Consider the following 71,238-nt stretch of genomic DNA (forward strand, 5'->3'; position numbering starts at 1 on the left):
ATCATGTGGCTAATGCAGTCTACAGGAAAGTGGCCTGCAGTCTGGGCAGGATTCTGCAGAAACAGGGCAAGGGCATGTGGGGAAGAAAGCATAAAATAGCTAGCATATTTGAAATGTGTGAACTATTATCAGTCCTTTGGCTTTGATGGTAGCTCATCAGGTGCCATTACTCAGTTTATGCTAGGCTTTAGTTATTTCTGCACATATAAATGTCATCTGTAATACGAGCTGGGAAGAGGGCTAAGTTGGTCAAATGCCTGCCAAACAAGCATGGGGACCTGATTTGGATCCACCAACCCCCCCCCCCCCCCGCCGCCCCCACCCCTGTCTCCTAGAGACAGTTTTTCCCTGTAGCCCTGACTGTCTTGGAACTCACTCTGTAGATCAGGCTGACCTTGAACTCACAGATCTAGCTGCCTCTGCCTCCCGAGTGCTGGGATTAAGGGTGTGTGCCACTACTGCCCAGCTGAGTTTGGATCTTCAGTGCCCACACAGAGGCCAGGTGTGATATGCAACCTTTTTTTTTTTTTCTTTTTTGATCTATTTATTATTATATGTAAGTACACTCTAGCTGTCTTTAGACACACCAGAAGAGGGCATCATCTCATTTTGGGTAGTTGTGAGCCACCATGTGGCTGCTGGGATTTGAACTCAGGACCTCTAGAAGAGCAGTCAGTGCTTTTAACTGCTGAGCCATCTCTCTATCCCATGATGTGCATCTTTTGTCCTAGCACAGGACGGGTGGATCCCTGAAGCTGGCTACGTTAGTTGGACCAGTGAAGTCCAGCTTCCATGAGGAAGGAACCTTCTCTTAAAACATGAGGTGGAGAGCTACCAAGGAAGACACCGGCTGTTGACCTCCATTTTCCACATATGTGATGCACAGCCCCCCATGTACCACATAAACAATCCTATCTTAAGAATATTGTTTGTTTGTTTTTAAGAATTATTTATTTATTTTATGTATAAGAGTACACTATAGCTGTCTTCAGACACGCCAGAAGAGGGCATCAGATTCCATTTACAGATGGTTGTGAGCTACCACGTGGTTGCTGGGAATTGAACTCAGGACCTCTGGAAGAACAGTCAGTGCTTTTAACAGCTGAGGCATCTTTCCAGCCCAAGAATATTGTTTTATGGGGGAATTTTAGAGAAGTTTTAGGAAGAGAAAGAATATGGCCAAAATACATCATATGAAACGCTCAATAAATAAAAACATTTAAAAAGTGTTTTTTTATTTTATTTAAAACATTTTTCAGCACTCCGGAGGCAGAAGCAGGCAGATTTCTGAGTTCGAGGCCAGCCTGGTCTACAAAGTGAGCTCCAGGACAGCCAGGGCTATACAGAGAAACCCTGTCTCGAAAAACAAAACAAAACAAAACAAAAAATGATAATGATATCAAAATGTTATTAGCACATACCATTAATCTCAGTGTTTGAGAGGCAGAGGCAGGAAAATCTCTGAGTTCGAGGCCAGCCTGGTCTATAAATCAAGTTCCAGGACAGCCAGGGCTACACAGAGAAACCTTATCTTGAAAAACCAAAAAAAAAAAAAAAAAAAAAAAAAAAAAAAAAAAATGTAATTACACTGTTTTCCCCTTTCCCTTTTATTTTTTAAAATTTATTTTTATAATATTTTATACATATGAATGTTTTGCTTTTGTGTGTCTGTGCACCACATGGTGCTGAGGAGGTCAAATGGGGACATTGGCTCTCTTGAAACTGGAATTGTGAGCCACCATCTAGGTGCTGGGATTCAAACGGAGGTCCTCTGCAAGAACAAATGTTCTTAACTTGGGAGCCATCTCTGCAGCTCCTCTCTTTTACTTACTTACTTTAGACTTATAAATGAGGACACTCTCCTACACTACTTATTTTAGACAGGATCTCACTATGTATTCCTGGCTGGCCTGAAGCTCACTCTGTAGACCAGGCAATTTTTTTAAAAAAGATTTATTTATTATTATACATAAGTACACTGTTGCTGATTTCAGACACACCAAAAGAGGGCGTCAGATCTCATTATGGGTGGTTGTGAACCATCATGTGATTGTTGGGATTTGAACTCAGGACCTTTGGAAGAGGAAGAGCAGTCAGTGCTCTTACCCGCTGAGCCATCTCACCAGCCCCAGGCTAGTCTTAAATTCATAGAGATATTCTCCCTGAGGGCTGGGATTAAAGGTGTATGCCACAATGCCTCTAACTCTTAAAAAAAAGGAAAAAAAAAAAAGAACAGATTTGTTTTATTCATGATTGCTTGCTTGCATACATGTACCCTCAGACCCAGAAGTGGGTGTTGGATCCCCTGGAGTCACAGATGGTTGTGAGTTGCACGTGAGTGCTAGGAACTGAGCCTGGGTCCCCTGCAATGGACGCCAGTGCTCTTAGCCACTGAGCCATCGCTCCCTGCTTCCTTAAGAATATTTTTTACCCGGGCAGTGGTGGCGCACGCCTTTAATCCCAGCACTTGGGAGGCAGAGGCAAGCGGATTTCTGAGTTTGAGGCCAGCCTGGTCACAAAGTGAGTTCCAGGACAGCCAAGGCTATAACAGAGAAACCCTGTCTCACAAACAAACAAACAAACAGAATATTTTTTAATATGCATATTCTCTTTCCTTGCCATCTATATTGAAGACACTGGGAGTAAGAGTGACAATGTGTTGTTTGTGACTTTGTCCTTGCTGTCCCTTTGAATTTCCTGTAACTTGCCCATTTAGCTTGGAGATTGACAGTTTGATTATGTATGCGCCCTTTCTACAAAATTATTTTTAAATAATTTCAGGCTTCTAGAAAATTTGCTAAGTAGGACAGAGTTCTTGCATAACCCTCCCTCAGGTTCCCTTAGTCTTAAGTTTTCTTTTTTTAAAGATGTATTTATTTTTAATTTTTAATGCATATGGGGGTTTCGCCTGTATGTATGGTAGTATACCTTTGTGTCCGGTCAGAAGAGGGCATCAGATCTCCTTGATCTGGAGTTACAGATGGTAGTGAGCCACCATGTGTGTGGCTGTTAGGCATCAAACCTATACCCCCTGGAAGAGCAGTCAGTGTGCTCTTAATTGCTGAGCCACTTCTCCACGTCTTTGGTGTTAACAGTAGCATATAACCATGGAAGCATTAATAACACTGTTCAGTTTTTCAGGGCTTCTCACTCACTCCCTATTTCTGGTGCAGAATCTAACTCAGGGATATGGCATTTAGTTGTCATACCTTTTTTTTTTTCCACCAGTCGGTGACAGTTCCCTTTCTTTCCTCTCTTTTACAACCTTGAAATGTGAGAAGACTATTGGCCATTACACCCTGGAGCATCCTTCCATAGGGTGACATGATGCTGTGTCTTGAAGAGATTGCTATGTGTTTGATGTGAGGACATTGCAAGAGTGATCTTGAACTCCTGTTTATTTGAGTGGACTCCTCACCCCTTAGGTTTCTGCGTTCTGCTGCTGCTGCTAACCTGAAATTTATTTCAGCAGACACTTTTATGTTCTTTTCTAGACTCCAAAATGAACCTGAACGACTTCATCAGCATGGACCCTGCAGTAGGATGGGGAGCTGTCTACACGCTGCCTGAGTTTGTGCATCGGTTCAGCAGCAAAACCTACCAAGCCTGACATCCGGGCTGCAGCTAGAGAAGCTCTAGGGTCTGAGTAAGCCATCCTTCCATTTAAGAGAGAGCGTGGTACAGGTGGCCTATAGGGATATTGTTCTCACTAAATGTGAGTGGAAACATTAGTGAACACAGATGAAAATGAATGACTAAGTCCCCCACCCCCTTTTTTTAGGCTGGGGATCTATCCCAGAGTTCTATCTCCAACCCTAAACAGTCAGACCCCAGCCTCAGACATAGATATGCCACATTCGGTATATGGTTGCTAAAATGTTTCCATGGCTTGCTTACTTCGGTGTGTGATGACGTAGGCCAGCAATTGCTTTTGTAAAACTAGAGGTGTGGACCTGGAGTCGGCTCCTTTTGTCTGCTTCCTCTGCTTCCTGTCTGGCTAGACTCTAAACTCCTTGAGCACAGGTTTGTGGCCTGTGGCTCTAAGACTCTGTTGCCCATTAGAGGTCCCGGTAAAATGTTTCTAGAGTCAGCACTGCTGCTTGGTAAGGGACAGTATTGTGAGCTGAATCAGCTGTAAGTATTAGTCTTTTTGGACTACGATGTTTAAAAAAGTTGCAGATATCTTGTCTGAGTGCTATTTGACCCACTTATATATGTAGTTTTAAATAAAATTGACTTAAAATTAATTTTGCTTTTGAAGAATCTGTGCCCTTTTTTTCTGGGGTGGAATCGGGCATTGTTGATGATTGAATCCATGGCCACAGTGAGTTTGTGGCAGGTACCAAACCACCGAGGTAAACTCATGTCAGTCGTGTGTGTGTGTGTGTGTGTGTGTGTGATGTCAGTCGTGTGTGTGTGTGTGTGTGTGTGTAGGACAGAGACTGACAGTAAGTATCTTTCTCAGTGACTGCTCCTTATTTTGGGGGACAGGGTATCTCACTGAACCTAGAGCTCACTGATGGTGCCACCCTGCCTGTCCAGTGAGCCCAGGAGTTCTCTTGTCTCTGTCTCCTCAGCTATCATGGCGGTGACAGGCACAGGCTGTCTTGCTTAGCTTTTTGTGGCTTGGGGGCTGAACTTAGCTCCTGATACCTATGTGGCCACCACTTTACTGATGGCCATCTTCCCTCATCCCCTTTAGATCAGTCCTGATCAGAAATACCTAAGAATGTCTCAGTTACAGATGAAAAAATCAAAACAAAACATTGCTTTATAATACATTAGCACACCTTCCTTCTAGAAGACACCTTTGAAATTTGACATTAGTCTTATTTATTTATTTATTTTTGGTTTTTTTTGAGACAGGGTTTCTCTGTGTAGCCCTGGCTGTCCTGGAACTCACTTTGTAGACCAGGCTGGCCCTGAACTCAGAAATTCACCTGCCTCTGCCTTCCAAGTGCTGGGATTAAAGGCATGTGCCACCACTGCCTAGTTAGTCATATTTATATATATTTATTTATTTATTACCTTTTTGAATCTAAGTACACTTTAGCTGTCTTCAGATGCCCCAGAAGAGGACGTTAGATCTCATTATGGATGGTTATGAGGCACCATGTGTTGCTGGGATTTGAACTTAGGACCTTCGGAAGAGCAGTCAGCCACTCTCTCCAGCCCTAATCTTATAATTTTAAGTAAAGATTTTTGCATGAAAGATACATATAGTAATGATATCTCTCATTTGTGATTCTGTTTGTTTGCTTGTTTGTTTGTTTTGAGGCAGTCTTTCTGTGGAACATAGGCTTGACCCTATATGCCCTGTGCAGTCTGGGCTGGTCTTGAACTCATGGCAGTCTTCCTACACCCAGTTTAATGAGCAATTTCTTACAGAAAGTATGCCTCACCTTTTTGCTCTTTAAGATCAGTTTTCTACTTAAACTTTCCGGGCTGGAGATCGTTCAGCAGTTAAGAGCACTGACTGCTTTTTCAGAGGTCCTAAGTTCAATTCCCAGCAACCACATGGTATCTGTAATGGGATTCGATGCCCTCTTCTGGTGTATCTGAAGACAGCTTCAGTGTTTGCATATAAAATAAATTAATAAATCTTAAAAAAAAAGAGAGACTTTCCATTTGGTAGGAGTCCTCTACCATTCGATTTATTCAGGGGTCTTATGCGGTTAGGAAATGTTACTTCCCCATTGGGTTTGTGTGTTTAGGATGATTCTGGTAGGAAGCCATTGAACATTTGTGTAAGAAATGGGAAATATCTTTCTTTGTGCGTGAAATGGATACACAGGTGTATATGTAGAGAAGTCAGCTTTTGGTGTTATTCTTCAGTAACTGTCCACTTTAATCTTTTTTTGTTTGTTTGTTTTTCCGAGACAGGGTTTCTCTGTGTAGCCCTGGCTGTCCTGGAACTCACTTTGTAGACCAGGCTGGCTTCGAACTCAGAAATCGGCCTGCCTTTACCTCCTGAGTGCTAGGATTAAACGCATGTGCCACCAGGCCTGGCTTCACTTTAATCTTTTCTGAGACAGTGTCTCACACTGGGACCTGAGATTGGCTGCCTCATTCTGGTCAGCAGGACCCAATGATCTCCTGTCCCTGCCTCCCTAGGCTGACACAGAGTGGAGCCTACTATACCTGGCTCTCAGTTTATAGTTTAGCTGGGCGGTGGTGGTGCCAGCCTTTAATCCCAGCGCTTGGGAGGCAGAAGCAGGTGGATCTCTGAGTTCAAGGACTGCCAGGGCTACACAGAGAAACTGTTTGAAAAACAACCACCACAAAAATTTACTTTAAAATTCAGAGCGATGGCTGTTATCAGTATGTCATTCTTGCAGAGGATCTGAGTTTCATTCCCAACACCCACATCAGGCAGCTCACAACTGCCTGTAACTACACGCACACATGTATATAAATCAATATTGAAAAATGTTTCTCAGGACCTGCAGAGGTAGCTCAGCAGTTAAGAGCACTAGTTGCTCTTCTAGAGGACCTGGGTTCAGTTGCCACCCACCCACATGGCAGCTCACGCCTGGCTGTAACTCCAGTCCATAATTCCAATTCCAGGGTTTTTGACACACACATGCATACAAAACACAATGAGCATAAAAATTAAAAATTAATTTTTTTCAATTCAGTTAATTTGTGTGTGTGTGAGCATGTGTGCATGTGCCTGTGTGCGTGTGTGTAGGTGCTGGGCGTTGAGCCCAGTTTCTCTGGTTTGCATGGCAAGTACTTTATTGACTGAGCCACATTCCCAACCCCAGAACAAGACAGTTTCTTTTTGTTTTTTTGATTTTTCGAGACAGGGTTTCTCTGTGTAGCCCTGGCTGTCCTGGAACTCACTCTGTAGACAGGCTGGGCTTGAACTTGGAAATCTGCCTGCCTCTGTTTCCCAAGTGCTGGCATTAAAGGCATGTGCCACCACCTCCCGGCAGACAGTTTCTTTCTTATGGATATTTGAATGACCGTGGGTGGTCATTTAAAAGATTCCTGGCCTGAGCCTGTTGGTGGTGGCGCAACCTTTAATCCCAGCATTTGGGAGGCAGAGGCAGGCGGATTTCTGAGTTGGAGGCCAGTCTGGTCTACAAAGTGAGTTCCAGGATGGCCAGGGCTACATAGAGAAACCCTGTCTTGAAAAACCCCAAAAAAAAAAAAAAAAAAAAAAAAGAAAAAGAAAAAGAAAGAGAAAGAGAGAGAGAGAAGAGAAAGAGAAAGAGAAAGAAAAAAGAAAAAAGAAAAAAGGATTCCTAGTTGACCTGAAGAAGGTAGGTAAGTTTTGACGTGCCGTCTCACGGAAATATTTTACCTGGAGCAAAAAGTATTTGTGATTCTTCTTCAAAGTTGTTAGTAGCCTCAGGACTGCCCCTGTGTATTTCTGGTGGCTTTTCTCTGAGGTTGGGTTGCTTTGTTTTTCTTTTGCTTTGAGTAAGGTCCTACTCTGGAGCTCAGGCCAGCCTGGAACTCACCACATGGCCCAGCCTGGCCTCGAATATATGGCAGTCCTCCTGTCTCAGCCTCCCAGCTGTAGGGATTACAGATGTGACCCATCCTGTGCAGCTTGGAGTTCAGATCGCCAAGTCCCCATTCCATGGGATCTCTGGTCAGTGACAGTGAAGTGCTGCTGGATTCTTGCATTGGAAAATCATATCCCGTTATTTTTGCATCCGTGTGGCTAAGCTACTTGGCAGTTAAGGGATAAAGGGCTTTTTTGGCTTGTGGTTTCAGTGTATCCTGGCAAAGAAAGAATGATGGATGAGGAGACAGTGCACCAAGGCATGGTAGGCACCAGGGCCTGGATATAACCTTCAAAGTCCTGTCCCTGGTAGCCACCTTGGCACTCCTAAAAGCTCCATGACTTCTCAGTTCAGCACGGCTGGGAAGTGAGCTTCTCCAGCCTGGGGGAGATGTCTTCCGTCCAAACAGTGACAACTCAGTTCCGTCTCTTCGGATTTATGCCATCCTTTTCCATACAGGTGCTTCAAGCCTTAACTCTGAGACTTAGGGTTCCTTTTGGTCTGGAAAGTGTGTTACAAATAACTTTTGCACGTGGCAAAGAACACAAGGAACTGATTTAATTTTGCCGTTCTTGGTGAGCATCTAGTTCCAGGCCCTGGTTGAAAATGTGGATGTCAAGTCTCTTGTCTTGTATCTATACTGAGAGTAGGTACTTCTCCCTTTCCTTTAAGCTAACCACATGGCCCAGTGTTGGAGGGTGAGCCGCCTTTTACCCTCTCAGTCCACAGAGACCGTGGCCTTGCCCAGAAGCTACAGTAGGTGCCTCTTAGAGCCTGACTTTTAATAATAACTGTTCATTATCAAGGGAGGAGTACTAGCAACACTTCCCTTAGAGTCAGTGGTCTTTCCTGAGGTTTCCATGGGGACCGGAGGTTTTGAGCAATTTCTCGGAAGAATATTGGAAGCGAATGGAAGGGCAGAATGTTAATATAGTCGTACTGTGCTGACTCACGTCTTTCCCGCTACTGTGGATGATGGACGAGTCTCTCCATTTAAGACCGGCAGGGTGCAGAGCATCATTCAGACTCTTGGGACCAGATCCTGAGATCTTGTCCCTGTACTCAGATTATGAGAAAGGAAAAAATTAAAATTTCAAGCCTATCTCTCCATCTGCTTGATATTTGCTTGACTGGAAGCCTCCCTGGGCTGTCTCACCTGATAGATTTGTTCTGAGCCTCGAATGAGACTATATAGGAGTGGAGAAGATAGAATGGTTTATATCCTGAAGGTCAACTTTGTATATTTGTATTTTTGGTGTGTGTCCTGTGTATACATTTGAGTGTGCATGCATGCATTGGGGGCTTAAACTTGATGCCAAATGTCTTCCTTGATCTCCCCCTCTTTACTTCCTGAAGCAGAATTTCTTGTTGAACTCAGTGCTTAGCAATGCTGGCTAGTCTAGCTAGCATGCCACAGGGATCCTGCCTCCTCCCTACTGCTGGTCTTACAGGTAGCTGCCATACCTGCCCAGCTTTCAGGCATGTTCTGGAATCCATATTCTTTTTTTTTTTTTAAGATTTATTTATTATTATATCTAAGTACACTATAGCTGTTTTTTAACACACCAGAAGAGGGCATGGGCATCAGATCTCATTACAGGTGGTTGTGAGCCACCATGTGGTTGCTGGGAATTGAACTCAGACCTCTGGAAGAGCAGTTGGTGCTCTTAACCGATGAGCCATCTCTCCAGCCCCCCCCTTTTAAAAATAAATGTCTTTTTTTTTAAAAGAGATTTATTTATTTTATTTATATGAGTACACTGTAGCTGTCCTCAGACACACATCAGAAGAGTGCATCAGATCCCATTACAGATGTTTGTGAGCCACCATATAGTTGCTGGGAATCGAACTGAGGACCTCTGGAAGAGCAGTCAGTGCTCTTAACTGCTGAGACATCTCTCTAGCCCCTTGAAGTGACTTTTAAAATCTAGGGACAGGCCAGGTGAGGTAGCGCACACCTTTATTTCCAGCAGCCCTGGGGAGGCAGAGGGAGTGGATCTCTGTGTGGTTTAAGACCAGTCTGATCTTCCTAGAGCATTCCAAGAGAGACAGAACCTGGGGGATGTTGTGGTAAATCTCCACCCAAACATGCCCTGGCAATGAAAACACGACTCAGTTAATATGATTACATGCTGTGCGCCTAGATTGGGCAGATCTACCGCTACACTACCATCGTCCACATCCATGAGACCCCATAGAACTTGCAGTTTCTCCAGGCCATGCGCTTCTGCTCCGCTTTTCTTCTTCCTCCTCCTCCTCCTCTGCGTCCTCTCCCTCTTCCATTTTCTCCTCCTTTTCTCTCCCCACCTTCCACTCCACCTTCACTTTATCAGCCTAATCGTCAGCTCTCCTTTATTGTACAAATTAAGGTGGGAAGCAGGTTTATAGGAAATCACTTGAGTGCTGACTCATTCCTTGTTTGAAACCCCTCACAGGAGAACTGAATTAATATCAAATATAATTAGCCCCTGGGCTATCCACAACAGAGGGAAAATTGCATTAAGATTATCAAGGGGCAAATATATTCTTAGGGGAGAAAAGATGGTTTTTATTCCTGCACTGAAATACAGCTTCAAGCTGGGTGGTGGCAGCCCACACCTTTGATCCCAACACTGAGGAGGCAGATGCAGGCTGATCTCTTTAAGTTTGAGGCCAGCCTGATTGTCTATAGAGTGAGTTCCAGGACAGCTATGGCTGTTTGAAACCCTGTCTCAGAAAACCAAAAACCAACCAAACAATTTATATGTGTGTGTGTGTGTGTGTATATATATATATATATATATATATATATATATGCATAATAAATAAAACTATATATAAAGAAAGACAGCTTCTTAGGGCTTAATGGAAAGAGTCGTAGCAAAGGGGAAACACCCTGCTTCAGGGGAGTCGCTAGACAAAGGTACAAGCCTGCAATCTCCCTGTGGCCACATTCATATGTAACCTGCTCTTTTTAACCTAATGCTTATGAGATCTGTCTAGACAGTTGAGCAAAACAGGAAATGAGTTACACTGTCATAGCTTCAGGGAATTTAACCTCATGCTTTTCCTCTTGAAGTTCAGCCTAGTTTTAAAAAAATGCATGCCTTCTCTCCAGAGAATTTGGGGACATTTCAGGAACTATAGAAATTCAGGGCTTCTCTCAGGGAACACAGATAGCTATTTCAAAAAAGGAAATGGGAACGTGATTTTATGGTGGTGCTTGGACCATAAACTGCACACAGTCGTTTGGAGGAATGCGTTTACCGGCTTCTTCTGGATTCCAAGGATGAGTTCCTAGCAGATTGACTCTGACCTCCTCAAGGAGGAGCTCTGCTGGGTGACTCACTCATTCTCTGTGCTGGAAGCAGTATGGTGTGTTATCTCATCAGAAGGCCCTTGAAGGCCAGTTTGTGACAAGGTAACTAACATCACCCCACGGAGACACTTTCTATGTGCCAAGCACTGAGCTAAACATAAGTGTTACATCATTACATCCTGTTGTTTATGTTGCTGTGATAAAACTCTCCGCCCCAAAACAACTGAGGGGAGGAGTGTTTGTGTGGCTTACACTTGCAGGTCACAGCCCATCACTGAGTAAAGTTAGGGCAGAGAGACTCAAACAGAAACCTTAGAGGAATGCTCCTTGCTTGCCCAATCGCCGCCTCATACTTAGCTAGCTTTCTTACACAGCCCAGGTCCTCCTGTCCAGGGGATAGTGCCGCTCACAGTGGGCTGTGCCTTCTACATCCATTTGCAGTCAAGACACTCCATCAGAGAGATGCCCGTAGAACAACCTGTTAAAACCATTTACTCAATTGAGACTATTTTTCAGGTGATTCCGAGCTGTGTCCAGTGACAGTTAATGTTAACTAGGATATGCATATGCATTTAACACTGGCAACACTCATAACCTGTGATTACCATGATGATACTAATTTTCTTTCCTTCCCCTTCCCCTTCCTCTTCCCCTTCCTCTTCCCCTTCCCCTTCCCTTCCCTGATTTTTAAAAATTATTTTATTTACATTCCAAGTGTTGACCCTCCTCCTAGTATCCCCCCCCCAGAGTTCTTCACCCCATCTTCCCTCCCCTTAGCCTTTGAGAGGGTGCTCTTCCACCCTCTCCCCATCCCCCACCCCACACCCATTCCACTCACTAATTTTCTAGCTGAAGAAACGGAACTTAAGGTTGAAGAGTTTGCAAGGGTTTGCATGTGCATTTAAATCCTGATTCTAAAATCTGTGTTCTTAGCTGATGTATTAATTTTCAGAAAAAAAAAATACTTGACAGCAGCAGTTTCAGAGAAGAAAATTTGAGCTCTGTTTCCTGGGTATCAGTCCACCATGGCAGAGAGGTCAAGAGTAGTTCGTGTCATGGTAGGCAGGAAGCAGAGGAAGTGGGAGGCAGGAAGAGGTCAGGGCAGGATATGTTCCCAAGAACATACTCCCAGGGACCTATTTTTTTCCAGCTAGTCCTTGCCTCTCACCTCTCATCACAACCTGATTACGCCATTTTACTATGACTCCACCAAAGGATGGATCCCTTCATCAGGTCAGTGTCCTTAAGAGCTAATAGTTTCTGGAGAGACTCCAACAGACAGATCTGAGGGTGTGCTTTATGCTTTACTAGGTGCCTCGCTATCAAGCTGATAATCAAAATTAATCGTCAAGAGATGGTATGATGCCCTAGGTAGCATTTGACATAAACCGTGGTCATCTGGGAAGAGACGACCTCAGCTGAGGAATCGCTTCCATCAGACTGCCCTGTGGGTGGGTCTGTAGGGCATTTTCTTAACAATTGATGTGGCACTGTGGGTGGTGCCACTCCTAGACAGATAGTCCCGGGTTACACAAGAAAAAGCAAGCTGAGCAAGCCGTGGGAAGCGAGTCAGTTAGCAGCATTCCCTCATGGTTACTGCTTCAGCCCCTATCTCTAGGTTCCTGCCGGAGGTCCCTCACTGTCGGGCTGTGATCTGGAAGTTATATGCTTAAATGAACCCTTTCCTCCTCAAGTTGAGTTTTGGTCACGGTGTTTATCACAGCAATGGAGAAGGAAAGAAGGACAGTATGATCTATGACTATAGAGCTGTTGTGAGAAGTGAACGGGAGCTTTGAAGTAAATTGATCGTAGTGCTTAGTCCGTAATACACATCACAATTCCAGTTAATAGTTACACATAGCAACCAAAGGATGCTGTTTTTCATCTTTGTCTTGTGAAAGAGACAGGTGCTCAGCATTCCTAAATCTCTATTGAAATGGTTTATACTCAACGTTTTGCATGCAGTATGATGGAAGTACAGTCGGGGTCACAGCTGGTTGGGAGTTCATGAACAATGGGAATCGGATCACACTAAAATAAAGTCTAACTGTTGCTTCTAATAGTCTAAGACATAACTACACAGCACATGTAACAAATGCTTTGTAAGAGTCACCCAAAGACTGTTGAGACACATTTCTTTTTCTTAAGGAACTAGCAATCAAGTAGAGAGTACATTAAAAACAAACAAACAAACACTCAGATAGTTACATAATAAGTTAAATGGCATTATAAAAGAATTAAAAGATAAAATAATAAATTTAAACCATGGTGTGTGCATCCAGATCTTACTTTGCACAATATAGTGGTGGAAGTCATCTCTGAGTAGGTGACATTTAGCAGTGAGAAAGGGCCTAGGAAGAAGGGACTCCATAAAGGCACAGAGATTAAGGGTAAGAACTTGATAAATTCAAAGACCTGAACGAGGGTGACTGTCTGGAGCATAGCAGGATGAGGGCATTCTGGGCCTTTCGCCTCATACTGGGTCCTTTGCCAGGGCGATTTGGATGTCAACTCCTCAAGAAAGGTTTGGTAGCTGAAGAGATTGGCAAGACCCATGCTTATATGGGACCTAGGGACTACTGAAGCTGGAAATGCAGGTCAGGGTACAATCTGGTCGCTAGGTCCTGGAAGGAAGCCAGCACTCTGATGGGATAGTCGGAAGAGAGATTAACAAACTGGGTAAAGGTATGGGCAGAGCTGGGAGGGGCAATGGAGGATGTAGTCGATGTAGTTGGCTAAGGTCATTAACGCTGGGGATCTACAGCAGGCAGTGTCCCAATCACCCTGGCACGTGAGCATGTATGTCACTGTAACCAGCAAGGCTGACTTTGCAGATGAGATGATGTGGGATCAGCGAAGTAAGTATGCATGGTGATAATCCGGGCGACTTCATTGGTGAGTTGCTAATCTTATAATACATAGTTTCAACTCGAGTATAGAAAAAGTTGGAAAATACATCTTGGCAAGTATTCTAGTGATAGAGCAATGGCCTAGTACTGGCAAGGCTCTGGGGGGGGGGGTTGGGGGGAAAAGGGAGAAGAAAGGGAGGAAAAACAGAACCAAGATTTTACTGATTAAAATTACTGAATATTATAAATAGGGAAACGATTCAACTAAATATAAAACTGCGAATTAGGGACAATGCTCTTTATGAGGCCACAGCCATGTTCCAGTCAGGGTAGCCTGAGTCTGATTATTTATTACGAGTGTATGTTTTGCATGGCTTCTCTACAGTGTTGGCTGCTTTTTAGAGATTGCTTCTATTTCGCAGGCAGATGGGGCTGTTGTCCACATTTTCCTATCCAGCCTACAAGACAGCAGCTATAAACCAGCATTCTTTGGGGGCTGAGATGATTATATAAAATCATGAGCAAGCACGATGTTTGCTTCGAGGACTGGAAATTCACCTTTGAAGGGTGTGGCATCCAGTTCCAAACAGCAGCCTGGATAAGCGGCAGCCGGTGATCTGAGAAGAGGAACAGATGCAAGACTGGAGACTCAGTGTGTCAGGGCAGGCCCCTTTGTACATGCTACAGACCCTAGAATCTGATGTTTGATCTAAAAATTTTAAAGTCAGAGCCAGATTACTGAGTCATGAGGTATTTTAGGACAATGTTTTATCAGTCCCTGCTTTGGGTCTTTGTATTCCCAGGAGGGCCCAGCATACTGGTCATTCATAGGCTCAGTTTAAATGAACCCCACTGCTACTGAGTGCTCTGAGAGAGCTCTACGTGTTCCCCAGGGCCTCAGCTTCCTCCTCTCAAAAAATGTGACATGAAACAGAACCCAGGGACTGGAGAGATGGCTCAGTGGTTAAGAGCACTGACTGCTCTTCCAGAGGTTCTGAGTTCAAATCCCAGCAACCACATGGTGGCTCACAACCATCTGTAATGAGATCTGACACCCTCTTCTGGTGTGTCTGAAGACAGCTACAGTGTGCTTATATATAATAAATAAGTAAATAAATAAATCTTAAAAAAACAAAACAAAACCAGAACCCAGTTAGCAGAATCTAGAAGATCAGGCATTTATCATGCCTAGGCCAGTGCCTCAGCTCCCAATACAAAATCGGCGAATAACTTGAGTATTGATGGACTTCTCAGTTTACTGTCTCAGGTGCCCACCTGCTTGCCCTCTCACCCCTCCTTCCCCTTCTCTGGTTGGTTTGTTTGTTTGTTTTTCCTCCCTGGAGATAGTCTCTCTATGCAGCTTGGCTCTCTTGGAGGTCACTATGGAGACCGATTGTCCTTGAATTCACAGAGACCCAGCTGACCTCTGCCTTCCCATTGCTGGGATTAGAGGTGCGTGTACCACGCCTGGCAAGGAGCTTTCCTCTGTTCAGTGTGACCAACAGTCCTATGAGAACTTGCTGCTTTCACCCCATGCTGTGCATGCACGAGGACCTGGGTGCAGAAAAGCTGACTCAGTAAACATGTTAAATGTCAGGGTGGCTGCACTACACCATGTATACCTGATTGCAGAAGAGTATTTTTCTTTTTAATTTTTTTCTAGTGAGCATAGGAATAGTAGGTTTCGTTATGACATTTTATATATATTAACTATTTATATGGTCTTATTTACCCTCCATTATCATTCTTTTCAATAATTAAAAAAAATTCACTTAACATCCTGGTCACAGCCCCTCTCCCTCCTCCCAGCCTCACTCTTACTAATCCCTTCCCCCAATTGCCTCTCCCCTTCTCCTCAGAGAAGTCCCCTTGTTATCCTCTGCTATCTGTCCTCATCTCTCCTTCTCTATTTATTTATTTATTTAGAAATTTTTATTTATTTATTTATTTATTTTATATATACTGTAGCAGTATTCGGACACACCAGAAGAGGCATCGGATCTCATTACAGATGGTTGTGAGCTGCCATGTGGTTGCTGGGAATTGAACTCAGGACCCCTGGAAGAGCAGTCAGTGCTCTTAACCGCTGAGTCATTTCTCCAGCTCCCTCCTTTTCTCTTTTAGTCACCCCCTTTCCTCCATAGTTCCCCATATACTTTCAACACATATGCACATGCATGCACACACACACACGCACACGCACACATGCACACATGCACACGCACGCACGTGTGCACACACACACTCACTGTTCAACCTAGCTTCTGAATAGGAGAAAAAAATGTGATATTTTATTTCTTCCCATTAGACTGTGGATTACTGTAAATATTGCTTTACATCTCCGTAGTTTTACCCTAGTATGTGGGGCTCTCAAATATGATCTGCCATCTCTTTGTTTCTTGGTTAATTTTTTGATATCAGGTCTCATATGTAGCCCAGGCTAGATTTGAAGTTGCTGTCACTTTCCTGCTTCAGCTGCCTGAGAGCTAGGATGACCGAGTTTGTTTTCTCTGAGATAGGATCTTGCCAGGTTGGCCTCAAACTTACAATTCTCCTGCCGTAGTGCTCCTCTCTGGCCTCTCCATCTCAGAGCTATGTAACATGACTTACTTACTTATTGATTGATTGATTGATTGGCTGATTGACTTGATGGACTTAGTCCCACACATTCAGCAGACACGTCATGATGAGCCAATTGGGAGCAGCTTGCTGGGAGGTCTCAGTTTGGACTACAAATGTGAAAAGATGATTTTCTTTTTAAGTATTGGCTCCCAACTAGATCATACGGCTCTTTCCAAGTCTACTTCTTTCCTCTGATGACTTTCAGGTAAAATCTACTGTTTCAGGCAACTTTTTAGCTCCTGAGACATAAATCTGGTTTCAGTTTAAAACAGATGTTTTCTGAAAAAATGGTTGATACCACTGGCTTAAACTAGCACTATGGTGAGGCGTGAGCTGGCTGTTTCTCTTTGTCTTTCTCAGGCCCATAACACTAAGCAGAGAACACCAAGTGGACCCTAGTGAATCACAACGGGTGCTTCTGTAAAGCCTATCCCAAGTTGGACAACCACAGGGATGCATCTTACCACACAGAAAGTGTCAACTCAGTCACTCTTCTCTGTGAGTGCCATCACAGACTGCGTCATCACACCCATTTTGCAGATGAGAGAACTGAGGCCTACCCCAGGTTGGCACACTGTCCACCGTAACCAGAGGGCCGGGCTGGCTGACTCTATAGTCTGTATTTTGGATGCTCTGTTGCCTCTTGGAAGGAAACAGGGGCTGTGTAGAATCATTCTGAAGTGAAGAAAAGGCTGACTTGTAAAATATAATTAAAACAACCCAAGGCAAGTTGGGGGAGTGCAGGAAGGGTGAGCCACACACACTTTCACGTGGGTGGGGAACGGCCGCTGTCACCGTCACTGGCATCTGCCAAGTCTGGTTCATCAGGATGTGGCAGCTGGCTGAGGGCCTCTGGTCGCCACTAGATTGTGCCCTCCCCCTGGCCTTTGCCTTCTGTCCCCGGTGCCTGGAGACACCTGCTTCTGACTTTCCACGCCCTCCTCTTTCTAGGAGGCTGTGTGAATCAGCGGCTGAGAGAGACTAGCTCTGGGCTGCCTCTATCTGTGTATGTAGAAATAAATGCATAAATAAATGGCCTTTAAAATGAAAAACGAAATGATTTCTTTTTTTTTTTTTTAGATTTATTTATTATATGTAAGTACATTGTAGCTGTCTTCAGACACTCCAAAAGAGGGAGTCAGATCTCGTTACGGATGGTTGTGAGCCACCATGTGGTTGCTGGGATTTGAACTCTGGACCTTCGGAAGAGCAGTCGGGTGCTCTAACCCACTGAGCCATCTCACCAGCCCCAAAATGATTTCTTTAGTGCATGGATAACTTGCAGAAATTGCTTTTCTCCATCCACCACGTGAATCCCAGGGCTCAAACTCAGGATGCTGGGCTTGGTGGCTAGTACATCTACCTACTGAGCCATCTTATTGGCTGCTCTTTATATATATTTATCTATATCTCTATTTTGATACATATATTATTTAAAGAAAAAGATTTTATTCCTGAAATACCACTGTCTCTACTCCCCTTCCTGTATCCGTACTTAGATCACGTGTTCATGATTGGTGATTCTGTCTCCACCTTCTGAGGCATTTGGTAGTCACATGGGTTCTGGGGAGCTAACCCCAGTTATCCTGGTTAGCAAATGCTTTAACTGCTGAGCTGCTTCCTAGCCCCCAATTCGACTTGTTTTGTTTTGTTTTGTTTTTCAAGACAGGGTTTCTCGGTGTAACCAGCCCTGGCTGTCCTGGACTGGCTTTGTAGACCAGGCTGTCCCCCCTCTACTTATTTACTTTATGTCCATCTCACTGCCTCCCTCCTGGTCACTCCTTCCCACAATCCTTCTCCTACCACTCCCCTTCTCCTCTAAGCAGGTGGGGAACCCCCTGGGTACCCCTTTTCCTTGCTCTGGCACTGCAAATGTCTTCCTCTCCTACTGAGTCCAGACAAGGCAGCCCAGCTAGAAGAGCATATCCCATGTACAGGCAGCAACTTTTGGGTTCCCCTCCCACGTTCAGGACCCACATGAAGACCAAGTTGCACATCTGCTACATATTTGCAGGGAGGCCTAGGTCCAGCCCATGTACATTCTTTGGTTGGTGGTTCAGTCTCTGAGAGCCCCAAGGGTCCAGGTTGATTCTGTTGGGTCTTCTTGTGGAGTTCCTATCCCTTTAGGGCTGCATCCTTCCTCCTATTCTTCCTTAAGAGTCCCCAAGCTCCATCCACTGTTTGGCTGTGGGTGTCTGCATCTGTCTGAGTCAGTTCCTGGGTGGAGCCTCTCAGAAAACAACTTGCTCCTGTTTGAAAGCGTAACAGTATCATTAATAATGTCAGGGACTGGTGATTGCCTATGGGATGGGACTCACATTGGGCTGGCTATTGGGTGGCTCTTCCCTCACTCTCTGCTCCATCCTTTGTTCCTGCATTTCTTGACAAGATAAATTTGGGGTTGAAAGTTTTGTGGGTGGGTTGGTGTCCCTATCTCTCCTCCGGGTTTCCTGCCTGGCTACAGGAGGTAGACTCTTCAGGTTCCATATCCCCACTGCTGTGAATCACAGCTAAGGTCACCCACATTGATTCTTGGGTTCCTCCCTCACCCCAGGTCTCTGTGTCTTCCTGGAGACACCCCCCTCACCTTCCCACCCCCATCAATTGCAGATTTTCATTCATTCTCATGGCCATCTGGCCATCCCTTTTGCCCCTCCCCACACCTGATCCAGCATCCCCCATTCCCCTTCCCATCCCCTCTCCTACCCAGTTCCCTCCCTCTATCTGCCTCTTGTGACTATTTTATTCCCAATTGTATTTTTTATGTCATTTTAAAATAAGATTTATTTATTTTATGTATGTGAGTATACTGTCGATCTCTTCAGACACACCGAAACACAGCATCAGATCCTTCCCATTACAGATGGTTGTGAGCCACCTTGTGGTTGCTAAGAACTGAACTTAGGACCTCTGAAAAAGCAGTCAGTGCTCTTAACCTCTGAGCACTCCAGCCCTTATGTCATTTTTTTGAAGGAGAATTAGTGGCAGGACTGGGGTGCATTTCAAAATTCAAGTTTTGAATTTAGGGGGTTAAGTAAAAGATCCATGGGTAGGGAGCCCAAGCAAGCCACAGGCAATCAGAGAGTTCCCGACTCAGGTCTTAAACTCTTGTTGCTCAGTGAACAATAATGATAGCTAACGTCGAGGCTGGAGAGATGGCTCAACAGTTAAGAGCACTGACTGCTCTTCCAGAGGTCCTGAGTTCAATTCCCAGCAACCACATGGTGGCTCACAACCATCTGTAATGGAGTCGAATGCCCTCTTCTGGTGTGTCTGAAGACAGCTACAGTGTACTCATAAAATAAATCTTTAAAAAAAAAAAAGATAGCTAACGTCTCTTGAATTCCTATTATTGTCAGTCCCCAATATTACATATATTCTGATTTTGGTAAGCCTTTCCCTGTCTTGAACATGAAATGTCTCCTGTAGGCTCGTGCATTTGAACTCTTGAGTACACAGCTGGTAACAGTGTTTTGTATGCTTATGAAACCTTTAGGGCGTGGTGGACCCTGGCTAGAGGAAGCAGGCCACTAAGAGCTGGCCTAAAAGTGTTGAAGTCTGGCCTTCCTTCCTTCCTACCTGCTGTTTCCCAGCTGCCTCAGGGTTATGCCTGCATGGCATTTCCTGCTGCATGGATTGTGTCCCTTCTGGAAGTGTCAGCTGAAATAAACCCTTCTTTGTTTGTTTGTTTGTTTGGTTGGTTGGTTGGTTTTTCGAGACAGGGTTTCTCTGTGTAGCCCTGGCTGTCCTGGAACTCACTCTGTAGACCAGGCTGGCCTTCAACTCAGAAATCCACCTGCCTCTGCCTTCCAAGTGCTGGGATTAAGGGCATGTGCCACCCCTGCCTGGTGAAATAAACCCTTCTTACCTTAAATTGCTCTGCTCAGATATTTGCTCACAACAACAAGAACAGTAACTAGTATATTTCTCAACTGCAATGTGGATGAGAGTTCCTGGAGAGCAATATTGATTACAAAATTAGGTTGATCAGAACCCACTGTGGCAGGGAGGTTAGAATGTTGCAAGTCTTCATCCATTTTTAAAGTGGTCCTTAGCTTCTTACTGACCATTTACTACCCATCTCTGTATGTGTCCTGACATCTTTATAGGCATTAGATAAGTCCTTTGGAATGCAGGAACAGCCTCTTCTAGTGTTTACCAGTCCCCAAACTAAGAACGCCGTTGGGCAGCATCTGAAGCCCAGAGCAGGATTTCCTCCATTTTGCTGTAACCTGCCCACCCGACTTCAATGCATTTGAAAAACGTGTTGATTCATGACTTTATTTGTTAGTGAGACTATAACAGCTTCATGAGACTGCAGACATGTTGGAGCATGGGATTTGGTGTCAATTAGATCTGTGTTCCTGGACCAATGGTCACCATATCTGGTCCAGAATAAACTGTCTCTCCTCCCCTTTGAGGTGAGAACTGTGTTTCTTGCATTGACATCTTACTAACGACATCTTAGAGACCACAACAGAGGGAGTTATGTAGAGCTATGGCAGACCACACTACACGTAAGAGCTGGGTCCGTGGTGCTAACCTCTTGCTCTCTGAAACATTTTAACCCTCCTTCTTCTGAGGCTGTGTGACTGACAGCACGCACCTCAGCAAAGCCTCTGCTCAGCCTGCCTCAAACAACGCTGGCCTCTTCTATTCAGAACACTCCTGGCAAGCTGCTTCCATTTGCTTGCTGTTTGTTCTTGCGTGCATGTGTGTGTGTACACGTGTGTGTGTGTGTGTGTGTGTGTGTGTGTGTGTGTGTGTGTGCGCGCGCGAGCATCTGTCTCTCTAGTCAGAATCTGAAATCTATCAAGGCAGAGACCATGTCGGTCATGTTCACCATCCTGTTCTCAGTGCTTTGCATAGATCTAGCAAACACTAACTGTTCTGTAAAGGTTCATTGGTAAATAAATGATAATGACTTCAGAATCCACTTTCTCCCAATCATTCTACAATATAGTCAACACACGGAAATACCCTATTCAAACAGAGCAGTGTAGTTTGGACTCTGGTTGGTATTTAGCCACAAGCTTATTTTTCTATGTATTCCCAGGAACTCTCATAATCGCTGTTAACAAATTCCTGGGCGCAGGAACATAATAAGTCTCAAAGACGAAAGATAAACATACTCATTACAATACAAAGCTGAGTTGAATCGACACACATCAAAAATACACCAGGGTGTGTTGTAGGAAAAACATTTATTGAAGTTCAGTGTCAAAAAAATGTTTACAAAAATATGCCACTGTCTTATACAAACAACTATAAAAATGTCAGTTCATCATGCAAGAAAGGTGTGCAAATAAGTTATACAGGATTCAGATTATTCATTATTAAACAAACAATCATCTTTGCACATAATCTGTCCAACCTTCCAAGTTTAGTTAAAGTGTTCAACCCACTCTAGTATTTTTTCTTTAAAACATACATTTAAAGCTTCTAAGCTTAGACACAGACTATAATACACTCTCTGTAGCCAGTGTGATTGGCATTTGGTATAAAGATGGAACCAAAGGCTCCCAAGTATGGAGCAGGGATTGGAGCCATCTGTTAAACAGCCCTGTGCATAGTTAACACGCATGTCTATACTCAAAGAGAGAGTCAGATTCTGTAGTGCTGAGGCATATGACACATCCAGAAATTTGGAGTTTGGATGTGGCCATCCATTATTTCCAGCCAAATGGAGAGAGACTAAGTTTAGAGAGCTTTCTCAAAGAAGGTTTGCTTGCTGAATTCAAGGACACTTTGAAAAAAGCCCAGCCGACAAAAATTATGGCTATCACCACCCCTTGCCTTACAGGATAAATTCTGCTTATTACAAACAAGGATGAACAGAATGGATCACTGTCCAACCTGGCTGAACTGCTCCTCACTGGATCTTATGTTATGGCAGGGCTCACTGCCAAAAGACGGGCAAGAAAGAGGATGGATAGTTTAAATGTACCTTTGCATTTCAGGGGAGAAGAAAGATCTGGGGATTTCTGTGCACACGCATATGACTTGGGAGGTTGCGGCAGATGTTGGGTGCATCCCTAGATCTCTGTCCATTTTTATTTTTTGAGACAGGATCTCTCAATGAGCCTGGGTACCACTTCATTCTTAAGACTGGTTGGTCAATGAACCTATCCCCACCCCTGCCCCGCCTTGCACTTAAGTTCCTGCCTGGCTCTTACACAGATGCTGGAACCTGAATTCAGGTCCTCACACTTACACTGCAGGCACTTTATCAACTGAGCCATCTCCCCAGCACACTGGTTACGTCTTAGGAAGCAGGTGGTGCTCAGCTGAATGTGGCACTCACAGCAGAGTAAGAGGGTATGAAAATGAAAGAGGGACTCTAACTTCTCCAGCAGGAATCAGACTTAAAAGGTTTGGAAGATTTTGTGGCAGGAGCCCATCATGGGATCACCTCCCATGCCTCCCACAGTGAAGATCTTGGGAGGCATTACAGTGGGTGTCATGAATTTACACACGTCCACAAGGTGCTGGGGGAGAGGTGGGCTCAAGAGCTCTGGCATCAGGAAGCTTCAGGTTTCTGTTCAACCCTCTTGCTGACCTCCCAGGAAGCACAGAGAAAGCCTCTGTACCCCCAATTCTGGAAAGGCTTCCTCATCTTCAAATGCAGAAATGCCAGAGTCCATACTCTCTAACAACCCCTTTTGGTCTAAAGTCTGGGATAGGAGTTTCTCTCTCTCCCCCCCCCCCCCCACCCCCATTTTAGCAGAGCTGAGAAGAAGAAAATATTTACAGAAAACACAGAATTTAGAGGAATTATGACTTTGTTTGTTGAAGCCACAGAGGGCCCATGATATATCAAAGAGTAACACCCCTGCGTTTGCCCCAGAGGTCCAGGGTTGTTTCTGAGTCTGTTTAAGCACTAACAGGTTTCAAGCCAGCATCCAGTCAGGAGAGATGGTTCACAGACTCAGATAGTTGGAAACAGATTAAAAACAAAACAAAACCAAACCAACAACAGATGTCAACATAGAAAAATGATAGAGTTTAGTTTAAAAAATGCACACATAAAATCACAGTTGAAAATTCACACATGAAATTTAGTGTTTGCATAGCAAGATGTTATTGCTTTATAACCAGGCAGAAAAATATAAACCCAGGTGCATGTTTTATAATAAACAATGCGTTGAAGCCGAGAACCATACACTGCTAACCATCTCCTGTGATGATTTATCTCTCTGTGAATCATACCAACTGCTTAGACAAATCAAAGTCCCACTCTTTTTTTTTCTCCCGTATGAAGCGGCAGAAATAAGGAGCCTGTGTCAACAGCAAATGCCTCCCGGGGAAGGGTTTGTGTGGTCACCCATCAGCTGGCTTCATGGTCACAATTAGATCGGCTCTTCCGTTGAAAGCTTTTGTGGTGGAAACTTTGTCCCTTAAAAATGTCTCCTCTAAACCAGTGCCACCTGAAGTTGATCATCACTAACCAGAAAGCCCCTCTCAGCTGGTGGGCTGGAGAGCCCACTGTGTAATGTCTGTTCCTTTCTGTCTGTCACCTTTTCCCTCCCGTTCAACTGAGATACCCACTTGAAGCAATGGTAGTAGCGACATGGTCTAGCTGACAGTGACAGTGAGATTTTCTTTTACTGATTCTGGCTATAAAAGGAGCATTCCTAAACTTCAGTTGTATCACACACACACACACACACACACACACACACACACACGATGGTTCTCATTCAGAGACTCTCAGCTGATTGCTCCAAAGTAAAGTCACCAGTGACCATCTCCCTTGGTTTGCTTGGACAGAACTCTTTTCCTTCTCTGGATTCTGAATCACTTCAAAGTGGGTATAACTCTAGTTCTGCATTTCAACATGCAAAGGAGGGGAGTCAGGTCCAGTAGAGAGATACACAGTCCCAATTCTCTCAGCAACTTCTATAGCCACACCCCTCTTGCTTTTGTACTAGCAGTTCTGGGTCAGGAATTCTTAGGTTTTGTGTTTTAAGTCTGGGAGTCCTGCATGGGTTTGCCAAGAATTCTATAGACTATTAATGTCCTAAGAGCTTTTCTTTTTAACTCCCAGTACTTGAATATGAGGCTCTGGCCATGACCTAATATGGGTATCTTGCTTGCCCTCCTCTCTCTGTTGCTCCCACCCTAAACAGCATCAAAGATACATCATTTCTACACCTCTCCCACTCCCTCTCCACCTTCCACATCCTTCCTGTTTTCTACCAGCCAGTGACAGCGACCAATACATGCTCCTTTCCTCTTCTTCATCCGTCAAACGATTCTTCGGTTGTGTCACATACCATATCCAATGACACCAAGGGTCATGGAGAACCTGCAAGCACCTACTAAATATTTCAAGAAGCTGTGCCCTTGCTGCTTGGGGTAAGGGCCATTTTACATTGTTGCCTGGGGTGTATGGATGCTATATGACTTTGGGTACTGCTGCCTATCTGTAAGACTGGCTAACTAGTTTTGCGCTGGCAGTTCAAAGCTGGCAAAGTTGACGGACCTGTAAACCCCAAGGTCCCTACAAGTTCCCATCTCTGAAAAGCACCACAGAGCAGGCTGAGGACATGTGAAAGGCCACGATCCCCTAACCTCAACACTGTCACTCAGAATCACTGTGGCGGCAGGCCTGCCTGCTTTCCTTCCTTCCTTGCTTCCTTCCTTCCTTCCTTCCTTCCTTCCACCTAGGTCCTACATTCTTTTTCTTTTAAAGATAGATTTATTTATTTATTTATTTATTTATTTATTTATTTATTTATTTATTTATTATATGTAAGTACACTGTAGCTGTCTTCAGACTCACCAGAAGAGGCCATCAGATCTCATTATGGATGGTTATGAGCCACCATGTGGTTGCTAGGAATTGAACTCAGGACCTTCAGAAGAGCAGTCAGTGCTCTTAACTGCTGAGCCACCTCTCCAGCCCCAAGGCCCTACATTCTTAATGTAAAATTGTTTCTGGGGAGAAGATTTCAAAAATCCCAAAGCAAACAGGAAACTCTTCTCTGTTACAATGTTTGTAATCTCCAAGGTTCAGCTTTAGACTTTTAACTTTTCCATGTAAAAGAAATCTTGTTCTTTTACACATCCCTTTTCTCATTACGAACCTTTAAATTCAACTTAATTTGGCCACCAGGAGATGGTGCTGATAAAGAAAACATGGAGAACTTCTGGTGTAAGCACAGATGTAAGACCCTGCAAATCAGGGAGCCCCACAGACTCCATCCGCCTGTACAGTACCAACCCGAGGGTGCTCTACGACTGAAGGAAGAAGTGTTCACTGCCCCGGCCTTGTTCTTGTTCACGCTCAGCCATCTTTCCTCTCCTCCTAGGACTACCCCACGCATCAATGCTTCAGGTCACACCACACCTTAACATTTACATGGAACAAATTCCTATTTCTGCTTGTTTGCCAAGAGCATGCATAGTGGCAATTTTATTTGGAGATTTAAAAAAAAAACAGCAAATACAATTGCAAATATATGTACATTGTAGAAAAGCAACAATCTGTAAAAAGTAAAATATAAAAACATTTCCCCCACCCCAGGAATTAACTCCTTAAGCCCTGAGATCTCCTTCTCCTTTCTTCCACAGTGTTCATGTCTCTGTCTCACAAGAACCCCCGGGACTCTTTATCTTTGCTCTAACTCAGTCCTGAAACAAGTTTAAGACGAACACATCTATCAGGCTTTCTTTGAAATCATGCTTGTGAAAAAGTCCCGGTTCAGGGTGACTTGAGTTGGATGCTGGGCCTACAGAACAGACAGTGCCTCAGCTCATTGGCCTGCCGAGGGGAAACAGCAGCTGGCAGAATGTTTAACTGGCTAGTGTGAGAAACTGTGTCTCTCAAGCCTCAGTTCTTGGGCTCTCCTAAGGTCCCAGACATCCACTTATCCATGAAGACACTCAAGGAAGCCCGGACAAGCCTAGAAGTCAGGCTAGAAGAAGGAAGAGTTAAATGGAAAGTTCTGAGCATGCACAGGTGCCTAATTCTCTCTTCATGACTTCTGCTGTTCTTTAGCTGGCCTCCCGGTTCCCTACAGGAGTGACAACATGAAAGGAGAAGAGGTGCAGGGACTGAGAGGGACTGGGGGGACAGGAAGTCAGAACCAAGAGAGGGCTTTTTTTTTTTTTCCTAACAGCCTTCCCATCTTAGATCACTTCACAGAGTATAGAACTTACATGAAACACAGACATTGCCTCCCAGATAAAGTATGTTGCCAGAGAACACGCTATGCTTTTAGAGGTAGACCATTGTGTGGCATCTTCATAGGATAAGGACTTAAGCCCGTGCAGATTTCAGGTGGATATACTTCTTGGCCTGCTGAAAACAAACCCCGAATCCAAACCCAAAGCCCAAGGGTTTCTCAATGACAGCGTTCATCTTCCTTCTTCCTTATTTTTGTCTTAACAACATTTTCACATTGTAAACAGAGTGTTCCATCTTGTTTTTGAGCTTTTTGCCTTTTTCTTCCTAGGGAACTCAAGAGGACTCCGTTTCCATGGCTGACATAGAGTTCTTGCCTTTATAGTCTTGCTTGCAAATCGTTAGGGAAAATAAAAAGTCTATTTACAGTATTTCTGCTTTTCTGTACCAGTTCTCATGTGGAATTCACATTTGTAAATTTCCATCGGCAACTGCATCTCTTCCCCGCCAACGTCTCCTCAATGACGTATCCCCCGCAGTTTCAAGCCAATGCTTAAAATGTACACTATTTACAAATGAAGTGTCCCGACTCCCAGCCATCCAATTAGAAGCCTTCTGAAGTGTTGTCGTGTGCTGGGATTATTCAGAACTTGAACAAATTGATAAAGTCTTGAGGGGAAAGTGAGACGGAGCAGCTCTCTGGGTTGTTGGCCGTGCACGGATGGTCAGTGCCCTAGAGAGAGCATCATAGTTAGGTCTGAGTTCTCTGGGGCAGCTCCCTGGTGCTGTAACTCACTTTAACAATTCTCTATCAGGAATGCCACTACAGGGGCTGGAGCCTACACTATAGTCTAGTAAGAACATGCACTGCTTTTTCAGGAGACTCAAGTTCAGGTCTTGTACCTGGGTCACAATCACCTGTAACTTTGGCTCCAAGGTAGCTGACATCCTGACAGTGCTCTATATACGGACCCTATATTCGCATAACCACAAGTAAACATGTATGTATGTATGTATGTATGTATGTATGTATGTATGTGATTAAAAGTACTAATATATCTTAAAAACAAAAGAATGTCACTGAATTAAGGGTCTGGGGAAAGCAGTTAGTGGGGCAAGTGACTGGTGTGTGACCATGAGAACCTGAGTTTGGATTCCCAGTACCCACACAAAAGCTGGGCATGGAGCTATGCATCTGAAGCCCTAGCACTGGGGTTGAGATAGGTGGATCTCTGGAGTTCACTGGTTTAGTCAAACTGTCAACTAGTCAAACAAGTCAAATAGTCTAGTCAACTGGTGAGCTCCTGGTTCACTCAAAGGAAAAAAAAATTAAAATGTGGAGAACTATTGAGAAAAACAGGAGTCTGTGACCTTTGGCCTCAATGCGCTCATATGTGCATATGTGTATCTGCACAGATAGATGTATACGAAAACAGAGCACATTCAAAGATTATCCTCCACCCCCAAAGAATTCCACAGCACTGTGAAGCTAAAGAATTAGTGCTTGCCTATGTAAGTACCTGTGCACACAAAGACAGATGGTGAACGGGGTCTCAGAGAGAAATCAATATAAGGGGTGGGGGAAATGAAGATCTTTGAGTTCCTTTTCCTACCCTGCTGAGTGAGCTTTACTCTCTTCATAAGTTGGGGGCTGAGATAGGAAGGAACAACCTCATGTTGTTGGCACTGCTGCCTCTTAGGGTCTGGCTCAGGGAAATCAGGGGAGGAACTCAAGGCAGGAACCTGGAGGCAGGGACTGAAACAGAGGCCACAAAGGGACACTCACTGCTTACTGGCTTGCTCCCCATAGCCTGTCCAGCCTGCTTTGCTATAGCATCCAGGACCACCAGCTAAGAAGTAGCACTGCCCACAGTCAGCTGGGTCAATCACCAATCTAGAGACTGCCACAGGCCAGTTAGGCGGCGACAGTTTCTAAATCGAGGGTCCCTCTTCCAAAATGACTTTAGCTTGTGTGAAGTTAATCAGAGCACTAGCCAGCACAGATATGGTACCTTCCAGGAGAGAATGTGGCAGTGTTTGCAAAGCTGCAGGGTGACCCCATACTGCTCTCTTCTTGGGTAACATCGTACAAGCTTAAAATACATCTTCTTCCAATCCAGCTGCCCTTTGTCAGACAAGATCAAACGCTTGCGAATCTAAAAAAAAAAAAAAAAAAAAAAAAAAGAAATGGAGAAACGTGAATTCAGAAGACTTCACCAAGATGATAGTCTGGGGCTTTCTGGTTCTGAAAAGATAGGCTCTCACTCTTTCTCCCTACATTTTACAGGGACCCTATCATACCCAGGGAAGAAAACTGTCAAAATGTTGTTATAAAGCAACATTTTCTTAGCTCTCCCCACTAACCCACTGTGCTGTGTACCCAGCTCTCCAAACAAACAGGCAGCTATGATTCCTTTCCTAGTGACTGTTTTTATGGTGCTCCTGGCTGCTCCTTCAAAGCTTAGGTTATTCCCACAAGCCACTTCAATGTTTTCTTTGAGTGATAATTTCTACGAAGACACAGTTATTAGCACGGTGGTGGCTGTATTTTACATCGAAGCATCCGTGGGTTCATGAATAGAGCCTGCTGGATGAACCCACATCTATGAAGAATTGGAGAAACAACCCTGAGGCAGCATGAGGAGGAAGAACACATTTATAAGGTCTCCACAGGTCCAATTCAAATGTAGGGCCAGTTGTCAAACCCTGAGAGGCAATAATTTAAATATACAGCTCATTTGTAGCCTTGGTCTCTTTGCCTGTTAGAAGTGGGCATGACAATATCTACCCTACCTTGGTGGGTGGATAAAAGGAAGTAATGTTTATAAAAGTGCTTGAATATAAAGCATCGTAAAATGCCCCCCCCCCTTTTTTAAAGAGGCAATAGTGATGTATAAAATTTTGGAGTGAGCCATAAAATATAATCTGGTTTAAGAACTTATTTTTTCTCTATCAAGACAATGATGACAACAAGAAACCAAAAAGGCAAAAACCTCACATTGACTTAAAAACACCTCAGACGAATGGTTCTCAACCTGTGGGTCCTGACCTCCCATGGAGGTCAAACACCCCTTTTACAGGGCTCTCCTAAGACCATGGAAAACACAGATGTTTACATTACGATTCATGACAGTAGCAAAATTACAGTTGTGAAGCAGCCATGAAAATAGTTTTATTGTTGGGGGTGGTCTACTGCATGCTGGAGAAGGATGGGACAGGGCAGGGAACACAAAGGGGCAGGCCACTGGGCTTCACTGACCTGCCTCTCTGAGAAGTGGTACTGGCAGAGTCTCTTCCACAGTAGCCGGTCCTCACTGAGCACATGCAGGTCTGGGGCTGCCTGGCCCAGGCTGACCAGGTCCCGCCCGTCACTCAGCCTCTGCATGATGTTCAGTTGTAAGCACACAGGCAGGTCGGTGATCGTGAGGCCTTTGAAGGCAGGCTACAGAGAGAAGGGTGGATGATAAGGAGAGAAGAGCCATTTTCCAGGCAATTTGTTCCCAGAATGCCCTGGTATTCCAATTGACTACTAGATTCCTAAAGCAGTAATGGTCTGTGTTCAATACGCAGAAGCAGGAGCCACGGAAGAAGCAGGAGCCACGGAAGAAGCAGGAGCCACTGAAGAAGCAAGAGCCACGGAAGAAGCAGGAGCCACGGAAGAAGCAGGAGCCACGGAAGAAGCAGGAGCCACGGAAGAAGCAGGAGCCACGGAAGAAGCAGGAGCCACGGAAGAAGCAGGAGCCACGGAAGAGTCTCCCAGAGAACAGCCTGGAGTGGCTTGGATGATGGTGGATAACAGGCTTTCCCTGTGTTTGCAAGCTTCTGCTCTAAAGAGCTCTTTAAACAGCACATGTTGGAGATATATATATGTGTGTGTGTGTGTGTGTGTGTGTGTGTGTGTGTGTGTATTTGAGGGGCATGGGTAGGGCAGGGGGTTTCTCAGTGTAGACCTTCTTTTTGGCTATCCTGGAACTTGCTCTGTAGACCAGGATGGCCTTGACCTCAGGGATCTGTCTGCCTCTTGCCTCCTGACTGCTGGGATTAAAGGCATGTGCCACCATTGTCTGGCTATATGTTCCTTTATTCTTGAGAATTTCATGTATGTATGTATGTAATGAAAATTGTCCATTCCATTTCCCTCCCCAATCCCTTTGTATCCTTCTCTAACAGGTCCCTCCTAACTTCACGTCTTTTTAAGATGATTGATTTTTGTTTTCGGCGTATGAGGCTGCATGTATGTAAATGCACCACACCTATGCTTTGTGCCTGTAGAGGTTACAAGAGGTTACAAGATGGTGATGAATCCTTTGGAACTGGAGTTATTAATGGTTATGAGCTGCTATGTGGGCACTGGGAACTGAACCCAGATTCTCTGCAAGAGCAGCAAGTGCTCTTAACCACTGAGCCATCTCTCTAGCACCTCATCGTTTTTTTTTCCTTTGACAACCCACTAAGTCCAATTAATACTGCCCATACATGCAATATGTGGGGGCCATTCACTGTCTGTATGTGCATGGTGTGGGGCCGTCCACTGTCCAGTGCATGGGAACATACTGGATTTTAATACTTCATTCACTTCACTATTAAGCTGCAAGACTCACTACCTTCCAAAGTTGCTACTGCCCAGGAGAGGTGGCCCAGGCAGACCCCTGGCCTCCCATCTCACCATCCTCTGTGGCTTCCTCAGATTGTTCCATTTCTGGCACCCAAACCACATCTTGACTACCTGGGCACAATGGCCTCACCCCTTCTCTTGTCTCAGATTCACTTCAAACCCATTTCCCTTGGGCATGGTGGCACACGTCTTTAATCCCAGCACTTGGGAGGTAGAGACAGGAGGATCTCTATGAGTTTATGGCTAGCCTGCTCTATAAAATGAGTTCTAGGAAAGCCTCCTGGTTGTCCTACACAGAGAGACCACATCTTAAAACAAAACAAAACAAAAAACAAAAACCAAACACCTTAGAAAGCAAAGCTATACAAAACAAAACGAAATGCAACTATTTCTTCTGATGACTCTTTCTGCTTATGTATTTCCTAGAGGTCTCCTTCATTACACCTTCCTAGAATTTCCAAAATCTCCTCAGGGGACGTCTGTAAGTCTCTCTCCTGCACTACCCCTTTCCCTCAAGAAACACCAAGTTGCATATTCCTTTCAGAACCTAAAGTCCATTGTTTTGGTGTTTGTCACACCATAAGCACTCAATAAAAATATTAGTGCAATGGATTAAATCCAAATAGTTAAACAAGACCAAAAAGAATAACCCAGAGACCCCGTGCTTGTGCATGTGTGTGTGTTGTCTATAAGAATATATGTATGTGTTTGTATACATGTATGTGGATTTGGGCATGTTTCTGTTTGAGTTTATATACATGCATGTTTCTGTATATGCTTGTGTATCTGTGTGTACACACTGGGAATGGTTGGCCCCAAACCCTTTGAGCTAAGCTACGCTGTAACTGAGGCAGCTCTATTCACATCATAGGACATTTAATTTTTTTTTTTAAAAAAAAACTTTTATTTATTCTACATGTATGTGTGTTTTGCCTGCATGTATGTATGTGCAGCCCATGGAGGTCAGGAGAGGGAATCAGATCCCTGCAACTAGAGTTCAGATGGTTGTGAGCCACCATGTGGGTGGGTGGTGGGAACTGAACCCAGGTCTTTTGCAAGAGCAACAGTGAGAGAGTTCTCTAGCCCCTGCAGGGAATGTTTTAAAAATAGCTCATCTACATAGAGTACTTGCCTGCAGTCAACCATGAGCTTCTGAAGGAACCAGCATTATACCCCCAAGCTTATATTCAAGACCTTTCTTATTTTACATTTTAATGATCTCAAGATACCTCACCTAGACCTACAGCCCTGAAGGCAGGTGTAGCTTGCAGGCCTTGGGGACTAGTCTAGCACAAAGAGGGCCCCTCCCTCATTCAGTGTGGCCCAGGTGCAGAGCTGCACAGGGGAAAGCAATGCTCTGGGAATAGGGATTATTTTTTCATCAGATTTCTGGGGGAGAAACTGTAGGAAGCAGAGCAGAGCCCAAGCACATGGGAGCCAGCCAGGGTTTTCTTGGTACCAGGCTCACTGCGATTCCCAATGTGGGTTAGTCTTGGCAATCATCTGAGTCCCTTGGCAGGCAGGACAGGTACTAGTGGGAAGATGGGCCACAGAGGGACTTGACAGGGTTGTGAGAAGACTAGACGTGTCATGGGAGGGATGTCACAGGGGAGGGATGTCACATGGGCAAAGAGCAGATCCAAATGGCATCCCGAGGAGCCTGGGTCTCAGTTTCTCCAGCTCCCAAAGCCTGTGCTTAGAATACTAATGCTGATCCTGCAGTGGACTCAGGCCTCCTGTTTCTTCAGAAGTGCCTGTGACCTGACAGCTTTTACAGCTCTCTTATACCCCAGGCTGTTGGGCTGAACTTTCAATTGTTTGCAATGTTCAGGACTTGGTATGACTGCAGAAAGCCCTCGACCTATCTGTCGTTTATCATCTGCTGTTGATCATATGAGCTAATAAAACTGCCATGGGATTTTCTTTTTGTTTCCAGCACTTCAAAGCCTCTACTTTTTTGGTTAAAACTCCCAGGCCAATTATTACATTAACTCCCATTAAAGGCACGCTTGCTTGGCAGAGTTTGCTCTGTCAGATTTTCAAACCTGAACTTTTCCAAAACCCTTGCCCAGACCTCAAGCCAAGCCCTTACTCCTGATAAATGGTTAACTGCTTGCATGCCTTCTTCCTTTTGAATATAAACATATAAAAGGAAACACACGTCACTCCTGCAGCCCCAGTCGAGCATTTGGCTAGACTCCGTTTGTGCCTATCCCAGCTCCCATTTTCCAAAACACTGCTTTGCCCACAGCTCTATAATTATATCTTATTTTTCCTACAAACCAGGGCTCTTAATTTTGTCCTTCATCCTTCATTATATAAATTATGTCTGCCAATAAAAATTGGCTTGAAAGAATTCGATATGAAGATTTCTAAGGCAAACAAGGTTCTATGCTGGGGCAATGGTGGCAGGACTCAGGAAAAGAGGAAGCACTGACTATGAAAGACGCTTGAATATTTTCATGGATTAACATACTTCTCTTTCTGACAAATATAAAAATACAGTCCTGACTGAAGTAGAGTGTTCTCATTTTCTCCTCCCTCCCTCCCTTCCCTCTCTTCCCTCCCATTCCCCCCCAGGATCTTACAGCCTAGGCTGGCTTCAAGGTTGTTAGGTAGTTGAGAATGTCCTTAAACTTCCCATTCCCCTGACTGCACTTCCCAAGTGTGCTGAGATTACAGGCCTGAGCCACCAAGCCCCTTAAGAGCTGGGGATTTATGTTAGACGCTCTTCTTTACTGCTCTCAGAACAATACAGCTTAGAGCCCCCTAGTGGGTTCAGGAAAGAACAGAGTGTAGAAAGGACCAGGAGTTAAAAGTGAGCAGCCTGGAGTCTGATGATGCCAGGCCTTCTGTGTAGAGGCCTCAATACAATTACACTCTGCCTGCCGCCATGTTTTTGGTTTCTACATCCTTGAATTCACTAAGTCACAGATGGAAAATACTCAGAAAAAAAATGCATCTGAACTGACTGTGTAAAGCTCTTTTTCTTATCCTCGTGTCCTGTGTACATAGCACCCTACAAGGTTTTAAAACTGGGCTAGATATGGTCAGCAGTGCAAAGGAGGATGTGAGTAGGCTATTGTACAGTCACTAGCTACTGTATGCATGATACTTTCATCCAGGGCATCCTCAGGGTGTCTTTGAATCTATCCCCTGTGGATACTGAAGATGATCTTTCTCATTTCCAAAACAAGGGATAGAGTATCCTGCTATGTGACTGGGTAGAAGAGATGAGATAACATGCAGACAACACTCAGCACAGTGTCCAGTAAATTCCAGTCATTTATCTTAATTACAATTAATTACTAGATAAGTTAAGTATCACATGGAAAGGATTTACAGTGTGTGTGTGTGTGTGTGTGTGTGTGTGTGTGTGTGTGCAGCCAAGCCCTTGATCATAACACCTAATGCATCTATATTAATGCTTACCACATTCTAGGCCCTGTTCCAGCTGCTGTCTGTAGACTCGCTTATGCAAACTCACGCCTATGCTAAATCTCACACAGGGCTATGAGATGGCCTCTATTTTCCAAATGAGGAAAGTGAAACAGGGGGAGACTGAGTACTACGTCCATATCTTGCAGTTGCTAACTTATCCTTGTCATCCAGAATTTAGGACAATCTTCTCCTCCAATCCTGTCCCTCCGAACCCTGAACGCGTACTTCAGCAGGCGGGGGTGGGGTGGGGGGTGGGGGGCTGCCTCCTCAAATACACATTCACCTCTTTGACTAAAATCTATTCACCTCTTTGACTAAAATGCTGCCTCTGCCAGGCACAGAGCTGGAGGTGACAGTGTCCTTTCCTTTGACAATCAGAAAGCAGTGGGTGGAGACAGACCTATATGTGTATGAGATCATTTTACCTAGGCAGAGCAGTTCTGAAGAAGACCGAGTGATAGGGGCTTTAAGAATGGGATGGACCAGGACGGCTGGGAGCCCAGGGGCCCTGAGGTAGTGTGCAGAGAAGTGTGGGGTTCTGCTGGAACACCTAGCACAGATGTTGGAGGAGATGCGCTTTAGTGTTGGATCTCTTCTGTTTCATTGGATGAAGGAGTAGCTTTTTTTTTTTTTTAATAAGCTGGATCAGTGGATAAATACATGGAAGAAAACTAGATGGGGAAAAAGTTTGGAAGCCACTGATGGCTAAGCACACTTTGCCATTTTAGGAATAAACAGTCTGAGCTTCTGACTTCAGTCAGCTCTTAGCCTAATTGCTGTGTAGTGCCTAGAAGGTCACTGGAACCCTCGGGTCCCCACTTCACTGTCATCCCGTGCAGGGTAATGGTAACTGCAATGGCTGCTTTTCAAGGCTGTTTGGGGACCAGCTAAGGAGGGTCTTAAGGAAGAAAGGTCACAGAAGTGCAAGGAACGGGAGATCAGCATAGGTGACGTACTCATCTCAGGCGGCCAGAGGCAGCAGAGCTCAAAGTCCCTAGAGGGCAGATGTCATTGGAACAAATGGGCCTTGTTCATTTCTGTCACTGGCTGGGACTTTTATTTAGGGAATAATTTAGGAAGTATTCAGTGCAGGCCACAGAGAATGCTTGAACTCAGGTAACAGGTTTACTGGAATTTTCTGTGAGAGACGAATGGAATTCTGGTTTTAAATGTACATTGTTAAGCTATGTCTATAGTCTGGAGAGAGACTGGAATAAATTATTAAATTATACTGCTCATAATACATGATTAATTTTCTTAATATAACAGTGGGGTTAATTTTCTTAAAAACAGTATAACAGTGGGGATAATTTCTGAAAGGTGACCTACATTTGGGCTCTGCTCTTTGCATGCATGTGTCTGCAGGCACGTGCATGTGTGTGCCTGTACGTGGGGATGTGGGTGTGCACAAGTGTGGGTTTGTAGCCTAAGTGACTCTTTGGAAGCCACGTAGAGGTTTCTATTATTCCCTGTGTTTCAGACTTTAAGAAACTAAGATCCAGAAAAAAAAATCATTAGTTGTACATAGGGGATGCTTTTTTGGAACTATCACATGGCAAGGTAATTATTTACAAGAGGTCGTGGGGTTTTCTGCATGTCACCTTCACCTGACACATGGTACAGTTCCAAACTGTATGGGTCCCGGAAACCACTTAACCAGCTCAGCGTGTGTGATTAGATAAGTCAGCAAAGTGTTCCGTGAGGTCCTGAGTGTGCCTGTCCATCGGGGAGGCTGAGATTACACCAGCAGCAGTCACAGGTTTGTGTGTCTCAGCCTTCCCTCTCACCATAAAGACAATGGGAACCAACAACGAGTATTTAATTTGGAAAGCCAAAACAAACATCTGATGTATGTAGCCATATGCCTATAGTCTACAGGCTCTGAGTGAATCTTGATCAGTATTTTCTTACATGTACGTCCAGGCTTGATTCAAAGACATCCCTTGTCCTCACTACCAATACATGGAACTAAAATTTTAAAAGGCTGGCAGTACCAGTTCTCCAAGCCTGTCTTCTGGGTATGATTGCATTGACGGCAGCATCCCCCCAATACACAAAAAGCTCATTCTTTTTGAGGAGATGAGAGCTCACCCAAGCCACACTGAAGACTTCAGCAGGATGGCCAGCACCCTGCCCCCAACAGTGTTCTGCATGATGCTCCCAGTTGGCTGTTAGGCTTCACGTTTCCTCTACCTTCTTCTGCCAAGTTCTTCTTCCCACTCCCCTCTATCAGGATGCCCCTCATAGCACCCTCCAAGATGAGGCATCAAATCAGAAGCAATTAGCTCCTGCATCACCAGAGTAGACTATGTTGCCTTGGACTTTCTACTCAGTGTCTAAGTGGAGGAAACCACTGCACGGTGGGTGGGGGGTGGCAGGTGGCAGGTGGCGGGCGCTTGCACTTACCCTGCTGATCTGGATGCTATTCAGCTGCTGCTGCCAGTGTAGAATGGTCTCCATCCGATACACCCACATGTTAATGTTGCCCACCAGCACAGACTTGCCGACTCTCTGCACCAGTGTGCATAAGGATGTGTAGAGAGTCTGGAGAAGTTCCCGTATAAGTCTTATGTTTTGCTGGTCTTCAAGAACTTGGGTGGGGGGAAAAAGAAAATCAAAGTTAAGTTATTGAAGCCAGGCATGTTACAAGTGGGCTTTTCTTCTTCGTTGTGGGCTCCTGTTACTGGGCACTGCCTGTGTCTTTCTTTCTCACCAGTGTTAATTCTATCCTCGGCTAGTGGGTAGAGTTTCTGCCATCTGGGTCCCTCTTTGTTCCCTTCTCCCGGGTTTCTAAAGAACTCTTTTCTGTTTCTATTGCTCCACCAGTGCCAAGTGTCCACCTGATCAGAAAGTGGTGGGGGTTTTTTTGTTCAGCAGATAGCATCTTTTTAGATGAGTAGAAGACTGCATTTTGGGGGTTCAGATGGTTGGGTTTTAACCTTGTCTGTCACTTCTCTAGACAATCATTTCTCATGTGCCTCAGTTCCCCTATGTCTGAAATGACTCAGCTGACCCAGAGGTCTTAAGGTCCCCTCCAGTTCAAACAGTCTATGCCTGGATTCTGCTTTGCACACAGCTCCATTTCCTGGGGCTATAGAAACTCCACCATGAAGGGCAGGGTTTGTGTCCTCATTGAGAAGCCAGTCAAACTTGAAGCAGGGAAAACATATGACCCTAAAGAAATGACAAGGGGCAGTGTGCTTGGTCTTTGCCAAGGGCATGGATGGCACATCTTTTCTGAGCTGGAAGCAGGTACTCCTGACTTCAGCCGCCATGACTCACTTCTCTAGGCTTATACTCCTTTAAACCTAGTGACATGCTACGTGATGAGACAACCCACCTGCCTATTCCCACACCTAGGAAAAGGGCTGAGGTGTGTGTGGGGTGCTCACCTTTCAGTACCACTTTTTCCAAAATGTTCATGAAGTTCTTTTGGGCGATGCCACTCAGGGATGTGAGCTGTGACTTTGCTATCAGCTCCAACAGCTGTGGATAAAAATAGAAGTTGCCAGGCTTAGACTACAGAGATTTCTTTTTTTTTTTTAAACCTAATCTTCACTTTTGAGTCACATGACATGCAGATACAGACAGATGGGGGTGGGGAGGAGAAAGAGAGAGAGAGAGAGAGAGAGAGAGAAAGAGAGAGAGAGAGAGAGAGAGAGAGAGAGAGAGAGAGAGAGAGAGAGAGGCCACTAGGCAATAAAAGGCAGATGCTCAGAGAGGCAATAAAAGGCAGATGCTCAGAGTGAAAGACAAATGGGGGTAATTCAAAACCAGGAGTCAGGCTGAATATTTAATTGCTTTCCTTTTTTTCTTCTATATATAAAGGGTTTGGGCTTCAGCCAGGGCTGATCCATTGTATTTGGCCCACTTCAGAAAGGAGAGCTGACACTATTCCAAAGGGAACAGAACCTCTCATGACCTGTGAACACCAGAGCTCTGCATAATCACCCCAAGGGGATCTGTTCTTGTCCTGACCTGAACCTCTGTCCACTGGCACCGACTGCTCTCAGGACACATTCGGGTTCATGTTTGGTGACCATGTGCATGTCCCAAGGAAGGGATGAGTCTTTTTTAGACAGTACCTGCTTCTCATGTTCAAGAAACTTGCCTGATTAGTAGACTCCTTTGCTGCAGGTACCTTTTTTTTTTAATAGAAAGATGCTAAGGAAGAGAAACAGGGTGTATAGTGAGTCTACCTCTCTCTCCTCAGAGGCTCAAAGGAGAATCCTAGTATCTGTCAGCTTTGATACAATTCTTTTGAAAGCTTTATGTGTGTCAGTATACCACGTTTGTGCCTTGTGCTAATGGAGGCCAAAAGAGGACATTGGATCCCCTGGAACTGGAGTTACAGACAGTTGTGAGCCACCGTATGGATGTCAGAACTAAGCCTGGGTCCTCTAGAAGCAGCAAGTACTCTTACTGGCTAAGTTATCTCAACCAGCCCATGCAATAGAGTCTTGATTTGATAAATTCTTAGCTCTGTGATTAAGGGCATGCCACTAAATGCATTTTGCTATCTGGGTTCTTCATTTCTATGAATAATATTCAGGGTCTTTGAGGTGGTGAGCTTTCAATGAAAGAGTATGCACAGAACCCCTACCCAAGGGCCTGGTGTTAATTAGATGCCAGGTAAGTTTGGTTTGTTTGACAAGGGCCTATGCTAATTTCTACTACTTCCATTATTGCCAAACAAAAAGAAAAGAAATTATAATACCGTATTGGTATTATGTATATACTATATTGGATACTGGAATCAAGGCAGAAGAGGGAAGAAACAGAACAATCTAAAACTCTGCACTACAAAACCACAACTGAATGGGAACATAAGAACTGAACACAAAAGCCGGATTTCAGGGGATTCGCTTTGGACCCATGCCCTACATCAGCGGTTCTCAACCCATGGGTGATGACCCTGTGGCAACCCTCTATCTCCAAAAATGTTTACATTACAATTCATAACAGTAACAAAATTACAGTTAGGAAGTAGCAACGAAAATAATTCTATGGGTTGAGGGTCACCACAAGATGAGGAATTGTATTAAAGGTTTGCAGCATTATGAGGGTGGAGAACCATGGCCCTAGGTGGTTTAGAGCACCTCCGTGTCCCAGGCCCTTATTTAAAACATTTGTCCTTATTGAGCCCTTTGGGCCCTTGTCAAACACAGACAGACCTAGTTCCTGGAACATAATTTTACTTTAAATTGGAAACAAAAAGTTCTAAGCCTTGAATGCCCTCATGCTAGATGTGGTATCTTTTACATGGGCATGGGGTGGTGTGTCCTCCTGACTTGGAGGACGAGGAGGAGGAGGAGGAGGAGACACTGCTGTATTGTGCTTAGTGCTGGAGACCTAAACTTAGAAGTCAGGAGCTGACAAGAGTGATGCTGACAGGGTAGACATCAAAACACGCCCGGGGATGTGGGGTGGGTGGGGTGGGGGAGGCTCTGTCCATGCATAGTGACCGCAGGGCTCTGTGCCCGCCTAGTTCAGTTCTGCCACCAATCAGCACATGACAGTGGAAAAAGAACACGAACCTTTCATTTTCTCCCTGAGCAACAGCAGCAGGCTCTAGAAGGCCAGGCCAATGGTTTATTAATGCCCAGAGCCTCACATGACTAGCATAAAGCGAGATGAAAGAAAACAAAAGCCTGGCAGTCTGGAGCCTACTCCTGCAGGGCAGGCGGCTGAGCACCATGACTCATCCTTGGGTAGGAGCTGAGGCAGGGGCCAGCCTTCGATCAGCCAGAAATGCATCTAAAACGTGGGTGCCATGTGACCACTGCTCCCCAGAGTGTCAGTCTTAATCCCATCTCAAAGGGCACCCATCACAAGGGAAAAAAAAAAAAAGATAAAAAGCCTCTGCAACAGGCCCTGACTGTGCATCAAAGAAAGCTCTGCGGGCTCTGTTTAGGAGCAGCAAAGAGCTCTTTGGGCTGAACTTATTATCTTCGTTACCTGAGGAGGGAGAGGGATAGAGCAGCACACTGGCAAGTGACAGGAGGGTGACATGTAATCTCATCTCTGTTTCACCCTATCTTCAGGGAAAGTCCCCGCTTTCATTGCTAGGCAGCTGTGGGGCCCTGGAACAGGAGAATCGGATTCTCTGTCTGGGTGACCTTTACAACCGTCATTCATTTAGCAAGAATCTCTGTGTCCACTCTGTTGTAGCACTGAGACAGATGACAGGGAAGGGCAGAGCGCGCGATCCCCAGACTCATGGAGTTTACTGTCTAGTCATCTAGCTTGTTGTGGGGTTTCTAAATGTCAATAAAAAGGCTACCTACAGGAAATACAAACCAAACCAGCGACAACAAAAGACTACCTCTAGGACTGTAATGAGAATCAAGTGAGATATTGAGAAAACCAAAACTTACTGTTGCAAACATAAAGTGTTATGATCACTATTAAAATTACTCTTCTCCCCGGTGCCAGTCTCTTAAAGAAGTTTAAGGTTGACAGCTGGAGTAGGCAAACTTTCTACAGGGCCAAATAGGAACTGGGTTTTTGATTTTTTTTTTTTTTTTTTGTTTTGAGGCAGGGTTTCTCTGTGTAATAGCCCTGGATGTCCTGGAACTCACACTGTAGACCAGGCTGGCTCAAACTCAAAGAGATCCCCTTGCTTCTGCCTCCCCTGGGGCTAGGGTTAAAGGAATGCACCACCATACCTGGCCCCCAAGTAGTAACTGCTTCAAGGTTTGTGGGTCATACAGTCTTTACACTGAAAATGACCTGCTGTTGTAGCACAAAAGCAACCCTAGACAATATGAAAATCAATGTGTACACTTGTGTGTAACAATAAAACTTTATTTATAAAAATAAATGCAGGGCCAGATGTGGTCCTGGGGTCCCTTGCAATATATATCATAGAGAGTATAAGTGAAGGTCCCAGAGTCAAACTACTGGCTTCAGTTTTTCCTATCTATAAATTTTGTATAATGATACCACTTCCTTAAGAATTGTTGTGAAGATCAAATAGATCATCAAGCCCTCACAAAGTGCCAGGTACCAAGAACATACTTAGCGTTATCACAGTGTTTTATCATAATACAGAAAAGACAGCTAGGTAAAATTATTGCCAGGCAGAACATAGGGAAGTACTAAGGTAAAATATAGCTTGTTTAAAGACTATATTTCAACTGTATGTGTTGTCAACTGGATGCACTCAGACTTTAACATTCCTCTGACATCGCTATTATATTTGTGGTGCATTTAGTAGCTCTCTGTTGATACACGTCATGACTTGCAGAGATGCTTCAACCATGAAGCCGTATTTTGCTAAAAACGATGGATATTTACTGTGTGCAGAGATGGTGCCACACAGTTCATCTGTCTGGTCTCAATTTTCAATGGACAAAGAGGTTAAGTTTCCCATTTGACAAATGAAGACACTAAGGCTCAGAGCAGTTAAGCTGCAGCAGGAAATCAGTGAGTTAAGACTCAAGTTCAGATATGTCTAACTGAGAATACGTATTTGGAGGATCAATAATTTGCCACATAGGGCCAACTTTTATTCTAACAATTGCAGCAACGTCATGACTTATTATCATCTGCAAAGAATCTGGAAATCTTATATCAACAGTGTGCTATGACTGGTGACCAGCTTCCACGCTGAGGCGAAATAATGTCCAGAACAATATTATGAACATATTTAGGAAGAGGCAATGGTTTTGGGTTACCTAAGGAGTCTACCTCTTACTCCAATACAACTCTACTGCTAAGAACCAGCAGATAATGTCATGTGATATTAACGATGAAGGGCTGAATCTGTCTACCATTTCTGTTGCTAAGAGAGCTGTTTGCCCCAGAGAGTGGATTTGTATCCAGTAATTTGTTTACCAAGAGGACTGAGCCAACTACATCCTTTGCCCTTAGCCACAAGGAAAGGAGTAGAGGAAAATGTCTTGTTTGGAAGTAGCTGTTTGCTGCTGGGCAAATTTTAGCTCAGGTGCCAGTAATTTGTGGCTGTGCTGAAGGAGAGGCAGAGGTGTAGGGGAACAGGGAGTCATGCTCGAGGCTGCCCCTGGGGGCCATGGTGTCATTGTGAGTGGGCAGTGTGGGGATCTGCCATTGCGTGCAGGGTGTCACTGTGCAATGAAGGCATGAAGCTTTTCTACTGGAGGGAGGAGGTGGTGGCGACATGTCCAAACCACATCCTGCCCTTCAGCCCCGGCTCATGCTGGTTTTGGAGATGATGGATTTGGAGAAAAGTCTAGTTGCACGCTGTTACCCCAACAGCGAGCGAAACTATGTAGCAAATCTCGGGCATATCACGCAGAGTTTGGTGTGATGTTTGGAGAGTCACTCGGCAAAAGCAATTTCCCTCCTATCATTCTTTACTGAAAAACAGGTTTCCTCTGCAATTCATCTGTATAGCACTTACATTTATTAACACACACACACACACACACACACACACACACACACACACACACACACACATCATATGGGAGTAGACATGAAAGAATACCATGCGAGAGTTGGTTTGGTTCATTTTTACCTATATGTCGGCTCCCGAACTGGATTCATCAGGCTTGGTGACAAGTGCCTTACCAGCTGAACCATCTTGCTAGCCTAGCACTCATGTTTTAAACAATATGTCACTTCCCTACTCAAAATCCTCAGATGCCTTTCCTCTGCATGTGGGAAAATCCCCAGGTTCCTTTTCACCACTGACAAGGTCCCCCTGGACCTACGTCCTGCCCTTCTCCAGCCTTTTTGTACAGTGGCCCCTGAGTTCATTCTGTCCCTGCTGTACAGCCCACCTGCATTCCTTGGTCAGGTGAAGTTCCTTCCCAGTGGTGGGGTTTGTCTCTTGCATATCTTTACATGCTTGGCTCTATCTCATCCCCCAGGTCTTAGTTCAAATGATGCCCAGATGCAGCTCAGAGAAATCACCCCAAACAACTTACATGAAAAGCAACCCTCCTCACCCTTCACTGTTGCTTAATGCACAGCTTCCATGACCTTCACATAATTGCTGCTTGTCCAATCAGAAGCTCTCCCTCAAAACCCAGGGACCCAGGTTTACTATTTCACCCCTGCCTACTTCATGCCTGTCACTCCACATGTACTTGGATTAATACACACACACACACACACACACACACACACACACACACACACACACACATTTGTCTTTGAGAGTCAAAGAGTATTATTTCTGGAAGGGATTTGGAAAGAGTTGACCTGAATGCTTTGCTGCTTGGGATCAAATCCTTCATGAGAGTCAAATGACATGACTCTAGATAGCATGAACTTCCAGGTTAGAGGTCACCCAGTGTCCGAGTGGTCCTCCAGGGGCTGCACAGAGGACTAAAGAGGAAGTCACTTACTCAAACACTCGCTGAAGGGCAAGCAAGCCCCACCTCTACAGGGATGCTGACAATCAAGCCTTCAGAAGTATTGGTAAAAATAGCACCTTCTGCTTCCTGTCAGTTTAAAAGATCAAATCCAAATGGAGGTTGACCATGTATATCCTCTCTCTCTTTCTTTCTTGAGATATTGTTAGGACTATATAAGAATGTATTTGTGTTTTGACTGAGTGTGGTGGCACATGCCTTTAATCCCAGCACTTAGGAGGCAGATCTCTGGGTTTTGAGGCCAGCCTGGTCTACAGAGCCAGTTCCAGGACTGCTAAGGCTACACAGAGAAACCCTCTCTCACAAAGGCTATATAAGAATATATTTGTGTCTTGGCTGGGTGTGATGGCACACCCCTTTAATAGTAGCTCTTGGGAGGCAGACCAGGTGGATTTCTGTGAGTTCAAGGCCATCCTGACTAACATAGGGACCCCGTCTAAAGACAAACAAGCAAACAGCAAGAGAACAGGATAGAGTTACGTCTACATTCTTCCATCTCCTAGGAGGAGGCTCTCCATACCTTGCATGGAAATTCTGCCAGCCTGATCAAAAGCAGAGAAAGGAAACCCAAGCTATGTGTCATGTGCTCAGTGCCCAAGCTGGGTGTCCACTGGAAGGCACTGTTATCATTTATAACAAGCCTTCAGTTACATTAGGCAGCACCTCTGCCGCACCGAGTACTGTGTACTTCCAAGATCCTTATTTATTCAATGGATAACACAGGTCACATACCTGGAAAGTTTTGTCCCGTCTTTGAGCCTGAACACTGGCAGGTTGTAAGAAGAAAAAAATCCCAGCCACATTAATAATCTCCAGGCGTGTCAAGATCAGGTAAATATTATTTGCGAGTGAAACAGCTCTTGAATTAAGAGAGTTAAAAATGGTGAGGAGGGCCAAGTTTATATGAATTAGTTGTATCCTCAGCCAAGAGAGACCTGTCTCTCCACCTTACAACTATCTCAGTGACTTCGGAACTTACAAAGGGTCTCTGATTACTGCTGTACAGCTCTGAGCAGCCACATCTTCCTCGTGCCTCCCAATTCTTCCAGCATGGTCTCATTTACTCCAGAATGCCCCACCTCTCCCTATGCCCCTGTGAGGCTGAATGTGATGCCCTCAACCTCAAACCTACTCCACTCTCCTTCGCTTCTGTCCTCTCCCACGTCCAGGTTTCTGCACACACCTTTTGTTCCTGTAAAGCCTTCTGCCTGCCTCTCCATCTGGCCAAATCCTGGCCAACCTTGAAGGAAGCATCTCATGTTCTGCTTCCTTTAAGAAGTTATATGCAGCGCTCCTAGACACCACCAAACCCAACCAATTGATTATGTAGTTGTAAAAAAAACCACCTGGCAGCAGAGGCAAGGTCCTGTGCAATTCTCAAGGGGCCGAGGCACACTGGTACGTGGGCTCAGTACAAATTAGGGCTTCAAAAGTATTCACTGGAAGCGTTTTGCTGTGTACAGAATGTCGCAGGGGGTGATGTCATCCTTGGCACTGGAGACCTTTCACAGAATCAGGAGGTTTGAGGTCTAGGTCACGTATAGTATCAGTTGCTTCATAAGCATCATTCTTGGATGAGCACTAAACTCATACTTAAAACTCAGCTCACCTGTTCACTCTGTAATAAGTACTGGCTCAGCCTAGAATCCACGGTGGACTTCAATACATAAAATATATTTCTAAGACCGATGTTACAGTGTGTTTAGGTTCTGGGTCCCCAGCAAAAAAAAGAACATGTTTTTGACCCACTAGTTCTGAAAGTGGGCTAAAACAAAAGTCAGTTAGAAAAATACGGAAACATGGCAATTCTAATCATGTCTGAGAGTCACTTCCAGAGGGGGTCACGTTGCTGCTCTTTTGGCTTGCTGCTCCTGCAATGGCTGGCCTCCTTCTCCCTATGTCAGACACTGACAGTTTTAAGACCTGGATCGCTGAGGCTCCCCTCCATCTCAGGAAGGCCACCAAGTATGTAAAGCACCAACAAGGTTACTGTGGCCGAGGAACCTGCATAAAGAGCCAGGCTATTTGCATATCACAACCCACTGCGGCTTGGCATCAGAATGCCCTTAATTTCAGTACTGGGTTTAAACTTGACTCATTGGCTTGTATTTGGTCTTTTGTTTGCCAAACCACCCATCGACTTAAACTGAAACATGTTTTTGGATAATGCATTTTTTTTGGGGGGGGGTGGTTGTAGGAATGCAGTAACTTGCTAGAAATATTCAAACAGACTTAGGGTGGTAGTGTGGTAAACAGTAAGAATGTGCCTTGAGTTCAAGATGCTTTTTGCTGCAGAGGGGCACAGAGAATAGGGCTATCGGCTTTCTTTGTCTTTCCTGTACTCCTAGCATACAGGGGCCAATTTACCCCAATCAGGAAGTGGGTATTCAAGTTCTGCACAGACTTCCTGGGTTGATAATTGTAGCTATGGTTGCCAGGGGGCTAGTCTCCTTTTCATCCCATAGAAGAACTGAGCATGCGGTCCGGAATTATTTTGGCATCACGGTCTCTTCCTTTGAATGCGTGTCCATGTGCATGCAGACAGTTATTTGATATAAAAGGCCGAGGGGCAGCCGGGCGTGGTGGCGCACGCCTTTAATCCCAGCACTCGGGAGGCAGAGGCAGGCAGATTTCTGAGTTCGAGGCCAGCCTGGTCTACAAAGTGAGGTCCAGGACAGCCAGGGCTATACAGAGAAACCCTCGAAAAACCTAAAAAAAAAAAAAAAAGGCTGAAGGGAGCTCAGACGTGCAACAGGTAACCATGCTTGCTGCACATAATAAGCCTGCTGGCCTGAGCTCAATTCTGGAACCCATGATGGAGGTAGAGAACCAATGCTCAGAAGTTGTCCTGTGACCTTCATGTATGCACCGTAGCAAGCACACGTCTGCACTCACATGCACACACCGCACATAATACACACACACACATACACACCCCACTCTGAATTTCTCCATCTGAGCAAATGGTGGAGAGCACCAGGTTCATGACCACAGGACAGAGGACCAGGGTTAGATCCCCTGTGTCTCTTCCTGGCTAGGCAACCTTGTACAAATCACTTGATTCCCTGACATTTGCTTTCTTGTCTTCAAGATGCATTTAGCACATCTGCCCCTTGAACAGCCTGACCTCATCGAAGAAGCAGATTGGCTGGGTTGGAATCCATGGACTGCCAAGAGATAGCTGGGAACTGGCTTAACGCCAGAAGCGGCCACAAACCATGACTTACTAAAATAACCTTTCCAACATTCTCCATTCCCCTGACTTTCTTCTTCCCTGTGGATCCTTCCTGGCTACCAGATGGCATGACATAAAGAAACCTTGCACTCAGAGGCTCTTCTGAAGTCTACCTCCGTGTTTAGACGCATTTAACTGACCCATCATCACCAACACTCAAAACCTGTTCAAACCTCACTTACTCCTTCCTGGTTGTTCTTCTTGGATAAGCTGCTCACAATGATTCTACCTCCTGAGACTTAACAGGCTACCTCCTATATGCCACCTACCTCCTCAAACTCTGTCTTATGATAGCTCGGGTAACTGCCATACATATGTCCCAACTCGCCAACTGGATGCACCAGTAGAGGTCAAAACATTTTTAAAGGATACTACATGTTCTAGGCTTCCACAAGAACTGCCACTCAACTCTGAGTCCAACTTCCACTTAGCACAGACAATATGTAACAAATGTGCACAGCTGGGCACCAGTAAAACTGCACAGATGCTGATATTTGGGTTGTGCACAATTTAAACATCTTATTAATTATTATACAGAGCCCAATTCAATGACAGCTATACCTTATACTGTATTCAGCCATATCAGTAAAGGATTACACTCATATACACATATGTGTATATAGAAAAACTTTTTTTCGATGCTGGGGCTAGAACCCAGGGTATGACACACCCTAGGCAGATGCTTCATCATGGAGCCGTATCTGCAGCCTTAGGCCATTGTTTTTTAAATTGTTGCTATAGAGTTTTACCTCGCCTCCATTTTAAGGCCCCAAGATGTTTTTTCCTCACTTGAATAATGGGCTGTCTTGGAGATAGTTCCATTTCATCATATATATATTTCATCATGTATATATATATATATATATATATATATACATATATATACACACACACATATATAGTTTTATTGTTAAATATTGTTTTAACAATACTTATTTTTCTTTTGTATATGTAATGTGTATGTTGAGTATGTGTGTGTGTGCATGTCACAGCAAGTGTATGGAAAGCACAACCTTCCATCTTGCTTTGAGGCAGGGTCTCTCTCATTTCATTAAAAAAAAAAATTTAAAAAATCTCATTTAATTAGTGTGTGTTTGTGTGTGCGTGCAAACTCACATGGTGCATGCGTACCACAATGCACATATGGAGATCAAGGGACAGCTCGTGGGGTCAGTGTCCCCTTCCCCCATATGAGTCCAGGGGACTGAATTCCAGTCACCAGGCTTGTGTGGTAAGACCCTTTAGCTGGTGCATCCTCTCCCTGGTCCCTAACAATGCAGCCGTCCTAGTGACTCACTGAGGAATGGGTGTTTCGTTAAGTGTCAATGTTTACCGCTGTCAAGCCACACTACGGAGAGAGTAAGGATCCAAACCCAAAGACGGTTAGCTATTTTCAGGACCTCCCAAGTCCCACTGTGAATAGGCCAATCCTTAACTGTACCCCATCTGCAAACCCAGACTATCTTCACCGCTCAAGAAAGATGGCAGCACACACTTTAATCACTTACAAAACATTTCCCACACCCTTCTTCTTCATCCTCATGCTGCATTTTCCCAGTCTCAGAGAAAGGCTTTGACCCAGCCTCCTAGGTTACAGGGCCAAAGCGACTGATTTATGGAAGGTACCATAGCTACTATTGGCTTTGACTTGGAGCTGGAAAGTGTGTATTACACACAGACCACAGACACCCTCTAGAAATCATAATTTGATGCTGTGTATACTGGTTCATATGCAAACTACATTTGGGCCCTTGAATAAATTCCTCAATTAGTCTGTAGACTCTAAAGCTCACTGGGATGTCCCTGAGATATTTAAAAGACGCCAACACCTGAACACAACTTGCAGTTAATTACTTCAGAAGCTCCTGGGGCCGAGGCCCACCACCTACCAGTTTCATAGGTGATTACAATGTGCAGCCAGTTCGGAGGTTAGTCAGCTGCTATTCGGAGTTACCAACCTCCAACCCTCTTTTATGAAGGCTCAACGGTGATTTTGGTAAGCAGGGAATATTAAATATGAGTGGCTGAGTCTGCACAGCTGGCTCTAATCTGCAGAGCTCACCCATGTGTAAACGTGTCTCAGGGTTTGGGCACTTTCCCTTTGAAACTGGGGACACTGCTCTATGGAAGAGCAACCCAAGTGAGGCCTGGCTTCAGGACATTTACTTTAAGCCCCTGCTTACAAAGAACACAGGGACGCAGATACACGTATGAGCTCTTAAGAATACCCAGTTTTCATATCGGAATTTTGTTCCTTCTGTAGTCCCGTGGCATCGGGTAAGTCAGTTGCCTGGTTGTACCGTTTGTTTACGTGGAAATTATATAAGCACCCACAATTCAGAGGAACACTGAAAAGAGTGAAGGCGAGAAATGATTGCTGCTGTGTTATAATCTGGAACCCCTGCTGTATTTCTTCTGAAAAGAAAAGTAGGTGGGAAGAAAAGCCACCTAAAGCCAGGCCATTCCGATGATCGATTTGTAACACGAAATTAGACCCGAGTGTGTCCTTTAACACAGATGATGGAAACTCGTCATATTCTTAGCAACAGAAGTTTCCAGATCTCCCTGGGACCATTTCCAATCATCCAGACTAGTTTGCAGGCACTGCAAGGACTAGCTGACCTCTCTAGACCAGCGGAGTCACGCTGAATGACAGGAACATTTTGCCCAAGAAGGGCTCTTATTTTTATCCCTCATGGACTGAAGAGCGGCTCAGCCAGAGACTGGTCAGGACTGCCCCTACGTCAGTGACTCAGCCTGGGGCTTCCAATCTGCTGCTTGAAGGCCTGGGCGTTTGCCAGGTCACTCTGTCCAGGCAGCCTGCATCTGCCCAGATGGCAGGTGAATGAACCAGGCCTCAAGGGGGCTTGAATGTCATCCCTTTGGCTGAGTCTCTTCAGTCATCTGACTGTGCACCGAGAAGCTGCACGACCCAGAAAAAGAAAACAAAAGCTAAACCAAGCAACCCCCACAGGAGAGAATTACCTCACTCCAGAGCCCCAGACCTAAACAGCTGTTTCCTCCCAGGGTGAACCATCAATAAAAAATGTACAGTGGTGTGTATGCGTGCACGTGTTCGTGAAAAACAATCACCCAGATAGACTCAATAGCTTTAAAAGTCGTGTTCAACTTACCCGTGCAACTTCATTAATGGTTTCAAAAGGTTTAAAATAGAAACAGACCACAAAGGAGATGTCAGGCTTAGGTAGATGAAGACTTGGTATGAGGTGGGAGGCATGGGAGGGCACGCTCAACCATTTTGTGTCCTAAATGACTGTGACCCCAAGCCAGCTAAAAAAGGAGAGTGAGAAAACCCAGGAGGTTTCTACACCAGTTTAACTTGGGTCTTATTACCTGAGAAGCTCTCATTGGCTGGTGCTGCTGCCTGCTTCTTAGATGGGGTGGGTGTGAGAGGACCAGGGGTGGATTTTCACTTGGGGTAGCCTTACCCATAGACAGATTCACTGAGGAATTATAGCACTCCATGTCTGAGGGGGGCATCTCAGAGACAACAGCACAGCTACCGTCTAGACCCCCAAGATCGGAGGTTGGGGAAGAGAGATTGGGGAAGAGTTGTTTTCTGCTTGCCCTGAAACTTTAGAACTCTTAGGGCCATGAAAATCAATCTCTGTCTCTCTCTGTCTCTGTCTCTGTCTCTGTCTCTCTCCCCTTAGGATAACATGAATGTTAATAATCCAATTCAAGAGTGTGGATAAGCCTGGGCTCCTGAGACTCACCCTTACTACGTAGTTGAATCTTCTGGAATCCAGGATGGCAGTCGAGAAGTCCAGTCTGTTGAAAGCTTCCCCCAAAGTACAGTATCCATGGCGCTGCAGGTGAGTGAGAGAGAGGCACGCGTTACTCCTGCCACACAGAGGCTATTCTCCTACAGTACAGCCCAGAGGTCTCCACTGAACTAGTTGGCTGCTCGTCTTAGAGAACCAGGCTCTGCCTTTCTTCCTGCATCTGAGTCCCAGGACACACAAGGTGGGTGGCACAGTCCCCACTTGGGTTGGGGACTAACCTGTGGATACCCCTTTCCATGACTAGCACCAGTCTAGCTCTCTGTGTACACCAGTCTGGGAGTGCTAACGCACGGTGTGTCACTGGGAACTGAGTATGGACTCTTTGGGTTTGTGAGTGTCTTGTTAAATAATCATGGGTACAGGATCAGCTCGACCTGCCTGCACAGCAGCATCCAACCACAGCCACCGACAACGCTTTGCTTTGAGAGGAAGAAAACAGGTTTTGGGCCTTTAGCATGGATGTGCAGGGAATTGGGAAGACACGGTTCTGCCATATCATCTCATCCTGCCTTAAGTTTCTGGGTTTGTCACGGATCCACCCCCTCTGGGTCTGCTGTCATAGAGAAACGAGGTGTTTCCCATGGTCCCTGAGAGAAACAGGAAGGCCATCGCACTATCCTAGGGATCAAATTGTCCATTTTTATCAAGTGCCATAGAAGATGGCTTGAGGGAGGTCTTGGACCCACCTGCAGCTCAAAGAGCAGGCACTAAAAAGACCTGCTGGATTTACTGATTAGCTCTTTCAGAGCTAAGCTCTAGCCGAGCCAAGGTCCAAAGAGAGCTCTCTCCTCCTGCTGACAGAAAGCGGACACCCTCTCACCCTCTGTTGGAATTAAAGGACTGTTGTTGCCCAATTCTCTCTTAGGAAGGTACAGAGTTACTGAGCACGGGGCTTTAGTAAATGGAGGGTGACTTACCTCCTTCGTACTTCCTTTGTGAACATAGATCCACTTTTCTTGATGGAAGTCTACAGGGGCAAAAAAAAAAAAAAAAAGGAAACAGAAATATATTATTTGAAGAATTGGTAGCAGGCCTACCAAGATTTTAAGTATGACTCATTTTCTTTTTATTTATTCCAAAGTTCAAAATATTTTGACAAAAAAAGACTTCACCAACAATCTAAGAGAATAAAAATACTCAATTTCTGTGGTGTCTAAATATTGCATCTGTAATTTTCTTCACCCGAAGCAATCTGAACCTTTGATATCAGATGTAATGTTCCCAAACATCCAGATTAAAAAGATAATTTAACACTCTGATATTTTGTTTTAAAGCCAAACCTAAAGCTTATACAAGGCCGTAAAAAGCAGATACAGAACGAGAAAGATGCAGATCAAGTGGATTAAATTAGAATAATTTTAAATTCATTTTTAAAATAGAGCCTTATATCCTCTGCTAATACGTAAGTATCTAGACCACATGACTATGGTATGTCCAAGAGGGACACACCTATTTTTTTCCTCCATCCTTTTACATGTTGAGGCACAGTCCGTGTATTCTAGGTTGGCCTCAAACTCACTGTGTGGCTGATGTAATCTTGAACAACTTTAAAACTTCTGTTATTTTGTTCCCCTCCCACCCAGAGCTAAGGACTAAACCCAAGGCCCATGAGCTAGTCCCCACTCCCTTTGTTATTTTGTCTTTTTTTAAAAAAAAGATTTATTTATTATTATATCTAAGTACACTGAAGTTGTCTTCAGATGCACCAGAAGAGGGTGTCAGATCTCATTACGGATGGTTGTGAGCCACCATGTGGTTGCTGGGATTTGAACTCAGGACCTTCGGAAGAGCAGTCGGTGCTCTTAACCACTGAGCCATCTCTCCAGCCCCTCCCCCCCTTTTAACTTCTGATTCTCCCCACTTCTACCTTCGAGAGCCATGGCGCCTAGCTCATTCAGTTCTGAGGATGGACCTAGGCCTCAGCCTGGGAGGCAAGCACTGAGCTACACCCTCAGTCTCACAGTTCTATTTCCAAAGTCTCAAAATACAGTTGAAAAATCAAAGCACTGCTGGAATGGACTCAGCTGGTCGCATTCCTGTGCTGTCACTGTCTTATGTCAAGTGCCAGCGACAAGCAGGGATAAGCTCAACCGGCAAAGACTTTTGAACAGCAAAGGGTATGCTGATTTTGCCTGGGAAATGCACAGTTGAGAAACCACCGTTAGTGATATCAGAGGCATCAGGGCAGCTTGCTGTCTAATAAGAGAGGCACTAGTTTGTTTTTCAAGAACCATTCATAAGAATCATCAAGCAGCCGGGCTGAAGAGATGGGGTTTAGATCCCTGACTGTTCTTGCAGAGGTCCTGAGTTCAATTCCCAGCAACCACATGGTGGCGCGCAACCATCTATAACGGGATCTGATGCCCTCTTCTGGCATGCAGGTGTACATGCAAGTAGAGCATTCATATTCATAAATAAATAAATCTTTAAAAAAATCAGACAGTCTTCCCTTTTCTTTTGAGGCAGCTCCAGGCTGTCTTTGGATCTGCTTTGTAGCAAGAATGATGGCCCTGAACATCCGATCCTCCCGCTAGACAGGCCAGAGTCACCATGTCTAGTTTATGCAGTACTAAGGGACCGGACCCAGGGCTTTTTGCTCCCTAGGCAGACACTCTTCCAAGTGAGCTCTGTTCCCAGACACCTTTCTTCTTATCTCCAAAGCAAATGACTTACACTGAGTTTTGGTTTTGCTGTTCTGAATGTCTTTCTTTCTCTTCTTGGCTGCGACGTCGTAGTTCAGGCTGCTGAACAGATTCTCCTTACTGTATACCTCCTTGTTGCAGTAACTGGAATGGAAGAGAAGAGGGCAGCAATTATATTGTAAATAGCTATAAATAACTCATCGGATTATAAAACACACACCAACGTATATGCTTCCCAGACAAGACAAAATAAAACAATAAAATCATCAAACCAAACCAAACCAAAGTCCATGCAGACACAGACTTCTTTCTCGTAGTAAAAATATCATCACCTCCGTGTGGAAGGCTGGGATGGGGGCATGCGTTTCTTTTGAATTTCCTAACAGGGCTTTCCATTATAGTTCGATACAGAGCACTATACTCTCTAAGAGCAATGCAGTCCATTACAATATCTCTTTAAACAAAGGAGCTAAACAGGGAGGGGGATGGCTGGTGTCACTGTGCCACACAATGCCTGCATTTTGCAAGACACAGACCATCTACGCCAAGCTGCTGTGGCTTCTTCCTTCCCTTTCTCCATTTTCCCTCCTTCCCATCCTCCTTCTTGCCCTCCTCTCTATCCTTCTTTCCCATGGTCTCTACCCCGTCCCTCTTTTTGAGACAGCTCTCATTATGCATATCAGGCTGGCTGCAAGCTCATATAGACTCACCTGCCTTTGCCTCCCTGGCTCTGGGATTAAAGATGTGTGCTACCATGGCCAACTTGAGCTTTCTGTTCTTTTTAAGACAAGATTTTACTATGTAGCTCAGGCTGGCCTCGAGTTACTATGTAGTATGGGGTAGTTTTGAACACAGAAGTCCTCAGCCTCAGCCCCCTGATACTGGGTGTACAGAATGCACATCCCGCCCTTTACAAATGGCTTCACTGAGTTATAATTTATATATTCTACAATTTGTCCATGTAACGGGTAACCAAGCTGTTTTACCTTGAAAGTTCCGACTGTCCTGCCTTTAAAACATGATCACAATTACACACATCTGACCTACAAACTCCCTTTCAAGCAGGTATTTTGCATACAATGCTAGTTGTTTAGGTTTCTGATTTAAGACACCAGGCCTCAGGCTGGAAGGTTAAGATACTGGTTCCTAACAGAAACCAGTAAAATTTTAGTTCATAAACTTAGAGGGGCTGTCAAATATGCTTATCCAATTCACAGATCACTGAAAGATGGTCTAGTTCAACTTTGGCCAGGTACCCACGTCCCTTAGCAAGCTGAGGTTTCATGGGAATAACGGTGACAGTCTCATGATTTAAGGAAAAAAAATCTCTGAATACTTTCTACAGAAATGATGGGGAGGAAATACTAAAATCTAACAGGAGAATGGGTTCCCTGCCTCTTTCAACCAAGAGGCAGGCAGGGTTTATTTATTTATTTATTTATTTATTTATTTATTTATTTATTTAGACAGGGTTTCTCTGTGTAGCCCTGGCTGTCCTGGAACTCACTTTGTAGACCAGGCTGGCCCCGAACTCAGAAATCCGCCTGCCTCTGCCTCCCGAGTGCTGGGATTAGAGGCATGCGCCACCACGCCCGGCTGCGGGCAGGATTTATAACAACAACCTGCACAAACTAGGTGTGTGTGTGTGTGTCCACTAGCATATTAGGAGACCTTAGATTTTCTGATGTCCTCTGCAGGATTTAAAATGTGATTTGTATTTTTTTTTTAAGCAGGGATGAATACAAGCATGCATGCTCCTTTCTGTTCCCTGCTTTGTGTAAATGATAGAAGGGAAGAGAGGGCTGGAAACAGTCCAGTGTTGTTTCATTGCAACTAGTGTCTCCGTAAGTAAGACTTGCCTAAGTGTCTTCCTGAAATGCTGACATCACAGCTAGATACCCCATGCAGCTTTTAGAACCTACAGGGAGAAACTTGACAAACCCCCAGTCAACTGTTCATTTCCCTTCTCCCAGTCATACCTAATACCATTTATTGAGTTCCCTAATGTCCGTAGCCTTCTCTTTTTCATTCAGGGAAACGGTATTTTTAGGCTTCAGCCTGGGTGTTGCAGATATGACCTCTCTCAGAGGCCCTTGCTTAAGTGAGCCAAGGGTGAGGGTTTCGGTCAGGCTTTGTACAACTCCGGAGGAGTGTGTGTCTGTCAGTCTGTCTGCTTGCATGGCTGTGTGTGTGTGTGTGTGTGTGTGTGTGTAGGTACAAAGTCACTGACCAGGCATGATCAGGCCAGCAGGAAGCAAAGGGGCAGAAGAAACAGCAGAACTCCAAGTCTCGGAAGCTGACTTAAAGAATTTTAATCAAAGTCGAGGAAGAGGAAAAGATGGAAAGTCGATTGAGTAGCCCCTGGTGTCCCAAAGCTTCATAAAACAAAGATAGAACATCCAGTGTACAAAAATACCCAGGAAGGCTTATTTCTTAAAGAAATATGCAGAGACACACAGCCTACAAACTACATGGTGATGTAGTTTGTATACCCTCTAAACTATGGTAAACATTCCATATGTAGAGAAGCACAAAACAGAGCCATCTTATTTTGAGCCATTCATATACAGGTTTGCAGAAGCTTTGGACACGGATAGTGACCTTCTCATGGGAAGTGCTCAAGGGGATTTGAACATTTTCTTTCTTCATGGATGCAAGAAAGAACTGCTTTAAGTTGGGATGACTCATTTCAAAAGCCAAATCAAGAAGGATTTAAACCATTGATGCCGAGTGTAGAAAAGTTTTAAGCGCAGGGAAAACCCTATACGTCTCATTTTATATTAGGGTTTGAAATCCGGAGGCTGGGGAGCGGGGCTGTAAAGTTTACTTGTATTGTCTACTTATGTTTTCTTTTAAGCAATAATATATTCAGTGGCTATTTTGAGACTCCAGTTATGTCTCGTTCCAGGAAATGCAAAAATCAATGGAAAATTACAGCTCAAAAATTTCACAAGAAAAACAACCACAATTTACAAATCATGGCACACACACACACACACACACACACACACACACACATATATAAAAGTATTTAAAATAAGCAAAACCATTTCAAGGAGGCTGGTTTCCTCCACCAAATAAAAGAATAGTTGAGGAGTTGCTACTTTGTAACTCCTTCTTACTAATCTTGATGTTTACAGGCCAAGAATAAGGAAAAAGCCCTCCCCCACCCAACACCCACAACACCCACATCATCAAACACAGACAAAATACTATAAGGCAATTGTAGAAGAAGTGGAAAGTTTTCAAAGGAAGACAATAAGTAGGAAAACTGGTGCACAGACAGAGGAGGGCATGGGAAACAAGAGGTTTATTTCTTACTTCATTTGTAATTAAGAAAAAACACTTAAAACCATTTCCTGACCCAAAGCAGTTATTATTTAGCCCTGATTATGTCCAGTGAGATTTTTGATGCTCAAAGTCATATCTAGGTTGCCAAACTTGAAAAGGCTACTTCCTGGATTGCTTTGGGGAAACAGACTAGCGCAGGAGGCTTATTACAATAGTGCTCTGCACAGGGTTAAGTGCTTGTAAAAATATCTCTATTATTTTTCTTCAAGGTATCAAGGCCAACTTCCTCCTTCCTGGGCCAGCCTTAGCAACACACAGTATGTAACTCTGGAACGGGCGTTTAACAGCAGAAGTGCAGGCTTGGAGAAGAGAGCTGAGATTACTCATCTTGGAGTTGGGGCGGGGCAGGGGTGGTTGGGGAGGAGGCAGTGTTGGTCACCTCAACCATCACTTCCTTGAAGCATTCTTGGATGGCCCCAGCTTGTACAGTGTTCCTTCCTTGAAATCCTAGTTGTGCCTCACAAACCAACAGTCTCAACTTTTTGTTTGCTTTCGGAGATAGGGCTTCTCTGTGTAGCCCTGGCTGTCTTGGAACTTGCTCTGAGGACCAGGCTGGCCTTGAACTCAGATCCACCCCCCTCTCTCTGTCTCTGTGCCTCTGTTCTGGGATAAAAGGTGTGTACCATCACAGCTGGGCTCAGATGCAACTTTTTAAAGGGTCAGCTTTAAGCTTATCTAAATTCTTCTATGATCTCAGGAGGTTATTTGGCTATTCGGAGACTGCAACATTTGGCTGTTGGAGGGCAGGGCCCTCGACCACAGAGACAATGGCCAGCAGAGTCTATTTAACAGGTGTACTGTGCAGACAAGCCATGGCTTAAACAATAACCCCGAGAGAGTATGCCTTTATTCTTTACTCTTGCTGGGCAACTTTCAGGATTGTCCGTGGAATTAGAGAAGCCTCAATAGTTCAGTTTACAGTTCACCCACCCTCTTTTATAAAGGACCTGCCTTCTGTTTTCTTAGAACAAGAGAGGGCATTCAAGCTCACCTGTGCAGCCAGGCACTGGGCCCAAACCTTACATCACAGGAAAACCAAGACGGAAAACAGCGAGATACCCGAGATCACAAACCCAGACTCAGAAGGCCACTGCTTTTAAGAAGTTGGCAGACTCTTCTGCTGTGGAAGGAGGGGATTGTTTATGGTTGCTGGGGGAAAAAAATACCCTGCAAACAGTCAGCTGCTCTGCTGAGAGGCAGATGACCAAACCATTCCTCAACTGTGACTCAGCAAAGGACCACAGGTGGCCAGTGTATTGATCACTGCTGAGACCATGATGACTGAGAGTGACTGCTTCAGCTCCCAGGTGTGACCCACAAGAAAAGAAAGCGGATCAGGAAGGGACAAAAGGACAGGGTTTTGTTTTGTTTTCTGTATAGCCCTGGCTGTCCCAAAACTCAACTCTGTAGACCAGTCCTAGGCCTCAGACTCAGAGATCCAGCTGCCTCTGTCTCCCAAGTACTGGGATTAAAGGCGTGCGCCACCACCGGGCCTCAGAGGCAGATTTAACTTCTTCAGATATTTTGGAATAGGGAGAGTGAGGTGTCCTATTTCTGTCTCATGGAGCAAGGATGGAGTGAGCATCCAGATGAGATGGGGTCTCTCCAGTTTAGTTCCCAGCCTGCTGAAACACAGCGGGCTGTTATCCTATTTTACTAGGGGAAGTCAAGATAATGCAGTGGGCTGGACCCCTGCTGCGTCATCCTGGAAAGAAGCTAAGCTTTTTATACAGAAACAAAGAGCTGGGATGTTAGATTCAGGCTCCGAAGATGGATGGTTCCAAGGAGGAGAACGCTTCTGGTGCACCCCCTTCTCACTTAGTTGAGGAAAAAGTATTAGGTATAACCGTTAACTTCATTCGCTGGGAAACAGTCAGGTGACAATGGTTGGTAATTTATCTGATTTTCTGTGAGTAAGAGTTCTTTAGAGTGTTCTAAACTCCCCTGGGACTTGCAAAAAAAAAAAAAGGACCTAACACAAGGCTAATATATTTGATTCTCCTGGAAGGCCCTAAGTTCAGGGAACTGTTTCACCTCATTAGGAGACAAAGGGAATTCAAGCATTACAAATCACAAACAAATGGGAGGCCCTGGAGGTCCCACTGGTTTCTTGATAATTAATTACCAAACCTTTATTCAAGCAACCATTGGCAAATCTCACTCAGCGTCACCTGGCACACTCACAAAAGTCTCTGTTGAAGTCAGCTTAGGGATGCAGGTTGTGTGTGTGTGTGTGTGTGTGTGTGTGTGTGTGTTAATCAAAGGACAGTGGGAGGAGAGAGCACCGAAAGGTGACTTCAACTGCACCAGCGCCTCCAAACAAACTTCTGTCGGTTCCTCAGGTGTCTCAGGGAGTCAGCTGTCCAGGCTGGGGATTGATTCTTGACCTGATACTCTATGAGTGGGCACTTGTTCTGACCTCAGATTTCACTAGACAGCGGAGCTCAGGTGAAACTTCAAGTCTGGGTGGTCTTTCTGCAGCGGGCAGGCACCACTAAGGATGGGAGTGTGCTCACGGTATAAAGACCGAAAGGGCCACGGAGGAAACAGGTGCAAGTGTCTGGTCCTTCCTGAAGCAGAGCACTGTTCTTGCATTTCTTCCCTGCCTCCCTCCGCAGCCCCTAAGCGTTACCACAACGACCCACTCCGCAAGCTGTCCCGGGGCCCATCGGCTGCCCCTCCCAGTCACTTTTTTTTTTTCTCGGCCCACTCAGCCGTCGACTGCGCGTGGGAAGAGCCTTCAAGCACTCATGGCAGGGCCCGTCATCCGGCTTGTGACTACTACCGCTCTTGTACTCTTGGGGTCCTGTCATAGGACAGTGAAAGGCAAACAGCCAAGTCGCTAGCACCCACTTAAAACAGTGACTGCAATTGCGGGATCTAAAGGAAGAGTCCATGAGTTGTGCGCCTGTGTTCAAGTGTTTAGGGACATAATCCCCTATTGCCAGATTGAGGGATCCTGGGTTCTGTATGGGATCTTTTCTGCTGGGAGACACTGTCCTTGATCAGGAGGAGACACTAAATTACCCATCTCTCGGGTTCTGGCGACCTTTACCGAAATCCCGGCACCTCACTCCTGTCCCTTCAGTCGGAAGCCCCCTCTTTATTCTGGCCCAGACCTGCTTGCCCTCCTTCACCTGCCCCTGAGGTGTGCACTTCCCCCTCGTCCCCGACCAGCTAAAATCAGTTTTGTGGGGCTGGAAGTCGGCGAATGTCCTCACCTGCTGAGGTCGCTCACGAAGCTGCCGCTTTTCTCATCCAAGAAGCGCTTCCAGCCGTCCGCCGTCTTCACCCAGCTCTGGCCCGGGGACCGCCAGTCCTGCCCAAGGAACGGCATGGTACAGAGCGCGGACGCGACCGACGGACGGGACGGATTGACAGCCAGGAACCGGCCTGGCTTGCCCAGGGTATGCGGCGCGTTGGGAAGATGCTGGGGAACGACGCAGGCGGCGACCGGGACAAGAGTGGGTCAACTAGTGTGGAGGGCTGCGGATCCTGGGTGGGCGCGGGGATCCTTGCACTCACAGGGGCGCAGGCGTTGGGGAAGGTCGCCTCCTGACTCTGGGAATGCTGAGCGGCTGCCCGAGCGCAGTATTTATCCCGGGCCGCTGCCCCGTCTCTTTGTTGCCGGAAGAGCCGCCTGCTCTTAGCCCGCCCCCCCCCCCCCGCGCCCCGAGGCCACGTGGCTTTGTTTATAGGCTCGCCTTGTTTTCCGAGGCGCCCGCGGCTCTCGCTCTGCTCGCAGTTGCACAACCTTGCGTCCGTGGAAACTTGAAGCCGCATGGCCAGGCCAGATGTCCCGCTGACCCTCGGTGCCCTGGCACCTCTGCACCTCCCCTACTCCCCCATCAGGCGTAGCTGTCGCCACCAAGATCCTGGTCTTGCACTCGGCACTAGGTCCCCTCTACGGGTCCCGGACAAGCAGGGTGTAGCAAGGAAGCCTAGAGAGTTGGGAACTGTCAGTCCCAGAGGGTCTGGAAGCTGCGGGACCGATCTTTGCAGGCAGATCAGCCTTGGGGGAGGCCAGAACGTCTGGGGACGGGTAGGGGTGCATTCTTTGAACCTCTCTTACTGCCAGTACCGACTCCAGGCGCCAGGGTGTGCTAAGTGAAAGAGGGGACCCAGTGCGGTAGGGGCGGGGAGGGACTACCCCCACTCCTTCCGCCTTAAAGCTGTCATTTGATGCGTTTGCTGTCAAGCTCGACTACCCCAGTGGCAAAGGAAGGGGAAAGAAGAGGCCCCCGCAGCGTCCGGACCCCATGGCGTTGAAGTGAAGAGCTGAGACAGTCTTGGGTCCCACTCTGAGGGACTCTGGGCAAGCAGCGCTGGCGTCGAGGCGCCTGGCTCAGAACAAAGCCTCCAGGGTCGTGGAGTCAGGAAGGAGTCTCAGGCTACACTCGCTGCTCCAGTGCCCCAGGGTTGGGCTTTTTTGGCTGTGGAACCACAGGAACCCTTCTTTCTCTTCCTTTACGCAGAGTTCAATTCCTGGTGTTCTCTGATTTCTAGCTATAAAGTCCTCCTGGGTTTCACGGCCGCTTCAGAAAGGGAAGAGAGTCTGTTAAGAGCTTATCTCTCCTAACACGAGGGGGTGGCCAGTCTGTTTTTCAGGTGAAAGGCTGTGGGGTCCTCAGAGAGGGTTAAGTCCGTGATTACCTAGGGTCTTATGCTACTTCTCAACTCAGAGCGATCCTCCCTGTTATGCAGAACATAACTCCCTTTTAGTCTAGAGACATCTCAGCCCAGTGCCTTACCACCAGGCACAGAATTGGCCATTCATAACCATCCCATCTTCCTCCATCCTCTGAGAGAGTGTGCATTTGTGTGCCCGCGGTGGGCAGAGGTCAATGTCAGGTGTCTTCCTTGCTCACGTTTGTCCCTATTTATCTTTGGGTCAGACTCACTGAGCCTGGAGCTCTCTATTGTCTGTACTGGCAGGCCGATGAACCTCTGATTCTTTGGATTTTGTCTCCCAGCACCAGGATAAAGATATAGGTGCTTTAATGGGTTGGTTTGTTTGTTTGTTTGCATGGGTGCTGGGGGTCTGAGCTCAGGTCCTCAAGACTGTTCATCAAGCACTGTGTCCATGGAGACACTGTTAATCGTGATTTGCACGGGGAGGGGGTGGGCAATTCTACCACGTTGAGGCAAATTTGAAGCAAGCTTTAATTAAATACTGACCAGGATAAATTTTGGTCAGGACCACTCTCTGGAATTCCCAGCGTGGCGGCCCCTAGACATGTTTTACAGAGGCTTTGAAGGCCATTGTATTTTCCCAGGTGGCTTTGATATTTTCCAAGGACTACAACTCCCAGCATTCTAAGGAATTACCTAGTCCTTGTTCTTTGGCCGGTGGGGCTTGCAGGTTAATTTTTGGGTCTTATGATATCTCTCTACCAAATCAACTCACCAGTCTCTCCATAGGCAATTCTTGTGTGAATAAGTGACTACTGCTTTAGGGTGACTTCTGGCCTCCCATCATTACTAGTCAGACCTGGGAAGTCACATTCATCTGGACCTACGGTGGCACTGGGCAGAAGCAGAGAAATAAAAGCATGCTAGAGAATTAGCTTCCAGTTCTTTTCTTCCACAGCCCTGCCTCTGTAGCCAGTGGCAGTGTCTCTTCTACTGTGCCTTGAGGCTGGATAGGCCGAGGAACCGAGTGTGTCTTGTGGGTTCTGTGTTGCAAGGGGGAAGGAGATGTTTTTAATAAAGTCTGTCTTCAAGTAGCCAGGATTTTCTGAGTTTGGTTTCCCACCATAAATAATTTATTAGTGCAGCAATAATAAAAATGGCTTGTAAAAGGCCCGCAGAAGATCCCAAACAAATGTTAAAACACCAACCAGGCTAAGAGATGAGGCAATGCTGGGGCTGAGCTTTTTGGGGGGAGAGCTGATATCGGCAAGAGAATACAATTAAGGGATGCAGTTATTAAAGATGTAGGGGGCTCCTTCCAGGGAGAAACCACAGGGGTCCAGAAGACAGAGGATTTGAGTCCAATTCTACGAAAGCAGCTTGCGCTTTGGTGGATGAACAGCAAGAGGCTCCGGGTACTCAAGGCGATGTTGTCGGAGGCAGAGATGCCGGCCTTTCAGATCATTTAGAAAGTGAAGTAGTTGGGGGCTATTAGTGCCGTTTTTTCTCTTCCCTCTTTGTAGTAGGTATATGTAGCTACACTTTCGACCTGGCAACTTGCAGAGGAGTAGAGGACGCCTTGGGTAAATGTGTAAAGAGCAGATGAAATCTGAGTACATACTTTTGACATGTTGACAGGTATGCCCTGGGTCCAAGTGCATTAGACCCCTGGGAGTGGCAAAGCCGTCTCCAAATTTGACTCAGGAAATTGGCAAAATCTTGTTTGTTTGTTTGTTTGTTTATGTGCTGTGTAACAGTTTCCTCCAAGATTAAAACATTTCATCCTGCAGGGAAGGTTTTTTGTTTTGTTTTGTTTTGTTTTGTATTGTTTTGTTTTGTTTTTTGTTTTTTTTTTTGGAGGGAGGTGAGCAACTCAAACCAGTTTTAGGAAGTTCCTAAAACTGACTAGATTCATTAGGCTCCTCCCTGCCAGTAAGCAATAAAGACGACTGAGTGTTAGCCTCAGAGATAGCAAGTTGCAAAGGAGATAGTCAGCCAAGCTGTAAAAAAAAAAAAACAAAACAAAACAAAACAAAACAAAAAAAAACAAAACTCTGAGACCAGACCAGCTGCCAGGAAAAAGCACAGACCACCTACTGGCCTGGAGAAGGGTTAGATCAGAGCCTCTTGGAAGGTATGCTCTCCATCCACCATGCTGAGCTGCCTATAGACTGTGCAGTGTGCTCCAGGTTCCCATCTTGTGAGCTGTCACCCATGGTGGGGTGGGCCCTGGTGATGCAGCTGTCTCGGAGTCATTTCTGCTCCTGGAAGTAAGTAACCCCTCACCCATATTCCTGTAAGTTACCCTGAAAACACTTGTCGATTTACCAAGCTGGACTTTGGTGGTATCTGTACTTTGGTCTATCAGGAGTTCTCTGTCTAGGGTGAGTAGACATGGATAGTGTCTCCCCAGGAAAAGTTTTGTTACATGTCACTATGGCCCACGAATGATTGTTTATGAATGATTGGCCAGTGTGTATAAAAACTAGCAGCCACAGCTCCCTCCTGTGATGACTGTAGCCTGAGACTCCTCGCCTACAGAGACCTTCCACCGAGACTAGGTAAACCTGCCCCTAGCTTGTATACAATCGGCCTGCCTCCATGATTTAGGTGTATAAAGTTAAGGCTGAGTTCCTGGGCTGCTCCCGTTGTTGATGTATGAGTGCGTGCATGGTCCAGCCCACCCAATCCCAGAGTTTCTGTGCCTATGCCTGTATAGCCTTTCTCCATTCTCTTATCGTCCCTGTTAGGTTTCCAGAACCAAAGCCACAAAGCCGTGGCAGCATCTGGGTGAGCAATATGTACCATCTATGTTATTGGTCATATGACTTGCTGGGGCCAGGAAATCCTAGGACCTATGGTGAGGGCAGAGGTTACTTGCCTGCAGGCTTGAGTGTTCCTGTTTGCTACCCATCCATACCCTGGCTAGTCAGTCATCTTTGAACTCTTGAGTGGCACCAGATGTCCCGGGATGTGACACATGAAACCGGTATCTCCGTCATCCTACGTATATTAGCGAGAAATTAATGTTTCTTTTAGAATGCTGCTGAGCTTTGTCCCACAATATCATCTCAGTAGATGGCTGTCAGCAAGAATTAGGTGGCTGAAATTGGTGCAAGTTTTTTTTTTTTTTAAATCTCTAAAATTCAGACAAAAGTAAAGCAATCAAGTTTTTCTCCTCCCTCCTTTCTTTCCTCCCATCCTCCTTCTCTTCCTCCCTCCTTCCTTTCCTTTTTCTCCATCCCACTTCCCTCCTTCTCTCCCTCATTCCTTCCTTCCTTTCTGGCTAAGAACTCATCTTCAGAAGCCTCAGTGTTTGTCTTGAGTCCTTCAACTTTCTCTTTTAAACAAACATTTTAAACTTACGAGTGTGTGTGTGTGTGTGTGTGTGTGTGTATGTGTGTGTGTGAGAGAGAGAGAGAGAGAGAGAGAGAGAGAGAGAGAGAGAGAGAGAGAGAGAGAGATTGTATGCCATGTGTGTGTGTGTTTTCTGGAAGGGTCCAGAAGGACATGTTATATCCCTTGGAACTAGAGTTACAGACAGTTGTGGTGTGGGTACTGACTGGGAACTTAACTCAGGTCTTCTGCAAGAACAGGCTGTGCTCTTAACCTCAGAGCTATCTCTCTAGCCTCAATCTTACTCTTTCTTTAAAAAGTATGTGTGTGTGTGTGTGTGTGTGTGTGTGTGTGTGTGTACTATCAAGCTTCAACTCAGACTACTTTGAAAAATGTAGTCCCGCTGCTTTAGATTTCCTCTGCTATCAAAAATCTAACTGGCCCCTTCCTCAAAGACAGGTTTCAGTTAAGAAGGCTTGCGATGCTGGGCCCTTGACGATGGCTAACTTGTTGGGCTGTGTCTGGTTGCAGCTTGGCTGCCTTCACCTTTGATGCTGGCTATACTGTGCAGGGGCTGACTGACTGGCAGCTGTCTTCTAGCTTCAGCAGGACAGAGCTATGGATGCCGCAGCGTTAGGCTGATGATACAGAGGTGGATGCGTTCTTGGAGGCTCTCACCAGGCACAGTCCTGAAGCCAGAACTTGGCATCACCACAGTACCTGCCATGATGCACGACGCATGGCTGGCAGCCAATTAACAAGTCAACAGCTGTTGGCCTGACCTGGAAGGCTGTTCTTTCCATGGCTTCCACCTGTGGTCATTTTTATCAGGGACACTGGGACCCCGAAGCTACCTGTTTCTAACAAAGGTGTCTTATGAATGAATTGGTGAAAAGAAGGGAGGTTGTTAAAGGTGGCTTCTTAGAGAAACCCATGTGAATGTGCTGTCCTGCCAATGGCCGACGCTGGCCACCATGAAGACAGTGCAGAATATTTTGCCAACCCTGTCCTTCGTAGTCCTTGCAAACCTGCGGATCTAGGATGAACAGATCCAGTTGATTGGTTTGTTTTTCTCCCCCCAAAGCTTTTGTGGAGTGACTTCTCACTGAATTGCAATGGTATTTTGTCTTTTTTTTTTTCTGTAGTCTCTGTTTCTGAAAGGGTTTTTTTTTTTTTTAATGTGAAAAATACTTATCAGCCAATGCTGTAAGTTAAAAATAACTTGCTGGTTGGGGTGGGGTAGGGACAAGAAACCACCGGATCTGTTCGAGTTAGTGACTTTTACAGAGATGAGCCGCGTGAGCTCAGGGTATTAAGCCTGACCTGCTGGCGGTGTCGCAGGAATGTATGGTTAATGTCACAACAATTTGCATATGGCCTTACAGCCCGTCAGTCTAGGGCGGGGCACCCTTAAAGCAGTGTGAAATCCTTCTTCGGAGTGTATTTTAGCAGGGCTGGCCAGCCGTGAGTTATTTTGGAGGCTTTGGCGGCTGTAAGCCTCGCCAACTAAACTCACGTCAGTCAGACATATGTCACTGAAAATATCCTCATTACTTTAATGAGGATCACTTGGCATCCCTCAAGTGTGGGCCTGGCTCCATTTATGAGAAAAAAGTCAAGAGTGTTTTTGTTATAGCTCTCTCACAAGACAATTGCACATTCTTTTGTTGAAAATTATTTTTACTATTTAAACATCTTTAGTTACATACATGCGTACACACACACACACACACACACACACACACACACACACACACACAATCATGCAGGGCCCAAGTATGGAGGTTAAGAGGCCAACTTGTGAGAACTGGTTATCTCTTCTATAATTTGGGTCCTGGGGACTCAAACTCAAGTCATCAGGCTTGGTGGCAAGCAAGGTGGAACCTGCTGAATTCATAGGTATCCAGAAAAGACTTTGAGACAAGGCTAACTCTTTTTTTTTTTTCCTTTGAGAACCAATTAATTTGATTGGGATTACACACAGGAATGTGGATGGACCAATTAAAGCTATTGCAATTTATTTATTCACAGGAATATGGGTGAAGGATTATTTACAGGAGCAGAGATGACTAAAAGACACCACTAAAGACTGGGCTAACTTGTGTATAATCTAAGCAAGTAGATAAGACTAAAACATCACACTGAGGGATGGACAAACTTCCATCAGTAAACTTCTTGTTCTTCTTGTTCTTCTTCCTTTAAAAGCAGGTTATGGGGGCTGGAGAAATGAATGGCTCAGTGATTGGGAGTACATACTGCTTGTGGTGGTTTGAATGAAAATGGCCCCCATTGACTCCTAGGGAGTGACATTATTTGAAAGGATTAGGTGTGGTCTTGTTGTAGTAGGTGTGGTCTTGTTGTGGGTGTGGTCTCACTAGAGTGGGTATGGCCTTGTTGGAGGAAGTGTGTCATAGGGGCTGGGCTCTGAGGTTTCAGAAGCTCAAGCCAGGCTACCCACCTTCCTTGCCATCTGTTGATCCAGTTGTAGAACTCTCAGCTACCTCTCTAGCACCATGTCTGCCTGCATCCACCATCCTTCCTGCCATGATGAAAATGGACTAAACTTTTGATCCGACAAGCCAGCCCCAACTAAATATTTTCTTTATAAGAGTTGCAATGGTCATGGTGTCTCTGCATAGCAATAGGACACTAAGACTGCTTTTGCAGTGGACACAGGTTTGATCCCTAGTAACCATCCTGAGCAGCTCACAGCTGCCTGAGACTCCAGCTGCAGAGGCATCTGATACCTCTGGCTTCTGAGGGGCCCTGCAAATCACGTGCACATACCCACACACATACATTTTCCTAAAAATCAGATAAATCTTTAAAACCTCTGTTTCATCATTTATTTACTTATTTTATTTATTTATTTTTGAGACGATGTTTCATGTAGTTCAGACTAGTCTTAAAAAAAAAAAAAAATCTCTGTGTAGTTAAGATTGGCTCTGAGAACTCCTGACCCTCAAGCCTTTACTGTCAAGCGTTGGAGTTATGTGTGTTGCCCGCCATTTCCCACTTAAAACTGTGTCCTCAAATAGAGTTTGTTTTGGATATTACGTTCACTATGGATGCATGGCTTTCAGGACAAAATTAGTGTGCGGTACTGACTGAGTTGAGACTCAGTAAGCCTCTGAGTGGTACTTGGAATTGTTGGACAAGAAGTTATAGTTCTGAGATCTTACAACCACAAATACAGCTTGCACGGAAGTTTATGTAGACACAGTGTCCAGTGGTTTACTTAATACCCAAAATGGTCACACAGTTTTGCTAGTTAGCTGCCTTTACCCCCAACTTTATAGAAGAAGAACTGAGCCATTAGTGTGATAGTGACTTAACAGTGTTCTTGCCTGGCAGTGGTGGCGCATGCCTTTGATTCCAGCACATGGGAGGCAGAGGCAGGTGGATTTCTGAGTACGAGGCCAGCCTGGTCTACAGAGTGAGTTCCAGGATAGCCGGGGCTACACAGAGAAACCCTGTCTCCAAAAACCAAAAAAAAAAAAAAAAAAAAAAGACCCAAAAACCTAAAACTGAAAACCAAACCAAAAAACAAAAACAAAACCTAAAAACAAATGAACAAACAAAGAAACAAACCAGTGTTCTTAAAATACAGAGCAGCACCTGGAGATAAGCTTTGGTCCCAAGAAGTGCTGATGTCTACAGAACACAGACTCAGTGTGCTTTCAAAGCAGCCCTGGGAGTTGGGTGTCCATGATGGAACCCAGGGCTCATGAATGGCAGGCAAGCACTATACCAATCAAGCTACATCCCCAGCCCTGCTCGTTATTTTTGACAAGTGCTTGTCATCACTGCTTGTTCTTACTGGTTGACCTTAGTGAGCCTTTAGTGAGTCAGGTTAAGTGTGTTTCCTTGGATGAGTCAACCCCATGTATATGGGATCCCAGAGAAGTCCTTTGACCTGTTTGTGGTACTGAGTTCACGTCTGTACATACGTATGTGTTACAGAGGTGATTGTACAGTTCTTTGACAACACCATCAGAAGGCTGATTGACAGTTACATTTTTTTTTTTTTTTTTTTTTTTGCCAAGAAACAAATCATCGTTATCTCCAGTTTCCCTGGATGTGTTGTATCTATCTTGTACATATCTGCTGCCTGGTGTACCTGTAGTTGTTCAGTCTATAGGTTCACCTTGCTCCCTGTTGTATACGAGAGGCCTACAGGGATGTGATTTGGAGTATTTAGAATTGCATTTCCAAGTTAACGCTCAGCGGTTGCAAACTGTAAATCATTTCACTGCCGAATCAGATGATTCGGGAAACATAAGAACAAAACAAGCCCAAGGTTCCTTTTAGATGACAGTGCATTTGCTTAAGAAAGAAGAAAATTGAGTTTACAAAGGAGTATGGAACACTCATTTTCCTTTCCACCTGACTTCAGCCTGAGAAATCAGGCCCCTTAAGGGATATATTATGTTTCACCAGCCTTTGCCACCCATAGTAATTTAAGAAATAATTAATTTAGTCTTTTAAACATCTGCTTTACTAAAAGTGGCATTCTATTAAAGCCCATTGCTTTATCAATATAGTTATTGATGAGCTGGGGCCTAATTTGTATCTTCTGCCCTCTCCTCCCCAGACTCTGTCACCCAAGCAGAAGGGGTGATTATCTTGAATTCTTGTCTTGATCATTTTATAGGTAGTAAAATTTATTATAGAGTGTCAATCATTCCCCATCATGCCCTGCTGTGTTCCTGGCAATGCTCTAAAGCTTCCTAGGGAACCCAGACACTCAGGAGTTTTGAGGCTCTGTAGGTCTGTGTATCTAAAGGCGTGTGAACTGAGCAATGAGGGTCAAGGTGTTACCAGACACCCAGGAGGACTTGTGTGGTTTGACTCTTTCACCCCCTCACCCCCCATAAATTCATGTTCTGTTTGGTCCGCACCTTGTGTTGTTTGAAGACCATGGGCCTTTAGGAGATAGGAAATGGCTGGTGGAAGTGGGGCTTCAGGGATGGGCCTTTGAGGTTTAGACCCACTCCTGATTTCTGTCCTATGCTTTCTGCATCTTGGCCTACTGTCACAAGTTCACACTGCCATGAACACGCTCACCATGATAGACTGAAATCCTTCTAAAATCATGACCCCCAAGCAAAACTTTCCTCTTTTGGGTGGTTTCTGTCACGTGGCATGAAAGTGACTAATTTAGGGACAAACCAACTAACCCAGCCTGGAATAGCAAGAGGAAACTTGCAGTATTGGCTCTTGCGTTAGGTCTGCATGTCAGGGTTGGAACTGCCAAGCAACTGGAGGCAAGCTTAGGAATGGGCAGGGCATCCTAGGTAGAGGCATTGAGAACAGCTAAACATGGACCTGGTGAAGGAGGGGATGTCAGGCCAGGAATGAGCATAGCTGGCAATGGAGATACAGTTAGTGGGATGCTTCAGAAGGCTCCAGGGGCCATGGCAGAAAGGCAGAGTTTCATGTGAAGCAGTGAAGCCCTGGAAGAGTAGTGGGTAGAGTCACCAATGGCTAGGTTACTGGAAGATCACTCCCAGGGGTTGGAGGGATAGACAGAGGCAGTGCATGGTAGGAGGCAAGAGACAAGTTAGGAGGCTGGGCACCTAAACAGCACAAGTATCCACTGAGGCTAGTTGGAAGACAAGTATGGAGAGATGCAGGGATTCATGAGGTGGAAGGAAGAGGAAAGGGAAGCGCCCAGGAGCTTATGATGGTGCTCACATGAGATTTAGAATCACCTAGGAGACATATCTGAGTGTATCTCTGAGGTGTTTCCTGAGACATTTAACTAAAGGAAGGCTAAGCCCAAATGGGCTGAGGTACTGGCTTGAGCAGAAAGGAGAAAACGAGTTGACCTCCAACATTCATGCTTTTTTTTTTTTTCTTCCTGGCTGTGACTAATTGTCTCAGGTTCACGTTGCCACATCTAGAACCAGTCCAATGGTACAATATATCCTCAGACTGATGCTTTTGCAAATGTGCTGGTCGGTTTTGTCCACATGTCACAAACTAGAGCCACCTGGGGAGAGGGTCAACTGAGCAGTTGTCTTCATCAGTCTGCCCTATGGGCATGTTTATGATGGTATTTTCTTGATTGATGTTGGAAAGCCCAGCCCACTATAGGTAGGGCCATTTCCAAGCAATGGATTGTATAAGAAAGCAAGCTGAGTGAGCCATGGAGAGCAAGACAGCAAGCAGCTCCTCTGTGGTCTCTGTGTCACCTCCTGCTCCTGGTTCTGCACTGATTTTCCTCCATGATGGGCTGCCATGAGGACACGAAGGCCCAATAAACCCTTTCCTTCTCAAGTTGGTATTTTATCACAGCAACAGAAAGTAGCTATGATAGTCATGTATTTTGAAAAGTAGCTATATAAACAGATGTCAAGATTCTGGTTTATTTAGGTGAAAGAAAAAAGTCTATCTTGGA

At 45.2% G+C, this 71,238-nt stretch overlaps 2 protein-coding genes and 1 long non-coding RNA gene across 10 annotated transcripts in view; 2 read left to right on the top strand and 1 right to left on the bottom strand.

Moving 5' to 3' along the window:
• Wdyhv1 (WDYHV motif containing 1) overlaps positions 1-4,247 on the top strand; it is a 17,320-nt gene extending 13,073 nt beyond the window's left edge. For 5 of the 6 annotated variants that reach the window (XR_001781578.1, XR_001781577.1, XR_003951445.1 and 2 more), the window contains one exon: positions 3,495-4,247. Coding sequence is in view for 2 of the 6 variants with exons in the window: in NM_029734.2 (NP_084010.1) it covers positions 3,495-3,610 (116 nt within the window). In the remaining 4 variants the exon portion in view is untranslated. Of the gene's footprint in view, positions 1-731; positions 919-3,494 lie in introns of those variants that run through there. The other variant, NM_001326599.1, reaches the window with a different exon arrangement.
• Positions 4,248-11,720: 7,473 nt separating this feature from the next.
• Positions 11,721-30,333, top strand: Gm36112. 3 transcript variants are annotated; one of them, XR_003951636.1, is made up of 3 exons: positions 11,721-12,048; positions 13,580-13,673; positions 29,986-30,333. It is a non-coding gene; the product is annotated as a predicted gene, 36112 (long non-coding RNA). The 3 variants fall into 3 exon arrangements; XR_875356.3 differs by lacking the exon at positions 29,986-30,333 and adding an exon at positions 16,647-17,331 and having other exon boundaries at positions 13,580-13,710; XR_875355.3 differs by lacking the exon at positions 29,986-30,333 and adding an exon at positions 16,647-17,331.
• Fbxo32 (F-box protein 32) lies at positions 21,472-60,485 on the bottom strand. The gene is made up of 9 exons (NM_026346.3): positions 60,089-60,485; positions 53,548-53,660; positions 51,792-51,841; positions 50,806-50,898; positions 37,864-37,957; positions 36,878-37,062; positions 29,675-29,857; positions 28,428-28,571; positions 21,472-27,148 (listed from the first exon to the last, which is right to left on the bottom strand). Exons 1-9 carry the CDS (start codon positions 60,202-60,204, stop codon positions 27,059-27,061), a joined length of 1,068 nt encoding a protein of 355 aa, NP_080622.1. The 5' UTR covers positions 60,205-60,485; the 3' UTR covers positions 21,472-27,058.
• Between the last annotated feature and the right edge of the window lie 10,753 nt (positions 60,486-71,238).

Source organism: Mus musculus, chromosome 15, assembly GCF_000001635.26.
Source record: "Mus musculus strain C57BL/6J chromosome 15, GRCm38.p6 C57BL/6J".
In the NCBI taxonomy this organism is placed as follows: domain Eukaryota; kingdom Metazoa; phylum Chordata; class Mammalia; order Rodentia; family Muridae; genus Mus; species Mus musculus.

What these genes read in the sequence shown, in the direction of transcription:
- Fbxo32 (NM_026346.3), bottom strand. Translation starts at nt 60,204, where the DNA reads ATGCCGTTCCTTGGGCAGGACTGGCGGTCCCCGGGCCAGAGCTGGGTG. An exon ending in GATTCAACTACGTAGTAAGG is followed by an intron (nt 37,958 to 50,805) that starts GTGAGTCTCAGG and finishes TTTTATCCACAG; the next exon opens with CTGTTGGAGCTGATAGCAAA. An exon ending in GGAAAAAGTGGTACTGAAAG is followed by an intron (nt 37,063 to 37,863) that starts GTGAGCACCCCA and finishes CCCCCACCCAAG; the next exon opens with TTCTTGAAGACCAGCAAAAC.